Genomic DNA, 72,089 nt, shown 5'->3' with positions numbered 1-72,089 from the left:
CTCTCTTCAGCGCCCACCGGTGGGCGGTACCGCCCCCGTTGGGAACCACTGCTCTATACCGACGCGACGAGATGACTAAAAAAAGGAAAAGCATACTTCTTCTTCTTAAGGTGCCGAGACCGTTTGTCGATCGTTGGCTCTTATGTTGCCCAGCATATTAACAATCATTGTCTTATTTACAGCCGCACGAAATAGTTCAGTGCTAGTTTTTCCAAACCATTGGCGTAGGTTTTTAAGCCAAGAAGTTGTACGGCGGCCCACACTTCTTTTTCCCATTATTTTACCTTGCATGACAAGGTGAAGTATGTCATATTTTTCTGGGTGACGCATTATATGACCATATTTCAATTATTTCAATTTGCGCCTTTTAACTGTGTTCTCTACTTCGCAACTTTTATTCAAACGTTGCAAAACCCTTTCGTTTTTATACTAAAATAACGGTATTAAAGGTAGGTAAGAAATTTAACCTTGGACTTCCGGTTCTAGAGTTGCAACCGGAAGTACTGTTATAAAGTCGCTGAGATAGTATAAGCGATGTATTACTCGACGCACCCTATCAATACGAAAAAAATATATACTTCCGGTTTCATGCTTATTTGTCCGCCCGTCTGTCTGCCCAAGTGAGGTGTCTAAGGATAGCTTATAACCCAAGGATGATATTAATGGTATGAGAGGGTAACCCTGTTAAGATAGGCACACACTTCCGATTAAAAAGGTGTAATCGGAAGGACCACATGGTAGTCTTAGAAATAGTACATGTGATACATTAATCATTGCGTATTGAAAAGTTGAGCTCGAATATTTAGTTCCAGTTTTTATGTCATTTCCGGTTAAATTAAAAAGTTATGACCGAGAGTTTGGCCAAAATAACTCAAAATTAGTGAAATCGTATATCAATCAACGCAAATTTAGGTTCTACTGCCTGTCACGTTGGGTTAAAACATAGGCCTTACGAAGTTCACTTGCTTGTTTTATTTTATCTATTACAAACTTAATATATTGGCAAAGTTGGTGTTTTGGCAAAGATCACCTCGTGTAAAGAAAAATGGAGAATTTAAATAATGAAATATTTTGAAATGTCACCCGCTTTTACAAAAATAAACAAGTTTTTAAAGTAGTTTCTAAAGTCTATTTAAGTAGTTATTGAATCTCCCTGTAATATTAGTGTCTTACTTTATCAACAGATAAACAAAGTTTGTAAAAATCCGTCTTTAAATTGTATTTTCTTAATACCAGAAAACTTATTTTTATCTAAAATACGAAAATAAATACGGCAGTTTGCCGGTTTTTTGGATATTCCATTCAAAGTAAATATGTTGATAAATCTAGTTAATTTTAGCATAGTAAAACAAAATTATGTACACATATTTTTTGGTCCAAGAGCTGTTAGACATTTTTGGGTAGATATTTGAGGCAATCTGAAAATTTTTCAGGTAACTCTTCCACGATAGCCTAATACAAAAATGCCGGTCTGGCTGGAGGGTAGCGGTCATTCTCTTCAAAAATCCCTTAAGCTTCTTAATATGTAACCAAATTAGCTCATTAGTCTTTCCTTCATAGTTTTGATTATTTCTTTTTCTGTTTTCATCTTTTTTAATATTTTTGTGTTTGCCTAGGCTTTAACTCCATTTAAAAGGACAGAGAATACGTAGAAACTCAATTAATTAATTAATGTTTAATTAATTCGATAAACACATATAACTATTTACAGATCATATAGAGTATAGCAGTGGCGGCTCGTACCACTTTAAGAAGGTAGTGCCACAACTCGGGCAGCCGCCAAAATTTTTAGTGACGGATTCACGATATTGTCAAAAAAAGGTATACTGACAACAAAAACTAAAAAAATATGCGCGGATACTTTTATCTTATGTACATATCTTAAGTTTATTGATCTGAGGTGCCAAGCAATTGTCCAACTTTGATCAAAACAGTTCCGTAAATTAATTAATAATAAAAACCTCTTAACCTACCACCAGCATTTACTGCTGATAGTGCTTGAAAATTGTTATTACGATTTAGTCTCTATTTACCAATTTATAAAAATAATACTATTTCATTATTCACACACATGCACAAATTTTTGTAATGTCACTTTTAAAGTTTACGATATATGAAGTTCATTCTTCTATTTTTTGGTTGCAAAGTTTTCAATGACTTTATAATTAAAATTATCAATACAATTTACAAAATGCTTTTCTGCAGATAGCATACCTAAAGCACTAGGTTTCGACGTAAACATCGAAAAACAGCGTTCTGCTTCAGATGTTGATATAGGAATGGTAACTAAAATACTTAAAAGTTTAATAGTTTCTTCAAATGTGCTTTTTGAACCTTCCCTCTACAATAAAACCGATAGCGAAACAGCCCCAGAGGTAGTACTTAATTCGTCTCGCTAATACAGTACCTACTTCTAATTCAGTTTTAAACCGAGTTTTGCTTAAAAATTAAAATTGTCTCCAGTCTCCATGGTTCATTAAGAAATGATTCGGAGAACTGATGCTTATAAGCAGAAAACTTCTCCGACATAAATAAATTAGAAGCAACTAAATGTCCGGAGAAGGTAGACCTTTGAAAGATCTGGTACTTTGAATAATATGAACCTTTAAGTCGTTGTCTAATTCGGCGTTAAAATTGACCAGCTCCTTAAATATGCCTCTATTTTCTGAATTTTCTTTTTCGTCGTGACCTCTTAAAGCTAACTCGAAAGCTCCACAACACCTTATAACATTTGTAGTTTTTTTTTTCTAGCGAAAAACCACCAAAAAAAATTTTAAAATACTAATCTTTATTGTCAATTAATAAATTAAACTTAAGAAATAATCAAAATATTATCAAAATACCCACGATCATGATGCACCAAAAGTTTAATTATAAATACAAAAACTTTTTAACAGAAAATATACATAATAAAAGCGACAAACCAGCACGTAAAAAACTCAAAATAAATAGACCTGGCTTCATACCCTCGTGCCTGGCACAGAGATTCTAATGTTAAGGTATACTAAAGGCAAGCGTCCACAGACCCGCATCGTACGCATCGTACGCAACGGATTTTAGTTTGCCTTGTACAGAAACTTATGTAACCGCGTCCACTGATCCGCATCGTACGGATCGCATTATCGATTGTCAAACTAAAATCCGTTGCGTACGATGCGTACGATGCGGGTCTGTGGACGCTTGACTTAATAGTCCAATATAGCTCTTTCTCTGTCACTTACATATAATGCTCGTAAAATCTTTCTCTCTTTACTCGTGCCAGTACTGACTTCGGCGCGAAGGAGATTCTCCTGTCGAATACTCTCCGCTGTCGGCAGGGATTGTATTGCGCCCATAGTTGCCATATTTTATATAATTTATGAAGATCAAAAGAAATACACACAAAAAAATTAATAGGAATTAAAAAGTTTTGAAGATAAAAAATATAGTTTTATATAGCATAGGATAGTTAGCAAGGTAGTGCCATGGCTCTATGGCACTACCTCACGGGCCGCCACTGGAGTATAGAGGAATCCAATTCTCCAGGGGAGTCCGAAGAAGAAGAAGAAGAAAATGAATACACGAGGAAGTACAAGATTCGGACACGGAATTAGTTTAATTTTGATTTTTATAATTTTATAGCTATATATTATTTATAATAATAAATTTATCTTTTTCTACCATATTTGCAAAATTCATTTTATAGTACATATTAACTTCTTTTAATAATAATTGTTAAAAAGATATCTGTGAAATCTAAAATTTATATAATTACCATAACGGTTTGAGGCACAAAAACATGGGTATCGTCACATCACGAGATTTTGCTTAAGCGAATGGAATCGCTGCGATAGGGGACGCAAACAGCTATCGATACATTATGCTTTTTTCTCACACTGCAACTTATCTATAGCACTTTCATTCACATGCACGCGTAATTGTTTTGATCACCTAGTAGGTAGAAAATCTCAACAAAAAACCTGTCTTTTAGAATATTTATTTTTAATATTGAATAATACCTTGTTAAAATAGCAATTGAACTACCCTTTTCGGAAAGAAAGTACAAGTACAAAGGCTATACATGTATAGTTGTATATTTTATACAGGTTAATAGTATTTTGAATAAAGAGGTATGCCGTTCAGATATACAACTCCCTTTCAGCGTACTTATCTATCTGCTTGTTCTTCTTCGACGTGGACTTTGCACCATAGCTGGTCTTTGATTAAGAACAGGTCTCTTGCGTTAAAATTTTATTAGAACCAAATATACATGTTAAATTTTCACATGTCAAAAATATTATTATATATTTTACTATGTCAAATTTCTAATTACACGCCTTAATTTTAAAAAAGTACCAGGCCAACCCTGTCCTGTCCAGCACCACCTAGTTCATCACCTCCTAATGCTATCCCTTCCAATAGACAATATTTGGACATCTTGCGATTGAGAAAAATTCTCTTCACCTACACCCGTCAAAGGATTAGGAGCTTCTCTCTCGTACCTCTCGCCACCCGTAAAGGTGCAACCTTTTTTCTCTACGACCTTTCGAATGGTCAACGCGGGTACCGCTCATCTCTTGACGGTACAGCCTTTCTATTGGGCTGAAACGAGCAATCAAAAGTTGTGCACGAACAGTTAATTCGGGAGTGACGCCATACACGATTTCGCAAAGTCAAAACGCGAGGCACGTGGAACGGAAACAGTCAATTCATGTGTGACCGGCTTTAGTGCTCGACAACGTTTCACAGTTTGGTAAGACCCTTTATTTACATATCAATATTATCTGTATAAAACCTTTATACTCCCACTTGTACCAGTAATCTAGCAATCCTAACTACAGTCCACAATTATACCCTCTGAGAGTATATTCATACTCTCACATATGTATAAGTTATCGTACAGTATATACCTTGTGTGACATGTAATGAACTTACACTAGTATTGCGCCCTCCACTTACACTTTAAATGCTTATATTTGAACTCACTTTGTAAACTTTTCCATAACGACCAAGTCATTTAGCTTCATATTAGGTAATGCATAAAAAATGTATTTGTACTTTGTACGCACGTAACAAGTTATACTTCTATTATATAATTTCAAAGAAATAAATATAATTAACAGGTTATTTGTATTTTATTTAAATATTAAACTAACTCTCTTAACTACCACTTTTAAAAAAATTTTATTAAAACGATACCAAAAAAAAAAAGAATATGAATCGACCGGGATTTGAACCCGGGACCTCTCGATCTACGGTCACAGGCTCTCCCACTGAGCTATATTCCCTTCGCTTTGACACGTTACAAGATTTCTCATACATACTGACAAATTTAATAGACCAAGTGAAGTATACAAAAATACTTTAAACATACTTACTATTATTATAAAATATCCTATTCCCGAGGAAGACAAATCCAAAGACACAAAAATTATAATAAATAATACATTTACTAAAAACACTAATATATTCTTTTAATGACTTATTGGCGCTGACAGCGCTGATACATACATATCCTGAAAGATTAACAACTAACTACATTATACTGTCTATGTGCGCATGCGCCCGGTATTATAAAATTTCACTCTCGACCGTAAAGAAGTATAACTTCAAAAATATCTCTAAACATCTAATTCGGTTAAAAAGGAGAGCAGTGGCGCAGCAGAAAAATAAAGGGGTTAAGGTTTAAGCAAACTACAACATATGTATAGATTCAGATGCAATCCCCTAAAGTTCAGATGCACCCCTGAAAGTGATCCTGGGCAGCCAATGCAAGCATCTTGCAGAGTTAAAATCCGTCGCAAATCGCCTGTCTTATTTATTGTAGTCACCTAAAATATATTTTTGTAATACCATTTTTGTTTGTTTAATTTTGCGTGGGATTTTTGGGGAAAATGACCGCTACCCTCCAGCCAGACCGTCATTTTTTAAATAGGCTCTCATGGAATAGTTACCTATCTACCCAAAAATGTCTAACAGCTCTCGTGCTGTTAATATCTAACATATTATAACGGACATTGACTCACATGGATTCCTAGTTGTCAATTTGTGGGAAAATTTTTGGATTTATAGTAATAAGAATTGGCACTTTTCGACGCCCAAATCGGGTGCCGTTGTCAAAATACAAAATATTACTAAATAAACAAAAATGTTGTTGCTAAGCAAAAAAATTCTTCTAATAATTTATTTAATCTGACTCATTTATATTGGAAATTTAGACATATATTATACATTTTAAAGTAGAAGACTTTAAAATGATATTACCAATATTTATGAGTTGTGTTCCTGGGACGACTTACTGAAAGATAGTTCATTCGATTACATGAAATCAACCCCAACTCAAGAATATCCGTCACAAAAAAATTATAGCATGTGATCTGTCTTTAAAAAGACAACCAAATGCAACGACAGTAAAATTCTCGCGTTAGAGACTTCATAGTAAATCACAAGGGAAAACCAGGAAAAAACCCTGTGATACTATCCCGACATCGTAAGTATTTGGTCTTACATTTAATTTACTCTCAAAAAATAATACCAAATTCTGACTTGTAACATGTTTAAATTTTAAATAATATTAATAATACTAGATATATAAGTAATACTAAAATATAAAATATGTACCAGCTCGATGTTATTGACTTACTAATCTTGGTATTTTCTTTCTGTTGACTTCCTCTTTCAGTATGGGCAACCACATCCTACTGCATTCTACCGAGGAATTTGCGACACAATTGGTTTCATTTAGCAGAATTAGAGCCGCTTCTTTGATTTTTCTCTTTTTACTATCTGATTCTTTCAGGACTATACTTGAATCTCTCCACTGAACTCTATGTTCATTATCCCATGTGTGTTGACATATTTGAGATCTATCAAATTCTCTATTTTTAATATAAGATTGATGTCCACTTATTCTAACGTCTAATGGTCTTGATGTCTCACCTTAATAAAATTGTTCGCATTCACAAGGTATTTTATAAATGCAATTCTTTGTTCTTTCTTGATCATTGTTAGGTTTAGTTTTAGATAGAATAGATCTCAATATGTTTGTTGTTTTGAATGTTGTTGAAATGTTGAATTTATTTCCTATTGTTTTAAGTTTCTCGGATAGTCCTTTTATATATGGTATTGATATTTTCCTCGTATTATTTCTTGTGAATGTTGTAGGATCCCGTTCTAAGTTGTTCTGTTCCATTCGATCCAATCTTGACAATTCCTTATTTATAAACGATAAAGGATTTTATTAAATCCTTTATCGTTTATATTATTTTATTAATTAAAAATAGAGAATTTGATAGATCTCAAATATGTCAACACGCATGGGATAATGAACATAGAGTTCAGTGGAGAGATTCAAGTATAGTCCTGAAAGAATCAGATAGTAAAAAGAGAAAAATCAAAGAAGCGGCTCTAATTCTGCTAAATGAAACCAATTGTGTCGCAAATTCCTCGGTAGAATGCAGTAGGATGTGGTTGCCCATACTGAAAGAGGAAGTCAACAGAAAGAAAATACCAAGATTAGTAAGTCAATAACATCGAGCTGGTACATATTTTATATTTTAGTATTACTTATATATCTAGTATTATTAATATTATTTAAAATTTAAACATGTTACAAGTCAGAATTTGGTATTATTTTTTGAGAGTAAATTAAATGTAAGACCAAATACATACGATGTCGGGATAGTATCACAGGGTTTTTTCCTGGTTTTCCCTTGTGATTTACTATGAAGTCTCTAACGCGAGAATTTTACTGTCGTTGCATTTGGTTGTCTTTTTAAAGACAGATCACATGCTATAATTTTTTTGTGACGGATATTCTTGAGTTGGGGTTGATTTCATGTAATCGAATGAACTATCTTTCAGTAAGTCGTCCCAGGAACGCAACTCATAAATATTGGCAATATCATTTTAAAGTCTTCTACTTTAAAATGTATAATATATGTCTAAATTGCCAATATAAATGAGTCAGATTAAATAAATTATTAGAAGAATTTTTTTGCTTAGCAACAACATTTTTGTTTATTTAGTAATATTTTGTATTTTGACAACGGCACCCGATTTGTGCGTCGAAACGTTAATAAAATTATTTTTTTCATTTTAATTGTGGCTTATTTCCCATATAAATAATTAATCATAAAAATGCCACAAGGAAATAGCTTCAGAACAACATTAAGAATTGGCACGTGAAAAGATTTTACATATTATTTATTTAGTTTATTGTCTTCTTAGCCCTTTGTTAGTCGCTATATGTTTTTAACATAATTACTCGCTTCGGTGTATTTTATCACTAATATTAAATATATATAAATATGTAATATTATCGCTGACATTAACATTGATTTATTTTTTTACTAATGAACAAAAGGTGCAAATTATAATAAAAAAAGTTAATTATGTACTATTAGATATACAGCGATAAGCTCGCTAATAACCGGCAGAATAGCTCAAAAGTTGGAAAACATAATACATTGCGAATAACGTTACATTACATATGTAGTGTCCCACCTTTAGATGTATCAGAGGAGTATGACAACTGTCACTGTGATAATAGAATTTTATAAAACACTTCTGTCACAGACGTATAAACGTGAGAAACAATGTAATGTAATGTTAATTTAACACGTTTATAACGATAATTTCCACCTCCCCTAGTTTCCTCCGTTTTTGTTTCGCAATGTATTATATTTTTTATCTTTTGAGCTATTTTGCTCATTATTAACGTGCTCATCACTGTATTGTAGATATATCGTATTAGATATATTAGATTAACTAAAGGAAAGCTGTCAATACCAGAAACCGACTATTATATATAGGCTTTAAAGAAGCGTTTGATAAAGAAAAAGGAAGGAACTTTATAAATCAAATAAAGAACTAGGAATAAGCAGAAAAATTATTAACATGATACAACTAACACTAAGAAGAACTGAAAACCAAGCAAAAGTAAATAATGAAATATCAAACAGTTTCCTAGTGCATGAAGAAGTAAGGCAAAGTAACCCACGTTTATCTATTTTCTTTAGTATCCTCGTGGAAAACGTACTGCGAGAAGCCAACATAAATAGAAAAGTAATATGTGACTGCATATAGTGGAGTCCTTTTTGTTTTCTATATTCGTGGTCTGCTGTCTCATAAATTGTAAAAGTCGCAGATTAAGGTTGTATCAGAAAGAATTTCCAACAAGAAAAACTTCCGATTTAAATAATTATTTACCATTTTAATTTTTATTAAAATGGTGACACTGCATCTGAGACTTTTCAGTTCAGAAGAGGAATTATATATTACAAAAATCATCAGTGTCTGGCGTTCCCTGATGATATAGCAATAGTAGTAAGAAGCAAACAGGAAGTTATACGGAAAACTAAAGAATTAGAAGAAAAAGCCGCAAAAGAAGGACTTTATTATATTAATGACCTAAAAACGACATACCTGGAACGCATAGACCAAGAATGTGTATAGTCGAGGATATGAAGCATTTTGGCTCGCAATTTTTTCGTCCACCATGGATTTACTTGAAATTTTCACAGAAGGTAGGGAATAGTCCAAGGATCATTTTCTATATCATGTAGGGGGTGGTTGCCACCCCATCTCGGGGGCGGGAATTTTTTATTACAGTTTAGCTATATAAATCGATGTAAAAAGTAATTCTAAGAAAAAATTTTTTTTACATTTTCTTCGTAAAACTAATATTTTTCGAGTTATTTACGCTTAAAAGTAACAATTTTTTGACGAAAAAAACGACTTTTTTAGAGGGGTTTTTTGGGAATACCTTCTAAAAATATGCATTTAATCAGAAAAACTGTAGATATCAAAATTGTATCTTTTAGTAATACAAACCAAATTCTTTTTCTGTAATATCTTTAACACTAACACAAACCGAGATACGGCATGTTAAAATTTAGCTTTTTTCGTCAAATGCATAATTTGAAATATTAAAAGCCAAATAATGGAAAAACTTTGCATTTTTCGAGGAAAACTTAAATAACTTTTTTTCAAGTATACAGTTAGACCTTTCAAAAAATAGTAATAAAAAGTTTCTAGCATGAAACTTAAGTGACTTATGATCAAAAAAGTTCGGTACCTGCTTTTCCCCATAAAAAAATCAGTGAACTACCCTCGTAATTAAAAATTGGTCTTCACCTTTCTGTAATTCCTTTTATATTTATATTATCAGTACATCCAAAAAGTTTGACCTATTTAAAAGGCGTAATTTTAGAAAAATTGGAGTTTAAATAAAAATTGATTTTTTGCAATTTCCTATTTTGAACCTTTTACTTCAAAATATCTCCGAAAACACTGGAGATACGAAAAAAATAAAGGACTACTAAATTGTAGCTTTTTTAATAACTAAAATTCACTTGTACATATATTTTAATTACAGTGAATAGTTAGCGAGATATAGCTGTTTAAATCCTCTATTTACGAGAAAACACCCCCTTATTCGAGTCTTTTAAACCCACTCCAATTGAAAACTAAGGGATTTTACGAAATTTAGTTTACACAGTCTTTACCTTCAAAAATACTACAAAATAATTTTAGAAAAAACTTTTTATCGGCAAAAATAAAGGAGCTATCTTTATAAAACAAAGTTTATTTTCGAAAAATTCGAATAGTCCGCCTATTGAATCATTTTCAATGTATGTATAAACCCACAGAACCGGTTCATATACTAGAAGATGACTAAAAAAACTATTTCTATTTGTACCGGGTGTCCCAATAAGAATGGCTCTCGGCCATATCTCAGGAACCGTTTAAAGTACAGCATTGAGGAAAAAATATTTATAACAAAAGTTGCCTCGGGAAAAGCCTGGAAATTATTTTCATAATTGTAGGTCCACCGCTAGAGGGCGTACGAAACAACCAGAATAACCCTTCAAGGAGAAACTCTTGAATATCGTCCGTCGGTGGTCTACTTGGGAGTCCACTTCAGCAGGACACTCAATTGGAACATCGACATACAACACACCCTAAACAGGGTAAGAAACAGAGCTAAACTCCTTGGGGCGTTATCTGGAACGTTTGGAGGCACATCTAGCAAGACTCTCCTGCACACCTATAAAACCTTCATAAGGCCCATTATCGACTACACAGCGCTCCTTTATACTTCGCTAAATCAAGGATATACTAATAAAATCCTCGGATGCGAGCGTAGAATTCTCAGAAAGTGCCTCAGGAAACACTGGAGATATCCGTCGGTATTGGTACATCCACTCACTAAACTACCCCCCATAAATGAGAGAATCCGTTCTCTCAGCAACAAATATGTCATACGAACGATTAATGGTAACAACCAAAGGGCTAAAAATGTCCTAATTACCCCTTGCAATCGGCGAGGGCATATATTCACCGGGACTCCCAAAAACAAAGTTCCATTCCCTCCGGCCAATCTTCTACAATTGGCCAGAAACGAACTTCCCGATGAGTACTACGAAATACTTGAACAAACTCCCTTAATGTATCGCAGATAAACAACTGCATCCCCACACGCTGATCTAAGAGCCGTTCCTCTAAGGTGACAGATTTGGAACCCCCTCACTGACTGGTCGCTTGCTGAGCATGGCAATTTCTATCTTTCGCTTCTACAGCTTCTGCGCTAAAACCACCTTCTTAACCCAATCCACTAGCAATTCTGCTTCTCCACATAGCATCGACGCAATCTCCCACACTCCTGAAAAGGAGGATCCTTCACCCTGAAGAGGCTTAAGCCTAAACGGGGTATAAACGACGAGTTTTCAATTCAAATTCAGAGGGCGTAATTAAATATCAAAAATTAAAAAATCTAAATTTTATAAAATTTGCCTATTGAAAGGGCACTGCAAATCCAATCATCGTATTTTTCATAAAATTCTGCACATATTTGATTTTACAAGTTTAAGTCTACCTTTGCAAATAAGAGGTGGGGGTGAGTGGGAACCTTCTTATGAAAAAATGGTTGAAATTCCAGTTCTGCTAAATCGAATTTTGCGTACTTGGTATTGTTGAAAACAGCTCTTTTTCGTCAATGTAAGTGTTTTATTTTCGGAATAGCCTAATAAGTAATATGCAAGCTAGGAGGCGTTATTTAATTATTTTCAGAAATCTAGTTTTCTTTGGAAAATATTAAATACAAGTATGAATTTTTAATCCTGTATTACAAAATTAGACCAAATTAGCAACATAATACAGAAAACCGCATGTCGATACTTTTTTTCTATCTCGAGATATCTTAAGAAATGTGTAAATTTTAAACATAACTGTTACTGTCAACGGTAAACGAGGTTAAATAAAAATAGTGTGCTATGGAAAAAACAAATAAACATTTTCCAGATGTAAACGTATATCATTAATAAAAACAACAATAAGACAAACAACACTATAAAATATAACAAAGAAATAAAAGCAACTACTTACTTAGTCTTAGTGACTGCCTAAATGTTCAAATTGTTGCTCATCATTTACGATGCAGGCATTTACTCTTTCAAGAGTAGATTGAATAGCAACAGATTTAACTGTTTTAGACATTTATTTATAGGGACGGATTAAAGATCTTGTTTTTGCCGTTAGGCTCACTACTCGAGAAAACATGATCTAGAATCTAGAGAATACGAAACGCCATTCAAAGCATTGCGAAAGCAGAAATTGAGACTGCTGTTCAATCTACCCTTGAAAGAGTAAATGCTTGCATCGAAAATGATGGGCAACAATTTGAACATTTAGGTCGTCACTAAGTAAGTAGTTGCTTTTATTTCTTTGTTATATTGTATAGTGTTGTTTCTTTTATTGTTATTTTAATTATTTATATACGTTTACAGCTGGAAAATGTTTCTTTGTTTTTTTCCATAGCACACTACTTTTCCTTAACTTCGTTTACCGGTGACAGTTGTTTAAAATTTACACGTTTCTTAAGATATCTCGAGATAGAAAAAAGGTATCGACATGCGGTTTTCGGTATTATGTTGCTAATTTGATCTAATTTTGTAATACAAGATACATACTTGCATACTTGTATTTAATATTTTGCAAAGAAAACTGGATTTCCGAAAATAATTAAATAACGCCTACTAGCTGGTATATAACTTATTATAGTCCGTTCGCTAAACTCAGACGCAACTTTCTAGATATTTTAGTCGGTAATTTTGCCAATTTTAGTAAAATTGGCAAAAAATAATTACTAAATAGTTAATAATCACTAAATAGTTAGTAATTTCGCCAATTTTTGCAAAATTGGCAGAAAACAAAAGAATTATTGACTAAAATATGTAGCCAGTTGTGTCTGAGTTTAGCGAACAGACTATAGGCTATTTTGAACATAAGACTCTTACATTGACGAAAAAGAGCTGTTTTTAACAACACCAAGTATGCAAAATTCGATTTAGCAGAACCGGACTTACAGTCATTTTTTCATAAGAAAGTTCCCACTCACCCCTAGCTCTTATTTACAAAGGTAGACTTAAACTTGTGAAACCAAATATGCGCAGAATTTTATGAAGAATACGATGATTGGATTTCCAATGCCCTTTCATTATGTAAATTTTGTAAAATTTTGATTTTTTAATTTTTGATATTCAATTACGCCCTCTAGCGGTGGACCTACAATTATGAAAATAATTTCCAGGCTTTTCCCGAGGCAACTTTTGTTATAAAGATATCTTTCTCAAAGCTGTATTATAAACGGTTACTGAGATATAGCCGAGAGCCATTCTTATTGGGACACCCGGTACATATTTGTAAATTCGTATTTTTGTGTAAATAAATGTTTTTGTAATTCTTTAATTCTACTTTTTTTTCTGTATCGATCTATTAAATTATCTACTTATAAAAATTGTAATGTTATTAAGGGTTGAAATACTATGATATTATATCCTAAAGCATAAAACAATCATTATTTCACCAATCAAATTTTACCCAAATATTATTTTATTTTATTATATTATTTATTATTATTAAATTTTACCAAATTTTACTTATATTAAAGTTTACAATACAAGTTTTTATATAATTTTTGACAATAAGGGGCAGTTTACATCCCTAAAAATAATCAACCTCCTTAAACATGATACAGAATATGAGAGAGATCTTACAGGGTGAGATGATCCTAATCCCAAATTTTTATTTAAATTGATACAAGCCGAAATTATTCTTTAAGGATAAGTAAATTTTTTATATAGAGATCCAACAAGGGTGGTTTTAAGGGTTGACATATTATGATAGTATATCTTAAAGAATAAAACAATCATTATGTAACTAATAAGCACAAAATGTCAATATTAAAGTTTAAAATGTTATTTTATAATTTTTTAGAATTAGGGGTAGTTTTTACCCTTAAAAAACCAAAAGTGTACAACGGCTCAATATAGAAAATGAACTAGAGGATGAAATCAGCCTAATCCCAAATTTTTGTACAAATCGATGTTGGACGAAAAAATTGCGAGGTTTTGCCATTTTTTCAGTTTCATTTCCTCGACTAGTAAGAGGAAATTATTAAACAGTGCAAACAAATAATAATATAATACATAATATAGATTCGAGGAAGTTGGGAGGTTCGAATATCTAGGAACAATCATAACACGAAAACCAAATATAGAAGAAGAAATCCAAAATAAACTAATAAAAGCGAACAAGTAGTTTATTGCATTAAATAGGTTATAAAAAAATAAATCCATATCAAGAGGTGTCAAATTAGGAATATATAGAACGGTTATTAGGCCTATAGTAACTTAAGAATCTGTAGAAGAGGATCTAAAAAGACTCAACTTCACAAATTGGAGGAAAAGTATTGGGCAAGAATGGATGAAGGAGAATGGTTAATCAAGCCATGAGCCTACCAGGCTCGACGCGCTAAATATTATTTATTAGGTATATTGTTTTTATTTAACAATTGATTTATTTCAATTATTATTTTTAACACTTGTACTAGTCGAACACAACTTTGAAACCATATCTGTCACTGATTTCGTAATTTTGGCCTCACAAAGAGCATGCCGTCTCCTAATTTGATTAACGTCATTCCATTGAAGACCTTTCTTGGAATAGGCAATCTCGATACATTTTTCGTCATTTCCTGAGTTATTAGGTTCACCTGGATACCAATTACCATACACAATTGGACGGCCGGTTCCCATCCATACCAATTTGTTGTAAGCCAATGTAGTTCCTGATGTCCAAAACCGATATTCGTCTGTGTCACCAACTGAAAATAAAAATAGGCATTAAGACGAATATAAGTAAGGAATGCCAGGAAGGTAAGGAAATTGCACATTTTTACTTTATCGTACTATATACGTAGTGTAGTACATATAATAGATAAAGTTATAGGATCTTGCAAAAATTTTTTTTTCAGATTTCACTTTTTTTCGACGTTTTGAGTCCCCCTGAGTCTAAAAAGCAAATAAAAAAACATGTCGGAAGTATGTACGTACGTATGTACGTACGTATGTACGTACCTATGTACGTACGTGTGTCGCACCGTCGCCCATTTTTGCAAATTTTGACCGAAACGAATGAAATTTAACTCAAAGTTAGCTCATCGATAGGTAAATAGAAATACGGAATTTGACGTTTCCAAATTCAAAATGGCAGCCAACATGGCCGACCGCCCACCCGACACATTTCCCTACCTATCTAAAAACTTTTTTAAGATAAGTTTAATTTGAAAAAGGCATTATATAGCCTAAGATGGAGCTATAAGAAGAATATTATCGATTTTCAGAAAAAGTTATGGGTTGCCTATATTTAAGGGGTCAAAATTTGACATAACTTTGAACTAGACTTTCTCAGAAATGGCTCCAAAGGAATTTGTTTATTTTTTGATATATTTTTAAAATCCTATCGGTAAATTGAATGACATTAGTCAGATTTCTTAACTCCCCATACGAGAGGAGTTATGAAGTTTCCATAAAAAAATAATCGAGTACCCGTAACTTCCTTTGTAATAAAAACTAAAATTTGAAATTTTGCAGACGTATATACTTTATTATTTATTATTACAATAAATTTTACTTAAAATGTGGCTTCCAATTGAACCGGAAATAAAAAAAAATGTCAATTTTTTAGATAACCTCTGTATATTTTTAAAATATTTTGAAAGAATGCAAAATTACTTTTCCAATCACATAAAACTCGTTGCTGTAGCTCAAAAACTCGAAAAGTTACAGTAAATAGAAATTTTGTTATAATCTTGTGTGTCCTCTCTCACGCGATCATAGCAGAGCATTATTATAGGGCAGTCAATGAGGGTATTTGCCTCCGAATTCCATCCTACTACATCGATGTACTTGATATTTTCACAATAAGTAGGGAATAGCTCAAGAAACAAAATCTGCCCTATATACTATGGCGCTTTTTATCTTGGGGCGGTTCCCACCTCTTCAAGAGGGTGCAAAATTTGGTGGTCAAAATAAGCACGGGAGTGGCTAGAGAACCTATTTCTAAGCAAAAACTGGTCTATACTTTTTTTGAGAACTCAATAATTTTTGAGTTATGCGTAATTGAAAATTGGCCATTTTCATTGAAAAATGACACCTTTTCGGACGGTTTTTTGTGAATACCTTAAAAACTATGCATCGAACTAAAAACACTATATAAAACATTTTTTAGGTTATAAATAACAAAGAGATTCGTTCCTTCGTAAATGTTCTATTTATAATACAAAAAGAGATATGGTAGGTGAAAAGAGTTTGTTTTTTGGTGCATGCTCAAATTGGTGTATTCAACTTGAAATAACAGAGGAACGGTAGGTTTTAGGTGTATAATGCTACCAACGCCTTTTGTAGTGTTTAAAAAAGCCTTTAAAACGAGCACCATTAAATGCCGCTTACATTCAAACTAAGCGAGATATGTTGCAAAAAAATGTATGACTAATGTACTTTAAGGAAAAATCAAAAGTACATACATTTAACCCCTCATCCACTAGAGTTTAAATGCATTGTTTTTCTTCTGCAATACCTTTTCATATAGTGTTATTTCTATTTTCAAAAAGTTGAACGGGTTTAAAATGAATGGTTTTTGTAAAAAATGTGATCAAATTATAGAATGCATTTTTTAATGTTCTTAAAAATCCTTCCTTTTACTCCATGTAATTCGAAAATAAAAATGTTCCACCCCCGAGAAATGGTGGGAACCGCCCCCATGATAAAAGCGCCATAGTATATAGGATAGACTTTGAATCAAGAGATTGGGCTACTCCAAAAATTTCATTAAAATCCATGCAGTGGGATGGAATTCGGAGGTAATATCTTGTTCTTAATCTCGCGCATTGACTGGCGTAATAGAAATAGAATGACATGCAAATATTGTAAACTATTAATTTCTCAGAAAAATGAACTAATTTGAAAAGAAAGTATGACTATAATATTCTATCGATTTATGCAATAATCTATACATCTATATTGTGTCCCCGAAATATGGCATCGAACATTTTCTCAAATGCAGGAATTGATGATGCGTAGAACCATAAAATATTTTCAAGTACACAGGGTGTGTCTAAAATATCAAAATAACGAGTCAATTTGCATTTTTAAAGAATGCCAGTATCCAGTACGATAACGATAATAGATCGGTACGATAAAGTTCTCGGGCGGCCTTTCCGTCCGGCGTTTTGTTTTATTACATAATAATGTTCAATTTCGTTTAAAAAGAAGATTTTCGCAATTTAATGCCTCAAAATCTCAAAAAATTTCTAGTTAGGTGTAAAATATAACCATACTAGAAAAAACATGTATGCATATATTCAACGATTAATTGTACGTGCAAACATACTACCAATAGTAGGAGAAATAAAAATTTATAAAAATAGAACATAATGTCAGTTATGTATACTCAGTTTAAATACATAAATAGGTTTCCAATAAAAATGCAAAATTCAAACTAACATGTGAGCTGTATAACTAAAAGTAAAAGTGACGTATCGAAAATAAACTAATCAAAAACAAAGAAGCAGTATAAGTCTGACTGTTTAGTATTAATAAAAAATTAAAGACAAAAATAAATCAAAAATAACATGTATACAAAGATATCAAAACTAATAATACAGAAAATTCACATAAAAAAAAAGAAATGGATTAAAAGAGCTACTGTCTTAGAACCCTAAAAGGATGGCACCACGGTGGGCTGCCGATGTAACAAAAAGGAGAACTTCTGTTGAAGTGAAAGTAAAGAGAACGATAAACTCCAACAGAAGTGAGAAAAAGGAAAGAAAACTAATGGAACAAAAAAAAAATGAAGAGAGAGTGAGGTGGCCTCTACGTTGAGAAGCCGAAGTATGAAAATACTAATATTTGGCTTATTCCTTGTGCACAAGAACTTACCGTCGATACAATAGTTTGGGAACTAAATACACTAATATTTCAATATGTTATATAAAAAATTAAGCTAAATCTTAAAAGAAGTAATTAATAATTATATTGCATCAACCAAATGTCTGAGATATAAAAACACAATAGTTACTAAAATCACAAAATATAATTGTTCCCAAACAAACCCAAACGACTCCTAAAGGTTGCTGCTGCATCCCCGAAAATTAGTACCAGGATGGTGCCAAATCATGCCTCCTATAGACTAAAGTGTTAAGACGAAAATGGAGCTGGAACACTCCAAAAGTTTGTCCCCAATGACATACTCCCAAGCGACTTATGGTTGTAGATTGGCCTCTCGGTGTTTTTGAGATGTTTTTAAGTTTTCATATGAGTGGCATGTGGCGCGATGACTTTATGCAGAAAACCCCATTGGATGGATTACTTATTCTTCCCAAATACTTCTGAATATATTTGGTGATCCAGATTTCGAAATTCACATATTTTCTGACTATAAAACGAGGTCTAACTTCCAAACTTGACCTAAATTTGCCACACACAACTCTTGTCAATCTCCTAACCAAAAGTGACGCTAAATTTCTCTCTTCCTCAAAATTAAGACCCGGAACACGAAATCATATTTTCCGCTAGGTGGCGTACATTACACATCAACCAGTGATACCACACATAATTAGGTGTGGCATCGTTGCAAGAAATTTTAAATATGAAAGATAATAATTACAAATAGTTAATTACGCGCAAATTAGAGAAATTAATTAAGAGATCAAGAGAAAATAATTATAAAAATAATTAAAGAGTTCAAAAATGATTCCGTAACGTCTCAAACCGTTACAATATTTTAAACCATTGGTATTTAGTCTATCACTTACAGAATTCTGTCATCTGATCAAAAAGGAAATTGTTTTCTTCCTCCGTTTCTATACTAACTAAATCCATATTAAGTCCTTTGCAAAATTCCATTGCTTGGAACCAACTACCCTAAAAAAATAGTATGGTTATTTTATGTTATCTCACAATTTAAAATAGATATTTAACCCTTAATTACTAACACACCGTCTCTCAGACGGCATCGTTTGTTGAAAGTGGGATATTTCCGTTCCTAGAAAAATTTGAAGGTCATCCGTTTATGACTTTTCAAGTTGGGTTGTTATTTACTAGTATTGAATTCGGCAATTTGCTGCAGGTTGTTATTCGAAAGATATTTAGACTCAAAGTGTGATTTCCGTCTAATAGACGGGGTGTTAGTGTTTGTGCCCAGTTCGTCATTAAACATAATGTGCCCCAGTTCGTCAAAAAGTTCAAATAAGGGGATAAAGACTATGAGGAAACTCTTTTGAAATGACTTGATGAGGTAGAAGACGACGTAAGCGAAGTGGGATCAATTTGCGATGAAAATGTTGCCACTGACTACCATTGCTACACTGTACAAATTTTAGTGCCTGTCAGTTTTTTTTTGTTTTAATATTTTTTAAATTTTTTTTTATTTTTATGTTTATTACTCTTTGTTTAACTCGATTATAAATTTTTATCAAGATTCTTTAATTTGTTTCATTTTTATCACACTTTTTTTTCAGGAATAAAAAGTCGCACAGACAATCCTTCCATTCTTGTTATAATGTTTTGTATTTTAATAAATACAGAAAAACTAGATCAATTACTGTGTTTTTTAGATAAGTAATACTTTCAGTAAGTCATCGAAATATTTTTTTGCATTATAATATTTAACAAAAGAAAAATAACCAGTAAAATGTGAAACCCGTCTGTCAGGCGGTTAGTTAGTGTTTGCGCCATTGATTTAAGATGTTAGTACTTAAGGGTTAATTCCATGGTGTGAGGCATATGAAAAAAATCTGATTCGGTTTCTTTGCGGCTTCGTTTTTAAAAATGTCCCACAAATCTGAAGAATGCCGGGCAAAATTTTTGGGACAAAAAAAATGTTTCAACAACTTTTTTGAACACATTCAAAAGATCACATTATAACGTGAACCAAGAATTCCAGCTTTTTTTCCTTTATAAATATTCCTACCTCTCTCTCTCTCTCTTTACCTATCCGGCCTAGTACCTCCTCGTTGGTCACGTGCTAGGTCCAGGATATACGTAATATACGTCGGTAAGCCCACATTTCGAATGCCTCTACTTTTTTCATCAATGTTGTGATCATTGTTCACGCCTCCATTCCATATAACAAAACCGAGAATAAATAACATTGCAGAAGTCGGATTTTAAGAGGTAGGGTGAAGCTGTTAGAGGAGAAAATTAGCTTCATGCTAATAAACGACGCTCTTGCTTTTTCTATTCTAATACGTATTTCCTTCGCCTGATCCCAACTTGTGTTAACTGTTATCTGCTAATATCATTACTTTTGTTTTATTAAAGTTGATTCCATGACCAAAGAATTCGTCTTCTTCTGCTACTGCGTATGGGAATAGCAGAACCGCGTAAGTATGGGAAGTCTTCCAGGAAGGCGGTGTCACAGTATTATGTTGCTGTTCAACCTTCCGCTATTGTCCTGGCTATGCTGATGACCTAGTCATCTTAGCCCACGGAAAATTTAATGGTACAGTCAGAGATCGAATGCAACAGGCTCTGACCGTAGTTACAGAATGGACTTCAAATGTAGAGCTTAACATCAGTTCTCAAAAGTCAAAAATCATAAAATTTACTAAAAGGAGAAAAGAGGAATCGGGCCCTCTAAGTCTAAATGGTCTACATTTAAATCTGGTGAGTGAAGTAAAGTATCTCGGGATAATATTAGACTCTAGACTTACTTGGAATCAGCAGATAGAAAGAATTACGAAGAGAGCGGTAATTACGTTAATGGTAGCCAGACGTACTCATGGAAAAATGTGGGGTTTGAGACCAGACATGGTATATTGGACTTATAACATGGTTGTAAAAACCGTCAATTGCATATGCATCAATGGTATGGAGGCACTACTGGATCTCCCTCCTTTACATATAACAATAAGAACTTGACAGACTGGCGCAACATAACAGTGTTATACTGGTATGGGTTCCAGGTCATCGGGGCATATACGGCAATGAGAGAGCTGATGCACTTGCCAAGAGAGCATCAGCTACAAAATACTTGGGTCTAGAACCGGCCGTGGGAGTGCCAAAAAGTACCGTCCGCGAACGAAAAAAGCCTGGATCCGATGCCAACACAACTTACACTGGGAGAGTGTACCCGGTCAAATGCATGGCAAGATGCCATCATCAAAACAAGCAGGAATCAGCTCAGTCATAACAGGTTTTCTCACTGGACATGCGCCAGTTAGGGTCACCTGCATACAATGGAGCTGTTCATGGAAACTTACGCTGTAGACTCTGTAACAGAGAACCTGAAACAGTCAACCATATTTTGCATGACTGTGAGGCATTGGATCAAAGGCAGCAAACACTTTTCGGAGACATCGAAGTGACTCCAAATATATATGGCACCCACGCACTAGACCTGTACAAGCTGGTACAGGGTTCCAGAATTCAGGAATGGGTTTCATAAACGAATGAAAGATGTACAATAAGCCAAGTGGCTTCAGTACAACCGGTTCACAACAGACGGCTTCCAGGAAAAAAACCTTTCGATAGATTTCACGAAGAAAATTTTGAAGAAACTAGAAGATGGAAACTGTATTCCAAACCCAATAATAATAGTGTAAACTGTTACGAAAAAAAAAATAACAATCAAATTTACTCAGATGTAAATTAGAGCTGGAGGGTCAGATAATAGAATTAATCATGGAGTTTAAATATCCAGGCATCACACTATCCAGCTAAGGAAAACTCGAAACAGAAGTGGAAGATCAAGTGAATAGAGCGAACAGAGCCGCAGGTTGCCTGAATCTGAATGACACAATATGGAGAAATAAATATATCGGAAAATAATGGAAAGGCAGAATTTACGAAACTGTCATCAGACCAACAATGACATACGCGGCAGAAGTCTATGATAAGACACTATGGAATAAAGCTAGAGGTACAGATACATGACGGAGATACAAGTAAGAGAACATTAATAGCTGAGTAAGAAAGCTGAGTCCTGTAGAATAGAATGACCACATAAGCGGAATGCCAAAAAACAGAGCAGTAAAGACGGCGAGAGATGGTTCCCAATAGGAAGACAGTTAGTGGGAATACCACGAAAACGATGGAACGATAACTTACTGGAGTCACGTTTACACATAAAGAAGAATAAGGAGAAAATATATTATAAGCATTGGGGTTCCTACGGTCTCCTCCGCATCCCACATTTCGCTCGCCATCGTTTTCTATCCACCCATTCATTTTCTTCTATAGCTCTATCTGCCATAGACTGTTCTATGCCTTTCTTTCATGTTTCTGTAGGCCTTCCCCTTCTTCTTCTATTAATGGGTGTGTAATTTAATGCTCTTTTGGCAATCTTTCCTCTGACATCCTCATGACATGACCATACCATAGCAATTTCTTGGTTTCTATATCGTCAACCGTGGAATATACACTCTTTGTCCGTCGTCTTATTTCCTCATTTGGTACATGTTCTAATCTAGATACCCTGCATGCTCTACGTAAGTAATTCCGCTAATTCTATATTTTTTCTTTCCTTTCCTCTGAATTGCCAACACTCTGCTCCATAAGTTATAATAGGTTCCACAATTGTTCTGTAGATTGTTAATTTTGCTTCTAGATTCACCTTGTTAGACCATAGTAGACCATTTCAAATACGAGTTGTTTTCCTTCCTTGCTGTATTCTATGCTATATGTCTTTTTTTGTAGTTCCTTCTTCTGATATTATGCTTCCTAAAGACCTATATTCCTTACATTGTCTTATAAGGAGAAAATAGAAGATAAATAACAACGACGTCAAGATTTTTGAATTATTCTTTTTCTTCGTGTAGGTACTAATCCTTTCCTTGGTGTTCCTTTCTTGCTATGTGTTGACGTCACACTATCACTATTCTGCCGGAATATCGTGATATTTTGAAACTGTGGATTTGTTTATTGTTGATTCAAAAATTGTTAAGAATAAACAAATTGTCAAGAGAAGAAATAGGAATAAATTACTTACCTCCATTGTATATGCAAAGTAATATAAAGTATTTCCTTTCTGCTCAAGTTTAACTGCTGGAACTATAGCTTGTGCTACACCCGTATCTAAATCAATAAACATTCTAATTGACAAAAATTTGAAAAAACTGAAAAATTTTAATGCAGAATGAAAGATTATATTATTACTGAGGGCCGAAGGTCCTCTTCTGTATTATTTATTTTAATAGAATAAAATAATAAAATAGAAAATTTGGTGTGATTTTTAATTGCAGATATTTTATTTAAAAGAAAGTTTTTATTTATTCTAAGGGACTTTCGGCCCTCGGTAATAATATAATCTTTCATTCTGCGTTTAATTTTTTTAAAAATATTTATTAGTTTTTTCAAGATTCGAAAAAAATCAATGCATTTAAAACACATTGAAAATTTTGATAGGCTACATTTTGCGCCTTTCTCCTTAAATAAATATAGTGTACGGCCTAATTACAGTTAAGGATTCTGAAAGTTTTTGAAGATATTCTTCTTTAGCGGCTAATCGATTGAGGGTAAAATTTGATTGATTCCCGCGCATGCGCACACCGACAGTATGGTATTAGTGGTTATACGGGCTCTGATTGGGTGTTGAAATTTTGAAATGATCTGTCAATAATTGTTCAATATGGAAGTTATCGGTAAACAAAAATATTGTATAATATTAGTTTTTATTGATGTGTGGACAGAAATAAAATCAAATTTATAATTATAGTGACTTTTTAAATAGTTTTGAAAAGCCGCAGGTACGTAATTCTAAATGTTTCAGTTGGAAATACCTAATAGTTTCAATACCTATCTATTTGGAAAATGTAAACAAAATAATGTAGTTACCTATTAGTAGGCAATGTTTTAATTTACATAATCTGATTGCGAACAAACTTTCTACAAATCTTCATCTCATATATCGTTTTCTTACTCTATATTTTGTTGTATTTTATTTCGACAAAAATCAAACTAATAATTTTATTAAATTCATATAAATTTATGGTGTAAACGTTTAGTTTGTGTATATTCCCACATGACGTATACGAGAGTTTGGTGCAGTTTGAAATGGCGTCAACTTTCGTACGGCGCGGTAGACGTGAAGTGGGTTCGAGCCCCAAGCAAGTTATTATTATTTTATTTTTTTATATATATTTTATGATTGTAAGTATATTATTATATAATTTTTGAAGATATTCTTCTTTTTTGAAAGTGGTAGATAAGAAAGTTAGTTTGATTTTTAAATAAAACAAGTACAAATAACCTTTTAAGTATAGTTACTTCGTTTAAATTACCTATTATATAATAGAAGAATATCTTCTTACGTGCGTACAAAGTACACACACATTCTTTTTTTTTACTAAAAGGTTTGATTTCTAGGTATGTATTACTAGGTAGGTCATTATTTAGTATAAAATTATAGGTTGGTAATTCCCGAAAAAATGCTTAGTTAAAATGTTTTTCGTAAATTAAGTAAAAAATGTTACATACCTTTATTTATCGCATAATTGACAGATCCCGCACTATTCATCTTCAATTTGAATAAGATCGTAAGCAATACCATCATAATTTGTTTTACCATTTTGATTAAGTTTGTTCTCGTATGAAATTAACTTCCAATTTTTGATAACTGCATCACTCATATATTTATAGTTTTGCTTAAAAAAAGATAACGTTGCTAGCCTACAGGAGGATCATGTGTTTGTATTTTAAACGGAATTCCCGTTTATTGATACAGTTTATAACACTATACACTTGGTATATAGTAATACTGCGGAAAAAGCCTAAAATTATTTTTAGACGGCAGCTGTTGAACGAAAAAATACATATTTGGAAGAAAGCCCTAGGTGGACTAGGCCATTTACTGTTAGACTAAATTACCTACTTACTTCCTTTTTTATCCGTGATACATTATATACGAAATTAGAAAGTCACGGCAGCAGAAAGTCACGGCGAAATTAGATCTAGGATAGAGCAGGCTAGAGCCGCTTTTAGAAGGATTTCCAAGGTGTTATGTAACAGAAACCTAAAATTGGCATTGAGGATCCGCCTACTTCGCTGCTACGTGTTATCGGTCTTATTTTACAGTGTCGAGTCCTGGACTGTGAATAAAATCGATCTAAATCGCCTGGAGGCTTTCGAAATATGGTGCTATAGAAGAATTTTAAAAGTTTCCTGGGTGGAGAAGATTTGAAACTTCACAATACTCGAACGTCTCAGCAAGACTACTGAGATCATAAAAAGCATCAAGCAGAGAAAGCTGGAGTATTTCGAATATGTAATGAGAGGTCCAGGCAAACGAAGTCCAGGGCGAAGAAGAACCTCGTGGTTGAAGAACTTGCGAGATTGGTATGGTGTTGATACAAGCATGCTATTTAGGGTGGCAGTGAATAGAATTAAGAGAGCTATGATGGTAGCCAACGTTCTGAAAGGAGATGGTACATGAAGAAGAAGAATGTCGAAATATGGTATCTTTTTTATTATTATTTCTGAAAATAAAAATGTATACCATTTTCATCATCACTTCAGTTGCAATGGGTGGGAAAACCTCTCGATACGAATCAGTTAAAATATGGAGAAGAGTGCCTACGTTCCTTCCGATGAAGGCTCCAGTAAGAGCCGCAAATCGCGATTCAAGGGACTGGACTGCACTCCGTATTCTAATTGAAAAGTAAGATTGTTTTGCCTTCGCATTGCAACTGAATAAAAATGGTATACATTTTTATTTTATAGTCGTATTACTCCGTAGAGTAACTAGGTGCATTTTTCCGTTGGAACTATACCAGCTGCAGACGGGGGATGTGAATTGCATAGTGTAGAATTCCTTCCCTCTCGTCTTCACTGCAGCATCCATTTGACTTGCAAATTGTAGAAGTCTTGGAGGTGTCACCAGGAAAGTGTACCAATAAGTTTTCAATTTAAAAATCTTTTAGTAATATTTTTAATATTTTCAATATTAATAATTTATTATTAGGATTGAAAACTACTTCGTCTTTCAATGCCAGATGGCGCTAGCCACCTACTATCATCACTTCAGTTGCAATGGGTGGGAAAACCTCTCGATAGGAATCAGTTAAAATATGGAGAACAGTGCCTACGTTCCTTCCGATGAAGGCTCCAATAAGAGCCGAAAATCGCGATTCAAGGGACTGGACTGCACTCCGTATTCTAATTGAAAAGTAAGAATGTTTTGCCTTCGCATTGCAACTGAATAAAAATGGTATACATTTTTATTTTATAGTCGTATTACTCCGTAGAGTAACTAGGTGCATTTTTCCGTTGGAACTATACCAGCTGCAGACGGGGGATGTGAATTGCATAGTGTAGAATTCCTTCCCTCTCGTCTTCACTGCAGCATCCATTTGACTTGCAAATTGTAGAAGTCTTGGAGGTGCCACCAGGAAAGTGTACCAATAAGTTTTCAATTTAAAAATCATTTAGTAATATTTTTAATATATTCAATATTAACAATTTACTATTAGGATTGAAAACTACTTCGTCTTTCAATGCCAGATGGCGCTAGCCACCTACTATCATCACTTCAGTTGCAATGGGTAGGAAAACCTCTCGATACGAATCAGTTAAAATATGGAGAACAGTGCCTACGTTCCTTCCGATGAAGGCTCCAATAAGAGCCGAAAATCGCGATTCAAGGGACTGGACTGCACTCCGTATTCTAATTGAAAAGTAAGATTGTTTTACCTTCGCATTGCAACTGAATAAAAATGGTATACATTTTTATTTTATAGTCGTATTACTCCGTAGAGTACCTAGGTGCATTTTTCCGTTGGAACTATACCAGCTGCAGACGGGGGATGTGAATTGCATAGTGTAGAATTCCTTTCCTATCGTCTTCACTGCAGCATCCATTTGACTTGCAAATTGTAGAAGTCTTGGAGGTGTCACCAGGAAAGTGTACCAATAAGTTTTCAATTTAAAAATCTTTTAGTAATATTTTTAATATTTTCAATATTAATAATTTACTATTAGGATTGAAAACTACTTCGTCTTTCAATGCCAGATGGCGCTAGCCACCTACTATCATCACTTCAGTTGCAATGGGTGGGAAAACCTCTCGATAGGAATCAGTTAAAATATGGAGAACAGTGCCTACATTCCTTCCGATGAAGGCTCCAATAAGAGCCGAAAATCGCGATTCAAGGGACTGGACTGCACTCCGTATTCTAATTGAAAAGTAAGAATGTTTTGCCTTCGCATTGCAACTGAATAAAAATGGTATACATTTTTAGTTTATAGTCGTATTACTCCGTAGAGTAACTAGGTGCATTTTTTCGTTGGAACTATACCAGCTGCAGACGGGGGATGTGAATTGCATAGTGTAGAATTCCTTCCCTCTCGTCTTCACTGCAGCATCCATTTGACTTGCAAATTGTAGAAGTCTTGGAGGTGTCACCAGGAAAGTGTACCAATAAGTTTTCAATTTAAAAATCATTTAGGAATATTTTTAATATTTTCAATATTAACAATTTACTATTAGGATTGAAAACTACTTCGTCTTTCAATGCCAGATGGCGCTAGCCACCTACTATCATCACTTCAGTTGCAATGGGTAGGAAAACCTCTCGATACGAATCAGTTAAAATATGGAGAACAGTGCCTACGTTCCTTCCGATGAAGGCTCCAATAAGAGCCGAAAATCGCGATTCAAGGGACTGGACTGCACTCCGTATTCTAATTGAAAAGTAAGATTGTTTTACCTTCGCATTGCAACTGAATAAAAATGGTATACATTTTTATTTTATAGTCGTATTACTCCGTAGAGTAACTAGGTGCATTTTTCCGTTGGAACTATACCAGCTGCAGGCGGGGGATGTGAATTGCATAGTGTAGAATTCCTTTCCTATCGTCTTCACTGCAGCATCCATTTGACTTGCAAATTGTAGAAGTCTTGGAGGTGTCACCAGGAAAGTGTACCAATAAGTTTTCAATTTAAAAATCTTTTAGTAATATTTTTAATATTTTCAATATTAATAATTTACTATTAGGATTGAAAACTACTTCGTCTTTCAATGCCAGATGGCGCTAGCCACCTACTATCATCACTTCAGTTGCAATGGGTGGGAAAACCTCTCGATAGGAATCAGTTAAAATATGGAGAACAGTGCCTACGTTCCTTCCGATGAAGGCTCCAATAAGAGCCGAAAATCGCGATTCAAGGGACTGGACTGCACTCCGTATTCTAATTGAAAAGTAAGAATGTTTTGCCTTCGCATTGCAACTGAATAAAAATGGTATACATTTTTATTTTATAGTCGTATTACTCCGTAGAGTAACTAGGTGTATTTTTCCGTTGGAACTATACCAGCTGCAGACGGGGGATGTGAATTGCATAGTGTAGAATTCCTTCCCTCTCGTCTTCACTGCAGCATCCATTTGACTTGCAAATTGTAGAAGTCTTGGGAGTGTCACCAGGAAAGTGTACCAATAAGTTTTCAATTTAAAAATAATTTAGTAATATTTTTAATATTTTCAATATTAACAATTTACTATTAGGATTGAAAACTACTTCGTCTTTCAATGCCAGATGGCGCTAGCCACCTACTATCATCACTTCAGTTGCAATGGGTAGGAAAACCTCGATACGAATCAGTTAAAATATGGAGAACAGTGCCTACGTTCCTTCCGATGAAGGCTCCAATAAGAGGCGAAAATCGCGATTCAAGGGACTGGACTGCACTCCGTATTCTAATTGAAAAGTAAGAATGTTTTGCCTTCGCATTGCAACTGAATAAAAATGGTATACATTTTTATTTTATAGTCGTATTACTCCGTAGAGTAACTAGGTGCATTTTTCCGTTGGAACTATACCAGCTGCAGACGGGGGATGTGAATTGCATAGTGTAGAATTCCTTTCCTATCGTCTTCACTGCAGCATCCATTTGACTTGCAAATTGTAGAAGTCTTGGAGGTGTCACCAGGAAAGTGTACCAATAAGTTTTCAATTTAAAAATCTTTTAGTAATATTTTTAATATTTTCAATATTAACAATTTACTATTAGGATTGAAAACTACTTCGTCTTTCAATGCCAGATGGCGCTAGCCACCTACTATCATCACTTCAGTTGCAATGGGTAGGAAAACCTCGATACGAATCAGTTAAAATATGGAGAACAGTGCCTACGTTCCTTCCGATGAAGGCTCCAATAAGAGCCGAAAATCGCGATTCAAGGGACTGGACTGCACTCCGTATTCTAATTGAAAAGTAAGAATGTTTTGCCTTCGCATTGCAACTGAATAAAAATGGTATACATTTTTATTTTATAGTCGTATTACTCCGTAGAGTAACTAGGTGCATTTTTCCGTTGGAACTATACCAGCTGCAGACGGGGGATGTGAATTGCATAGTGTAGAATTCCTTTCCTATCGTCTTCACTGCAGCATCCATTTGACTTGCAAATTGTAGAAGTCTTGGAGGTGTCACCAGGAAAGTGTACCAATAAGTTTTCAATTTAAAAATATTTTAGTAATATTTTTAATATTTTCAATATTAATAATTTACTATTAGGATTGAAAACTACTTCGTCTTTCAATGCCAGATGGCGCTAGGCACCTACTATCATCACTTCAGTTGCAATGGGTGGGAAAACCTCTCGATAGGAATCAGTTAAAATATGGAGAACAGTGCCTACGTTCCTTCCGATGAAGGCTCCAATAAGAGCCGAAAATCGCGATTCAAGGGACTGGACTGCACTCCGTATTCTAATTGAAAAGTAAGAATGTTTTGCCTTCGCATTGCAACTGAATAAAAATGGTATACATTTTTATTTTATAGTCGTATTACTCCGTAGAGTAACTAGGTGTATTTTTCCGTTGGAACTATACCAGCTGCAGACGGGGGATGTGAATTGCATAGTGTAGAATTCCTTCCCTCTCGTCTTCACTGCAGCATCCATTTGACTTGCAAATTGTAGAAGTCTTGGGAGTGTCACCAGGAAAGTGTACCAATAAGTTTTCAATTTAAAAATAATTTAGTAATATTTTTAATGTTTTCAATATTAACAATTTACTATTAGGATTGAAAACTACTTCGTCTTTCAATGCCAGATGGCGCTAGCCACCTACTATCATCACTTCAGTTGCAATGGGTAGGAAAACCTCGATACGAATCAGTTAAAATATGGAGAACAGTGCCTACGTTCCTTCCGATGAAGGCTCCAATAAGAGCCGAAAATCGCGATTCAAGGGACTGGACTGCACTCCGTATTCTAATTGAAAAGTAAGATTGTTTTACCTTCGCATTGCAACTGAATAAAAATGGTATACATTTTTATTTTATAGTCGTATTACTCCGTAGAGTAACTAGGTGCATTTTTCCGTTGGAACTATACCAGCTGCAGACGGGGGATGTGAATTGCATAGTGTAGAATTCCTTTCCTATCCTCTTCACCGCAGCATCCATTTGACTTGCAAATTGTAGAAGTCTTGGAGGTATCACCAGGAAAGTGTACCAATAAGTTTTCAATTTAAAAATATTTTAGTAATATTTTTAATATTTTCAATATTAATAATTTACTATTAGGATTGAAAACTACTTCGTCTTTCAATGCCAGATGGCGCTAGCCACCTACTATCATCACTTCAGTTGCAATGGGTAGGAAAACCTCGATACGAATCAGTTAAAATATGGAGAACAGTGCCTACGTTCCTTCCGATGAAGGCTCCAATAAGAGCCGAAAATCGCGATTCAAGGGACTGGACTGCACTCCGTATTCTAATTGAAAAGTAAGAATGTTTTGCCTTCGCATTGCAACTGAATAAAAATGGTATACATTTTTATTTTATAGTCGTATTACTCCGTAGAGTAACTAGGTGTATTTTTCCGTTGGAACTATACCAGCTGCAGACGGGGGATGTGAATTGCATAGTGTAGAATTCCTTCCCTCTCGTCTTCACTGCAGCATCCATTTGACTTGCAAATTGTAGAAGTCTTGGGAGTGTCACCAGGAAAGTGTACCAATAAGTTTTCAATTTAAAAATAATTTAGTAATATTTTTAATATTTTCAATATTAACAATTTACTATTAGGATTGAAAACTACTTCGTCTTTCAATGCCAGATGGCGCTAGCCACCTACTATCATCACTTCAGTTGCAATGGGTAGGAAAACCTCGATACGAATCAGTTAAAATATGGAGAACAGTGCCTACGTTCCTTCCGATGAAGGCTCCAATAAGAGCCGAAAATCGCGATTCAAGGGACTGGACTGCACTCCGTATTCTAATTGAAAAGTAAGAATGTTTTGCCTTCGCATTGCAACTGAATAAAAATGGTATACATTTTTATTTTATAGTCGTATTACTCCGTAGAGTAACTAGGTGTATTTTTCCGTTGGAACTATACCAGCTGCAGACGGGGGATGTGAATTGCATAGTGTAGAATTCCTTCCCTCTCGTCTTCACTGCAGCATCCATTTGACTTGCAAATTGTAGAAGTCTTGGGAGTGTCACCAGGAAAGTGTACCAATAAGTTTTCAATTTAAAAATAATTTAGTAATATTTTTAATATTTTCAATATTAACAATTTACTATTAGGATTGAAAACTACTTCGTCTTTCAATGCCAGATGGCGCTAGCCACCTACTATCATCACTTCAGTTGCAATGGGTAGGAAAACCTCGATACGAATCAGTTAAAATATGGAGAACAGTACCTACGTTCCTTCCGATGAAGGCTCCAATAAGAGCCGAAAATCGCGATTCAAGGGACTGGACTGCACTCCGTATTCTAATTGAAAAGTAAGATTGTTTTACCTTCGCATTGCAACTGAATAAAAATGGTATACATTTTTATTTTATAGTCGTATTACTCCGTAGAGTAACTAGGTGCATTTTTCCGTTGGAACTATACCAGCTGCAGACGGGGGATGTGAATTGCATAGTGTAGAATTCCTTTCCTATCCTCTTCACTGCAGCATCCATTTGACTTGCAAATTGTAGAAGTCTTGGAGGTATCACCAGGAAAGTGTACCAATAAGTTTTCAGTTTAAAAATATTTTAGTAATATTTTTAATATTTTCAATATTAATAATTTACTATTAGGATTGAAAACTAGTTGCAATGGGTGGCAAAACCTCTCGATACGAATCAGTTAAAATATGGAGAACAGTGCCTACGTTCCTTCCGATGAAGGCTCCAATAAGAGCCGAAAATCGCGATTCAAGGGACTGGACTGCACTCCGTATTCTAATTGAAAAGTAAGATTGTTTTGCCTTCGCATTGGAACTGAATAAAAATGGTAGACATTTTTATTTTATAGTCGTATTACTCCGTAGAGTAACTAGGTGCATTTTTCCGTTGGAACTATACCAGCTGCAGACGGGGGATGTGAATTGCATAGTGTAGAATTCCTTCCCTCTCGTCTTCACTGCAGCATCCATTTGACTTGCAAATTGTAGAAGTCTTGGAGGTGTCACCAGGAAAGTGTACCAATAAGTTTTCAATTTAAAAATCTTTTAGTAATATTTTTAATATTTTCAATATTAATAATTTCTATTAGGATTGAAAACTACTTCGTCCTTCCTATTTCTGAAAAGTTTGTATTTTGAAAGATATATCATTTTTAAGCCCCCATAAAAACAAAGACATAAATGTTGAAACTGAGAGGTATTAGTTTGTTTTAACGAAATGAAACAAATTTTTAATTATTAAATTTAAATGGTTCGTCGCTGTTGTCATTTAAATGGTATATGTAATCACAGGTTCATCAAACACCACGAGAAAATGGAAACACATCCCAACGCATTCTTACAGCCGCTAGTATAACCACCAATTTCCCGAAGGTTAAAGAGACTATGGCCAGCTGACAGGAAGACAACCTACGGCTCCTTCATTGGAAGGAATCCCTTCATGCCTATGAGTAGCCCAGCTCCCAAATCAACAGTTTAACTTATAGGATGTATAATATTCTGATTGTTAAATAAAGTATGATTAAACAAAATATTTAAATAATGGTCGAATCGTCCTGTAAGATTGATGCCTTACTTTATCAAAATGTACAAAAATTTGACAAGATCCGCCTCAACGGGAAGTTGATTGTTTTATTAATTTCAACAATTTTCTTATCTCATGATTAATTATCGGCAAATTATCACTTTTTTTTAAAACATTTATTCAGCAATCTGTAAGTTATAAACATTCTAACAATAAGCGCCTTTGGGGTTTGAAGTAAAAAAGGAAAATTGACGTTAGAGAGGTCAGTCCTATGACTGGACCTCTAGTATGGAACAAACATGACATTCCGATAATATGGTACATACAAACATACATTTCTCCTTTACAAAAAATACATATATCTAAAATATAAACACAATTACGGTGAGTTATCAAACTTATTTATAAGGTCCAGTGGATTTTTATGTTTTAGTCTGTGAGTTTGTTGACTATTATCAAGCAAGTTTATTGCCAGGGCATTTGGATGGCTTTCTAGGCGTTTTATGTACTGAACACTGCACTGAATTATCACTTCACTAATCGTAGGTACTTCTCGATCACAATAAATGTCTTTGTTTGACACGAATCATAGGGCGTCTGTTATAGAGCGTAACACTTTAGATTGTAATCTTTCCATTATGGATATGTTGGATTTTACTGCTGTACCTCATAGCTGGATTCCATAGGTCCAGACCGGTTTGAGTATTACATTGTATACCAACAGTTTGTTATGTAGAGACAACTCCGATATTCTGCCCAGGATCCAATAATGTTTACGAAATTTTAAGTTTAACTGTTGGCGCTTTTTCCATATATGGGTTCTCCATGTCAAAGTTTTGTCCAGGTGCATTCCAAGGTATTTAACGCTTTCGGCTTGTGGAAAAAATTATCGCTATTTGGGTTTTCACGAAGTTGATACCTATTTAAAATAATGCACAAATGTATCTGTCCATCTAAAAATATATATAAAAAGACTAGTCAATTTTATACGGATATGTATGAAACGGTTATTATTGTGTATTATACACACAGAAATAAGGAGAAAGATCAGAGAGGCAAAGGAAAGATGGTATAGTGACAGATGCGCAGAGATTGAACAGTTGGTAGAGAAACATGATAACTTAAACCTTCATAAGAAAATTAGTGAAATAACAGGCACTAATATTAAGAAAAAATCAAACATACTGCTGGATAAAAACGGAAAAATAATTATAGACGTCGGTGAAAGGCTTAAAAGATGGCAGGAATATATTCAAGAGCTATTTAAAGACGAACGGACTGAAATAGTACTAGAGCAGGAAAAGTTCGACAACGGCCCAGACATAACAGAAGATGAGGTACTAGAGGCGATAAAGCGAACAAAGAACAACAAGGCAACAGGTCCTGACCAAATACCTGTAGACATAATACGGTTAATAGAGGACCAGCAAATTGGAATATTGGTCGACTTATTTAATACAATATACAGTACAGGAATCATTCCCAGAGATTGGCTGCTGTCAACGTTCATAACACTGCCAAAAAAACCAAATGCAAAAGAATGCCAAGACCACCGGATAATAAGTTTAATGAGTCATACACTCAAAATATTTTTAAAAATTATACACCGGAGAATACATAACAAACTTGAGCAGGACATAAGCGACACGCAATTTGGATTTAGAAATGCAATGGGAACGAGGGAAGCCCTGTTCGCTGTAAATGTACTTGTGCAAAGGTGCATGGATGTTAATCAGCCAGTGTATACGTGTTTCTTGGATTACAACAAAGCCTTCGATAAGGTCAGACATAAACGCCTTATCGAATTACTTGAAAAGAAAAACTTAGATATGAGGGACATCAGGATCATTAGTGCTATCTATTATAATCAGATCGCTGTGGTAAAAGAGAACAACGCCTTTTCAAATGAAATACGTATTGAGAGGGGCGTCAGACAAGGCTGTGTCCTGTCTCCTACTTTGTTCAATTTGTATTCAGAGGAAATAATCCAGGAAGCACTAGAAGACCTAACCACGGGAATAAAAGTAAATGGTCGACCAATCAATAATATACGGTTTGCCGACGACACTATTTTATTAGCCGAATGTCTTGAGGATTTACAACAAATGGTTGACAGAGTGGTAGAAGTCAGCCAAGAAAACGGACTGTCCCTAAACACAAAAAAGACACAATTTATGGTAATCACAAAAGTTCAACAGCGCCAAGAAAGCATAACAATACATGGAGAACAAATTAAAAAGGTTGAAAAATATAAATATTTGGGTACAATAATTAATGAAACTAATGAGTACACAGAAGAGATTAAAGCAAGAATAGGACAGGCAAGAAATGCTTTCAACAAACTAAAAAAAGTACTCTGTAGCAGGGACATTACAATTTCTTTAAAGATAAGACTTCTGAGATGCTACGTGTTCTCCGTATTATTCTATGGGTTGGAGGCTTGGACATTAAAGAAGGATGTTTCGGACAGATTAGAAGCCTTCGAGTTATGGGCCTACAGAAGAATATTAAGAATAAGTTGGGTGGATAGAGTCACGAATATCGAGGTGTTGAGAAGAATGGGAAAAGATAAAGAGGTTTTAAATACAATTAAAGTCAGAAAACTGCAATATCTGGGACATGTTATGAGGGGCGAGCGTTATAACTTGTTACAATTGATAATGCAAGGAAGAATACAGGGTAGAAGGAGTCGCGGAAGAAGACGCATCTCCTGGTTAAACAATTTGAGAGCTTGGTTTAATTGCACTTCTGCTGATCTCTTTAGAGCAGCGGTATCGAAAGTGCGAATTGCCGTGATGGTTGCCAACCTTCTTAGAGGAGATGGCACATGAAGAAGAAGAATGAAACGGTTACGATGTATGGTGGGAATTGGACAACAGTACTCGGAGACATTTTAAATAAACAATGGGATTAAACAGAAAGATGCAATTTCACCACAACTCTTCAACTTAGCTCTGGAACACATAATCAGAAGTGCAAGAATAGAAAAACTAACTACAGTATTTTATAGACAAGGACAAAATTTATCGTTGCCGTTTGCAGGCAATATCTATATGATAGGAAACACAAAGTTAAGAATGACGCAGACTTTTGTCAGATTTGAGAAATGAGCAGAGAAAATCGGGGCTCCTAACCAATGAATGTAAAATTAAATATACGTTTATGAGCCGCAATGACTTAAGCAGAGATAGAATCGGACAAAACATCACGATCGATCACTGTAACTTTCAGCACTTCAGAGAAGTTAGGTATCTTGGAATCACAATAACTGAAGACACTAACGGATCACAAGAAATAAACAATAGGATACAAGCTGGCAACAGATGTCTTTATGTCCTTCAAAACCTTATAAAATCGAAATAACTAACAAGAAGTATGAAGATACAACTGTATAAAATAATCATCCGACCCGTAGTAACGTATGGTAGAGAAACGTGGACGACAACAAAGGCAAACGAAGAGAGAGACTATGTGTTTGGGAAAGAAAAATTCTAAGAAAGATCTTCTTTGTGACTGTGTTTGATGAAGCAGGAGGACAACACAGAATACGAACTAATAGAGAGCTTGAAGAACTTTTGTTACGGTTTTTTATGCAACCTTCACAAGATATTTAAATACTTCAAAACCCTCTGGTTACGCCTATGGTAGTTCCTATAAAATAGTTGGTTCTTTTGCAAAATGGGTCTGTTGAGTTGTTTTAGGAATGTCTGAGAACATATAAATGTGTGTACCGCTATGTTTTTCTGACTCACAGTCTTTGTATAGATTCTTGTCACGTGACTAAGTCAACCGTGGTTCCGTGCTTCGATGTTCGCTTTGGAATCGAATGACATAAGGGAAGACGGATGACATCCTGTCTGTCAATGAATTGCTTTTGGCTTGACGACAGTGCTCGGCATTGCAAAATTAAGTTGTATTTTGCTAATCCAGATTCATCTGCCATAAAATAGTTTGGTTTTATGAAAAACCATCGTCTAAGACCGATTTAAAACTATAGATTTTTTGAGCGGATAAATAATTTTGAGTTAGTTACTGTGACATAACCCCAACTTGAGAATCGTGAGTATCTTAGAAGATTATACTAAAATCAATAGTTTTGGTCGTTGTTGTACGCTTGGAATTATGTCCTGTGTCTTTCCTAGGCTTGTCCATCATCCGCGGTTGAGGAAAGGTCCTGTGACAACCCCTCCCTGTTGGCCACCTAACAACTCAGGTAAATATCTTTAAAACTGTTATTAGGCGTATAGTCTCTTGTGTTTCTCCTGTCTTGTCCCTACTGACAGTTTTATTTTCTATCCTTGGTAGGCCAATTTCGTGAGGACATAACTTGGCGACTAGTGGCAGTCCGCAGTCCAACAGCTAGTAACCAGCTGGTAGTTTCAACCAACACCTAGTGTAACCAGAGTCACCACCACTGGAACACCCACCTACAAAACCGTAAGCAAGAACAGAGGCCCATAAGTCGGTACCAATAACAAAATAACCTCTATTTTTATATATACCATCTATCCTATACTGTGTCTATACCTACCATTTTGTTCAGATCTAAGTCCTTCCTGTTACCCTTATTGTACACCTGAATATGGCGCTGTACGAGGGTATTAATCTATTAACAGAGTGAATACATGATATACTTATTGTACTTAGTTAACTCCACATGTAGACTTGCAAGAAGTAGGTAACTGACACTTCAGGGTATAAATTATTCACCTCATATTTGATAATATTAATATAGTAGGGTTACGGTACATAATCTGATTCTTGCTTAATATAGGTGCATTTTATTCGTCAGGGTGTATTGTATATTCATTGAACGGTGTATTGTATGTCGTAAGTTACGGTCTTTTTAAGTCTTCACAGTATTATTTTATAGTTAATAGTTTCAATAGTCATTACATTTTTCCTATATTTTGCTTCATTTTTCTGTTTTTATTTTATGTTCAATAAATAATTGTAGTTATAGGTTGTGTCAATGCTCACAATTAACCAGGATCCCCCTCTGTGAACCAACTGTAAACCCCTGAGATAAGATAGAGAGAGATTCACTATTTTTTTGTATTTTATAATAAAATATATTAATATACATACTTGAAGAGTAAGATTTGTTTTCACTTTACGAATAACTCTAGTAGCATTTCTCGATCATTATTTTAATTGTAACACTTTGTTATCGTCCACGTTTCGCTACTATTCATTACTACGGGTCGGATAATTATTTTATACAGTTGTATCTTTGTATCTGTTTAGTTACTATACATGGAGTCTTATAAATTTAGTCTTAGTTAACAACATCAAATATGCAGATGATACAGTAATAATAGCCGATAGTTTACAAGACCTGCAAAGACTCATGAGTAAAATAGTAAGGTGTAGTATGGAGTACGGACTCTCTCTCAATATCAAAAAGACGAAGATTATGAAAATTAGTAAAAACAACCCTAATACTAACGAAATCTTGATAGTAGAGGGCCAGCAGATCGAAAGAGTAAAAAAGTACACTTACATAGGAACACTTATAACAGAAAATAATGACTACACTGCAGAAATAAAAGTCAGAATCGAAAAAGCACGTTCTAATTTTATAAAAATATAAAAGGTCCTATGTAGCAAAGATTTAACATTAGTTCTTAAAGTACGCCTAACAAAATGTTACGTCTACAGTGTTCTATACTATGGAGTGGAATCATGGACGTTAAATGTAGAGACAATGAGACGACTTAACACCTTTGAAATGTGGACCTATATAATAATTATGAGGGTTTCCTGGGTAGATAGAGTTACAAACAATGAAGTACTGAGAAGAATAGGTAAAGAGAAGGAAGTTGGACTTACAATTAAAGAAAAGAAGCTGCAGTATCTCGGACATGTGATGCGGGGCGAGAGGTATGGCATCCTACGACTCATAATGCAGGGAAACATAGATGGCAGAAGAAGCATCGGAAGAAGACGAATTTCATGGTTGAAGAACCTGCGAGAGTGGTTTGGATGCAGTTCAAAACAACTATTTAGAGCTACTGCCTCAAAAATTAAAATAGCTATGATGATTGTTAAACTCTGTAGCGGAGATGGCACCTGAAGAAGAAGTTACTATACCCAGACACTAACATAATAAAATGAATGAAGTCCAGAAGAGTCCAATGGGCAGGAAATCCCGGAAGATATTTTGACGAAAGAACAGTAAGACTAGTCTGGGAGGAAGTCCCAACTGGAAGAAGACCACGCGGACGCCCTCGACTCCAGTGGCGAGATAATATAGCAGAAGATGTTAAGTATGGGAGTGGAGAATTGGATGACGATTTCTTAAGACAGAGAGAAACGGAGGCATGTGAGGCATGTTGTCGAGTTGGCTAAAAGTCACGAAGCGTTGTAGCGCCACGGATTAAATAACTACAAGTCTATCTAAAATAAATCAAAAATCTACCTCATATTCTTATTTTCAAGGCCCTTTTTCTTTTGTGTTTAGTATGTCCTAGTGAAGACTTATTTCTTTTTCCAAGTTTTTTGGTAACAATAATAAGTTTTTCATTTCTTTTCCTTAAGATATTTATCTTGTGTTTTTCTTGTAATTTTTACCACCTTGCAGGACGCCACGCCCTTAGTTATTCATATTGAAATCATTATCTATCAGTAGTAATTAGACTAGAGCTCTAAAATTATCTATTTGTATTTCGAATGACACTTTGACAGTTATAATTTCACGACCCGAAGGGGAGTTTATTAAATTATTTCATGAATAAAACTATCTTCTTAAATCATTGTAACTAATACACTAAGCATCAAAATTAAGGCATCACCTTAAAAATGAGACATTTTTGATGTTGCTAAGCAGATAAGTGTCATTGTATACCGGGTGTAACAATGGTAGTGTGTTTTTTTCTCTAAGATTGGAACACCCTGTGGAATTTTTGTTTTCGTATATAAAATATTGAAATTAAAACTCGACTATAGCCTTAGGCTTTCTTAACATTATGCTTTTTGATTCATTCGCTTATGTTGGATAATAAAAAAGTTTTGTACTTTAACAACTAGCAACGTTTTTCATCAATACAGGGTGTTTCTAAATAAGTGCCACAAACTTAAACGAGTAATTCTGCATAAAAAAATAACGACCGTTTGCTTTATAAACATATGTCCGCATATGCTTCGTTTCCTAGATACGGGATATTGAATTTTTTCTTACAAACTGACGATTTATTTATTGCTCTAAAACCCGTTGAGATATGCAAATAAAACTTGGTAGGTTTTAAGAGGTTGTTATTGCGCATTTTTTTGGCATATCATTGACGTGCATACTGGTTATATGACCGTATATCACAGATGACAAAGAGTTTGGAAGAACATAACTATTAATTAACACAACTTCGAATTAGTAAAAGAGTTTAAATTTCTGGAGGCGGTAATCAGAGATGACATCCACATAGAAAGGGGCCTCAAAAGATAGCTGCGGGGAATAGAGCATTATAATCTCTATCATCAGTATTAAGATCTAAGCTGCACAGACAATCTAAATTAAGACAGTATATTATCAATTATTCCCCCAATTGTTACATATTAAAGTAAAACATTGACTCTACAACAGCGGAAAATAAATAAGCTGCTGGTATTTGGAAGGAAGGTTCTCAGAATTATATTTGGCCATCAAAGAGATGAACTGACAGGAGAGTTGAAAAGGCGCCGCAATGCTGAATTGGGACTCTCTTCTCTATGGTACTGAAAACATAGTTTGACTTATAAAAACTAACCGGATAATATGGGCATGTCATGTATCAAGATCAGAGGAAGACAGAGTGTTAAAGACATTGTTTATTGAGACCAGATGGTAGAAGATCAGTAGGCTGTCCCAGAAAAAGATGGAAGGAAGATGTTGAAGCCGATTTATCTAGGACTGCAGTATAACAATGGGAAATGGAAGCGTAAGATCGTAGAAGATAGGGACCGTAGAAGTATAGTGGGTGCAGCGAAGGCTCACCCCGAGCTGTAAAGCTAATCAAGAAGAAGAAGAAGTATGGCGTGTAGGGGGCATACCTGGATTCATTTCGAAAAACGGATAAAGTAGCAGTATGTAGCAGCGAGAAACACGAAGGAAAGAAAGGTATCTATCTAATAGAAATAAAATATTCAACTATTGCACAAAACAATTTTCATTTCTAAAGGTAAGTAGACTGTATTATAACCAAGACAATATTCTACAGTTTTTCACATTTTAGATTCACAAACAACGTGCAAGTCCTTATTTTGATTTTCGTCATTCCATAGAAGACCACCATGGGGATTATATCTAATTTCAAGACATTTTTCATTCTTCCTGGCATTGTCGGGCTGTTTTTCCATCCAGTTGAAGTATGTTATTGGTAGACCTGTTCCCATCCATACCCATTTGTCGTCAACGAGAAGGGATCCTGATGACCAAAATCGATAGTCATCATCACCTCCAACTAGAATTAAATAATAACTAAATAAATAACTTTTATAATGTTTATAATGTTTATGTATGAATTGATTGATTACAGAAAATATTTGACTGTGCCAGATGGGACAAAATGTGGAAATACGTGGAGGAAATCGGTGATCCAAAATATTTAGTGGCATTGCTAGTAAACCTCTACATGGAAAACTGAGGGCACATGGAGAACTCTCTAAGACGTTTAGGGTCGGTAAGGAAGTAAGTCAGGGCTGCGTGGTAAGCCCTATTCTCCGTAGAATGGGAAGGGGGCATATCCATGGGCGACAGAAGAATCAACAGCCTAACTTATAGTTAGGCGGAGTTAGACATGGTCAGAATCAATGAAATCGAAGTGGTAAATCACTTTGAGGGTCCGGGTACCTATAATAAATTCCGGATGATGCAGCAAATAAATAAAAATAAAGCCAAGCATGGCCAATGGGGCAATGACTAAGCCCACCTAAGTATGTAAAAGCCACATCACCCTGGCTACAAATATAAGGCATGTAAACACAATGGTCTTCTTCATTTTTGGATGCTGGTCTTTATAAAGAAAATTAATAAACTATAGACTCGTTTGAATTTACTGGCGAAGAATGTTGTGAATAGCCTAGCTAGACCGTAAGACGGACCAAAAAGTCCACTCTTAGATAGCTACACGTTACAAGTGGGCTTCGAAACATTGTGGTCGAAAAATTTATTATTTATTTTGGTCATGTAGTGTGTAGAGTTGGTCTGAAGAAGCTGACATGGCAAGGGATGGTGCAAGAAGCGAGAATGCGATATAAATCACCAACAAGTTATGTGCACCACATCATACAAAAAAATCGGAGCTCCACTGAACCTTTGTTTCAGAGTTGCAGAGGATAGAGAAAGAAGGATACAATTTAAAAGAAACCATTGAAAATTCAAGGTGGTACGATGTCTGAATTGGATGACCGACTACGAAGAAGAAGAATTGTTGACAATGAACAAAATTGTAGTAAATATAAAATTAACAAATACGAAAAAAGAAGATTTGTAAAGAATAAAGTGATAGTATTGTATGGAAACATTGTTAGTATTTTTTTTAATCTTGCATTGGAATACCACATGGGCTACCAAAGACATTGGTAATTAAGTAAACTTGACGTACAACTCACACGAATTTGAAAAGTAATTATAGATTCGGAAAAAGTTTTTGGTTTGTTATTATAAAATTAGCCAGGTATCTAATAAAGATACAAACATTATGTTTTCAAATGATGAAAGGGTTGCCAATGCGAGTCCATTATACTATTAGGCTATTGATGATGTACTATAGAAAGGAACTACAACGTTAACGGGGTTTTATTATTTCATATGGTCAATGAATCTCTATCTATGAAAAAACCGCGGAGTGCTACCATTTAAAGGGGTGCGTTTTTGAGAAATGGGTGAATTAGTCCCTGGGCACAGGTTACATTAGGGTGAGTTCTATGCACTTTTGGTACAAACACGTCTACATAAAAATTGTTCCTGGTTAAATTTCCTTTCTAAATGTAACTTTTTAAAGTCAAATATATTTTTTTTACAAAAATATATTCAAAAGAAAAAGCACAAAGAAACCCAAAAGAAAGAAATTTTGTTTTTTGTCCCATAACTTTTGTCCACGGGGATATAGGTATAGACATTGCTTCACAGAAAAAAACTTACATATTTTCTCTTTAAAACGATGTTTGGTAGAGGTCATTAGGATTTACAGTTTTAGAAATATGATTTTTCAAATTCGCCACTCACAGCAATTTTGGGCAATTTTCCTTGTTATTTCGCAAATATTGTCCTGCAACTTTTTTCTACGTAACTTTAGGCATATGCAATGGTACATGTAAGTGGAATAGAAATCAATTACATTTAAAATGTTCTACTGTATAATGTTGTAGGACTTCTTTTAAAGAGGTTATCTCTTTCAAGATTTTATACTTTTAACGAGTTTTATATTTTTTAAGATTATTTTTTAATTTCCCAATATAACTTTTTTTTGTTCTACATTTAGGTATACATTATAATAATAAAAAAGAATGCTTATTCTGTTTACTTTAAAATGGTGTATTATAAAACATTCTAGGATTATTTTTGAATGAGATATGCTTTTTCAAAATGTAATAATTACTTGCAACGATTTTTGATTTTAGGATTATTTTTTAAATTTCTCATTATAACTTTTTTATGTGATTGTGTGTTATGATTGAATCTTATTTTTTATAGGTAATACTTTGAATCCACTTGACTCGGCCGGGAAAACTTCAAAATATGGATTAATTCCAATATTTACTGTCAAAGATCCTGCGCCACAAGCTTTGCTTGAAAAAAATAGCATGTAAATGTACCAAAGCATGTACAAAAAACTGCGGTTGTAGGAAGATAGGAATTAGTTGTTCAATATTCTGCAAAGGGTGCCTGTGCATGGGTACTAATTGTGGGAACTCTAAGATAAAAACTGAGGTGTGAGACGAAGATATTGAAGCTAAGACTAACGAAGAGATGGACTCTGACTTTGAAAATTTTTTAAATGTCAACGTTTAAATAATTTTAACTAAAGTGATGTTTTCTAAGACTAATGTTTATGTAATTTTTGTAAAAGAAATAATTTTAAATAATACAGGTAAAAAAATACCAAAGAATCACTCGGTTTCCATTATTTAAATATGGATGATACACTATTTTAAAGAACAGAAAGTAAGCCCTCTTTATTGAGCAATATATAGTATATTCATGTACAAGAAAAAAAAAGTTATAATGAGAAACTTAAAAATATTCGTAAAAAATAATATCTATTTGTTTATGTTGAGTATTATATAATATATAATATATAATATATAATATATAATATATAATATATAATATAATATTATATTATATATACTATATATAATATAATATTATATTATATATATATTCTATACAGTGAGCACGTAAAGGTTGGAATAAATTCATTTTCTCGAGAATAGACGATTTTGGAAAAAAATCCCAAAACAGGTCAATTTTCATTTTTAAATTGCGACTTTTTGGCATATGTATCATACTAGTGACGTCACCCATCTGGGCGTGATGACGTCATCTTAAAATTTTTTAAATGAGAATAGGGGTCATGTGATAGCTCATTTGAAAGGTAATTTAATTCTCCATTCAGTAATATAAACATTAACATATTTATTTATACAGAGTGTCCAAAAAAAATTTTTTTTAATTAAATATATTGACATAAAAAGAAGAATGTGTGTAATTTATTTAACTCACAATACATTTTACTGCTATCAGAAAACAGGAAATAATGTTTATTTGACAAATAAATATTGTTTTTTGCTTAAATTCAATATAAAAGCCGCCACCCACCTTCCTCTGGACAGTTTGAACATTTAGTTTAAGCGAAAAGCAATGAATATTTTTCATATAAACATTTTTTTCTGTTTTCTGAGAGCAGTAAAATGTATTTTGGATTAAATAAATTACACGCATTCTTCTTTGTATGCCAATAAATTAAATTTAAAAAATGTTTTCTTGGACACCCTGTATAAATAGTTATGTAAATGTTTATATTACTGAATAGAGAATTAAATTACCTTTCAAATAAGCTATCACGTGATCCCTATTCCCATTTAAAAAATCATCGATGACGTCATCACGCCCAGATGGATGACGTCACTAGTATGATATGTATGCCAAAAAGTCGTAATTTAAAAATAAAAATTGACCTCTTTCGGGATTTTTTTTGCAAAATTGTCCATTCTCGAGAAAATGAATTTATTCCAACCTTTACGTGCTCACTGTATATTATATTATATTCTATAATAATATTATTTTATTTTTATATTATATGTATTATAAGAAATTGTTAAAAGTATAAATACTATGTATAATGTTAAAAGGATAATCTCTTTTAAAAAAGTCGTACAACGTTATACAGTAGACCATTTTAAAGGTAATTGATTTCTATTCCACTTACATGTACCATTGCAAATGCCTAAACTTACATAGAAAAAAGTTACAGGACAATATTTGCGAAATAACAAGGAAAATTGCCCAAAATTGCTGTAAGTGGCGAAATTTGAAAAATCATATTTCCAAAACTATAAATCCTAATTACCTCGACCAAACAACATTTTAAAGAATAAATATGTAGGTTTCTTTTCTGTAAAGCAATGTCTATACCTATATCCTCGTGGACAAAAGTTATGGGACAAAAAACACAATTTCTTTCTTTTGGGGTTCTTTGGGCTTCTTCTTTTGAATATATTTTTGTAAAAAAAAGTATCATTGACTTTAAATAGTGATATTTAGATAAGAAATTTAACCAGGAACAATTTTTATGTAGATATGTTTGTACCAAAAGTGCATAGAACTCACCCTAATGTAATCTGTGCCCAGGGACTAATTCACCAATTTCTCAAAAACGCACCCCTTCAAATAGTAGCACTCCACGGTTTTTTCTTATATAGATGTCCATTGACCATATGAAATAATAAAACCCCGTTAACGTTGTAGTTCCTTTTAGCTATCTTATTTTGAATATAATCAATAGCCTATATTGGATATAATAGGAATTGAGTCAATACTCGCAATCTTAGAGTTTTTATGTTTAATAGTTGTTATACAATCATGGTACAACCGGTTTCGAGGCTTACAATTTATGCCTCATCTTCAGGCCCAGTACATAAAGTCTTCACAATTACAAACTACAAGGTAAAATTAACAAAAATACAAAAATGTACATATTATATGTAGGTATATAAAAACATAAAAACAACCATGTCATGATTTAAAATAAATACATACAATAAAGCAAAACAACGGTTGAGTATTGAACTTACTATTCTATAGAGTGTATATTGAGACATTTTGCCATTGGGAGTAACCAATCTGATGGGAATAACGAAATAAATAAATAAGTAAATAAATAAATGAATAAATAAATAATAAATAAATAAATAAATAAATATAAATAAATAAATAAATAAATAAATAAATAAATAAATAAATAAATAAATAAATAAATAAATAAATAAATAAATAAATAAATAAATAAATAAATAAATAAATAAATAAATAAATAAATAAATAAATAAAATAAATTCCCATCAGATTGGTCACTTCCAATGGCAAAATGTCTCAATATACAATCTATAGACTAGATCACGCCGATGGTTTCCGATCCAATTATACTCTTCAAAGTAATATAGGTATCTCATTTATTTCAGAAGAAGCTAGTTGTGAGAATAAAAATTCAATATGTTGACGGTTTATGCAACTGCAGAAGAAGTTCGAATAAGTAAGTGGCTCTACAGGCATCTACGAGAAAATCAAAACAACAGATGGGAATACACAATGCTCTAATTTTACCAGATGGATGAATTGGTCCAACCAATAAGCGAAACAACACAACTTATAAAAAACACTGTTGGGTCAAAATAGAGAAATTAAAAGAATATGATAGACCTAAAAAAATACTAAAAAATATTGAAGTGCGATCAGATTCTCAAATAGCTGAAATAGTTTTCAACTTCAGAAATCGTGCGAAAGAACAATGGTCCAGAACAAAAATTAGTGAACTCCAGAAATCAATGTGTAAGTTATGTTTTATATAAACCCACAATACTTACATAGCGCCTTCATCTTATCAAAAAGAAAATCATTTTCTGCTTCGGTCTCAACACTCACTAAGTCCATATTGAGTAGTTTACAGTGTAGCAAAGCTTCAAACCAGGTTCCCTAAAACAAGAAAATATTGTGTAATTAAGTTAGGTTTTTTAAGATAGAAAAATGATACTTAATGCGTATGATATCATTTCTGATCTGATCAAATCAAATGCTAATAAAATCTGCAAGTATGAACATAACGCAGATAGTATGTATGGTTATAATTTTAGATTTTTTAAGTTATTTAAATAGTCCAATCAGCAGCCACTTTCTCGTGGAATTTTGAGAACCATGGTCGATTTCCTTGAAAATTTTCCTTGAAAATCTTTGTCAAAATCTACCCTGCCGAACTGCGCGTTTGCCCTGGGGGTGAAAACAACGTCATCTAGGAGATGAACATTTTTTCAATCAAAATAAGTATGGAAATCGATAGAGTGACCAATTCTGAGAAAAATTTTGATCTATAAAATTTTTTGCAGAATTGACACTCTCCAAGTTATTTGCGATTGAAACAATGCATTTTTCATTGAAAAAACTCATGTTTTATAACTGGTTTTCATGAATAACTTAAAAAAATTTACTTTATAGAAAAATCATTAAAAAAAATGTAGTTAATAAAAACAAACAAAGAGATTGGCATCTGAAAGACCTATGTTAACCCAATAATGACTGAGTTATTGCTCTTTAAAAGATGGTTATTTTTGAAGAACATCGAAATGGATAATCTTTAATCTCAAATAACTAATTTTTTGGAAAAACTTAACAGACATCTTTTAAAGAAAATTAAAATACCTTTCAAATAAGCTCTGACAAAAGTTTTTTGCATAATAACTCACTGACTTATGACGAAAATAAAGTCGCTCTGCTTTTTTCTGTTTTACATGTAAAAAATTAAACCCTCGTCGTTACAATCCTAATAAAACTGAATAGCTTCTCACTTGAAATTAACTAGTTTAGAAAAAAATAGTTGAATAAATCGAAAATTACATTTTTAAAATTAAAAAAAAAGATTTTTTCTTAAATAAATCTAAAAGTATTCATAATATGAAAAAATCCAAACATTCATTGTAGAATTTCTTTTCTATTAGAATTGTAACGACGAGGGTTTAATTTTTACATTTCAAACAGAAAAAAGCAGAGAGCGACTTTATTTTCTTCGTAAGTCAGTCAGTTCTTATTCAAAAAACTTTTGCCAGAGCTTATTTGAAAGGCATTTTAATGGTCTTTAAAAGATGTCTGTTAAGTTCTCCCAAAAAATTGCACCACATTCGAGTTATTTAAAATTGAAGGTTCTCCATTTCGAGGTTCTTCGAAAATAATCATCCTTTAAAGAAAAATAAATCAGACAGAAGGATATTAAGAATAAGTTGGGTGGATAGAATCACGAATATCGAGGTGTTGAGAAGAATGGAAAAAGAAAGAGAGGTACAATTAACGTAAGAAAACTGAAATATCTGGGACATGTCGTGAGGGGCGAGCTTTATAACTTTTTGCAATTCATAATACAAGAACGAATACAGAAGCAGTCGCGGAAGAAGACGTATCTCCTCGTTAAACAATTTGAAAGCTTGGTTTAACTGAACTTCTACTGATATTTTTAGAGCAGTGGTATCAAAAGTGCGAATTGCCATTATAGTTGCCTACCTTCTAAAGAGGAGATGGAATATGAAGAAGAAGATATAACAGGCTTCAATACTGGATTTGCGCCAGTTAAGAATCACCTCAATACAATTGAACTGTGTTATGGAGACTCAAGCTGCAGATTCTGGTGCACATATCCCAAAACAGTCAAGCAGATCGTATAGGACTACAAAAAATTCGATGGTAGGAGGTAAACAATTTTTGTCGGCTACTAAATGACTAAAAACTACTAGGACTCATCCACTAAACCTGTACAAGCTAGTGAATTTCGAAGGTATAATATACTATAAGCCTGCTGGCTCCAAGTAAGACCGGTTTAAAACCTACGGCTTCTATGAAAAAAAAAATAAATATGATGTTCTACCATTCTAACTTTTCCTATGCGTCACGATTTATTTTCAAACAAATTAAGTCAAAACATAAAGTGAAACGAACGTTAATGTGTACATATATACATTTTGTATGCAGTATATTATATACTATAACCCCTGGGCGTAATTTTCATTTTATGTTTTGATTTAATTTGTTTGAAAATGAATCGTGACGCGTGGGCAAAGACAAATTGGAGCAACATATAAAAATATTATTAATATACGTTTTACGTAAATAACTTACTTTAAAGGCAAATCCAATATAATACTGACTCTTTTCAAATGTCTCTAGTTTGACACTGACCGAGGGTGATTGAGTTTGAGTATCTAAAACAAATAGTATATGTTGTTATTTACCATTATTATTATATAACCACAGGGCTTTGTCAAAAATTTCCGTATTTGCCGAAATTGTTTCCGGCTTCCCTATAACCTTATTTAACTTCATTGATTATTTCATTCATAGGAGATTCTGACCAATAATAAAGCTACAGAAATAAAAATTAAACTGATTATTTTTTAATGATTTTAACTTCCAATCGTATAGTAAGATATTTGATCACGTGTTTAATTCTGTCCAATCAGATTAAAATTATATGTACTGAGAATTATCTACTGTAGAAAATTACCGATAGAATTTTTTTAAATAGATTGTTTCTGTTTAATGGCAACCAGTTTCCTAGTTTTGACAACTGTCACATTTAAGAAAATATCCATAATATACGTATTAAAAAATATTCTTATAAACAAGGCGAAAACGGCGGGTTCGAAGGGAAAAATATTCCCATGAGATTTTTTTGCATAATCACATTCGTGAGATATCCCAGAATAAGGTTCAAGAAGTCGCCCACGTGAAAAGTGGGCCAATTTTTTTTAACAATTTTTTTTAATCAAATTGTAAGAATCAATATTTTTGACTCGAACAACTTTTTCTTTAATTTTTTGGACCATTCTGGACAAAAAAGGTCTCTTATAATTTTTCTCTAAAGTTGATCGTTTTCGACTTATAAGCAATTTAAAATTGAAAAAAACGAAAAATGGCGATTTTCAAGGCTTAATTACTCGCTTAAAAGTTATTATTATGAAAGTCAATATATGACTAAATCAAAGCTTAAAGCCCCCCCTACAAGATCCTGAAAAAATTTTTGTCATTATTTTATTACTAAGCTGTTATTTTTAAGTAATAGTAATAAGCGCCATGCACGTGTGCGGCCGGTGTAAATTCGGAGTGCGAGAGAGAAGCCATTCCAGCAGTTCAATTATTGTGCATTTTACTCGCACTCACATTTACAGCGGAGTCAATACGATCTAACCGCTCAATGTTGTTAATTAAAAATAACAGCTTAGTAGTGAATTAATGACACCGATTTCTTCAGGATCATGTAGCGGCGACTTTAAACTTTGATTTATTCACTTCTGACTTTCATAATAATAATTTTTAACCGAGTTATTAAGTCTTAAAAATGGCCATTTTCGCGTTTTTCAAATTTTAAATTGCTTATAACTCGAAAAAGATCAACTTTAGAGAAAAACTATAAGAGACCTTTTTTGTCCAGAATGGTCCAAAAAACCTAAAAAAAAATTAGTTCGGGCCAAAAATATTAATTTTTGCAATTTGATTAAAAAAAATTGTTAAAAAAAAAATTGGCCCACTTTTCACGTGGGCGACTTCTTGAACCTTATTCTGGGATGTCTCACGAATGTGATTATGCAAAAATATCTCATGGGAATATTTTTCCCAACCAACCCGCCGTTTCCGCCTTGTCTATTACGAGTATCACACGACAGTAAGAATAAATAAGAAAATAATGCTTCATTTTTACTAAAATTTGTTGTCATTGGGCAATAGCCACACGAGCCCTGCGGGCTCTCGTGTCTATTGCCAGACAAAAAAATTTCGAAAAACTGTCGCATCTTTCAATTTATTATCACTCTCTTGTGATGTTATACCCGATAATTTTTGATAATATCCCGTCGTCAAGTATACTATGTCAGATACCCTTCGTTGCTACGAATAAATACATTCAGTGACATTAATGACAAACTAATGATTAAAATTATCACTAGTAATTGCACAAGAGCTCTGAAATTATTGAATTTTTCCCGATTGACACTTTGACAGTTTTAATTATGTCAAAGTGCCACGAGAGCAAAAATTCTATATTAATTTCAAAGGTCGAGTGCAATTTGTTGCGATTATTTCATGAATAAAACTGTTCAAAACCAAAATTTTATTGTAATTTATTTATGTAAGTACCATTAAACACACAGTTTTTATAAATATTTGACGATTGAAAGTCATCACTTTTATAATTTTTAAAACATTAATAATTGTCATTAATGTCAGTGAATGTATTTTTTCGTAGCAACGAAGGGCATCTGACGTAATATACTTAACGACGGGAGATTATCAAAAATTATCGATTTAATTCAGATTACTGTAGCTTTCTATTGGTCAGAATCTCCTATGAATGAAATAATCAAAATAATGAATTTCAACCGTCAAATATTTATAACAACTGTATGTTTAATTGTACTAATTTGTACTTACATAAATAAATTACAATAACATTTTGGTTTTGAACAGTTTTATTCATGAAATAATCGCAACAAATTGCACTCGATCTCTAAAATTATTATCGAATTTTTGCCATCGTGACATTTTGACATAATTTCACTCCCCTTCGGGTCGTGAAATTAAAACTGTCAAAGTGTCACTCGGGAAAAATTCGATAATTTTAGAGATCTTGTGCAATTACTACTGATTATTTCATTCATAGGAGATTCTGACCAATAGAAAGTTACAGAAATCTAAATTAAATCGATAATTTTTGATAATTTCCCGTCGTCAAGTATATTACGTCAGATGCCTTTCGTTGCTACCAAAAAAATACATTCAGTGACATTAATGACAATAAATGTTTTAAAAATTATAAAGGTGATGACTTTCAACCGTCAAATTAATATTTACAACAACTGTTTTTTAATTGTACTAATTTGTACTTACATAAATAAATTACAATAAAATTTTGGTTTTGAACAGTTTTATTCATGAATTGATCGCAACAAATTGCACTCGATCTCTAAAATTAATATAGAATTTTAGAGCTCTTGTGCAATTACTACTGATAATATAATAGTACGTTCTTTAAAGGTAAAATATTGCAACACCTCTAAATTATAAAGAACCGCTTGGATTGACATGAAATTTCACATACACATAGCTAACAAGTCAAAGAAAAAAGTGATATTGTGCCGATGTGTGCTTTTACCCTAGGGGTGAGTTTCACCCTCTTTTTGGGGCGAAAAATATATGTTTGAAATAAGTCCGGAAATGAATAAAATGACTAATTCTAAGCAACTTTTGTTCTATAAAATTATTTCACCAAAATAATGCTATTCGAGTTATTTGCGAGTGAATATGTTAATTTTTATACAAAATAACTACGTTTTTAGACGGTTTTTCGCAAATAACTCACAAAGTAAGTATTTAGTCGAGAAAAAAATTCGTATCAAAAATATAGCACGTAAAAAGTGAAAAACATGGTTTATACATTCGGTCACTATACCTAGTAGAAGCAGAGTTATAGCTAATGAAAAATAGGTTCATAATATTCGTCAAATTCCAAATCGAATATTTTAACGTGCCATAACCAAAAAACGAAGCATTTTTTTTTTTAGGAAAACTCATTTTAACTTTTTTAAAGTGTTTAAAAAAAATGCTTAATTTTATTTTTTTTTTTTTTAGTTTTAACATCAAAAGTAACGCTGAAAATAAAGTTGGTCCCTTTTTTTGGTAAGAAATCGGGAAATCGGGAAATCACCCCCTAATTAGCATTATAAATGAACTTAATTGTTACTACTTTACAAGTTTTTTGCTCGCGTACGTATTGATCATATGATATGTAAGTTTCATCGGTTTAAAATCCTTATTTTTGAAAGAGCTGTAGCTAAAAGGGCTTGAACGAGTCACGTATCACGAGTGTATGCAAATTTAGAAACACCAAATCTTCACCAATTTTTGTCTTACAGAAAAACAAAAAAAAAAAATATTCAGAAAAGTAAAGTTGCCTTTTTTTATTGTTTAAGATTTTTGGTATCTCTAATAATTTTTAAGTTATTTTGAAAAAAAACCATTTTTTCAAAATTAAATTTTTTAAAAATATTATTTTAAAACCAAATTTTTTCAAAAATAAGCACTTTGAATCAATGAAACTTACAGATCATATAAACACAACATAAGTAAAATAACTTTTGAAGCGATAACGATTAACTTCATTTAATTTGCTAGTTGGGGGGTGATCTTCCTGATTTTTTTTTGCCAAACCAAAAGGGACCGACTTTATTTTGAGCTTAACTTGCTTACATTTGATGCTTGAATTTTTTTTATTAAAACAGAAATAAGGCTTTTTTTAAACACTTTAAAAAAGTTGTAATGTGTTTTCCCCAAGAATGCTTCATTATTTGGATATTTCACATTGAATTATTCTATTTGGAATTTTTCGAATATGAACCTATTTTTCGTTAGCTATAACTCTGCTTTTGCTAGGTATAAAGACCTAATGCATACACCTTTTTTTCACTTTTTGATATGCTATAGTTTTGCTAAAAATATTTTTTTTTTCGACAAAATGCTTACGTTTTGAGTTATTTGCGAATAACCGTCTAAAAACGTGGTTATTTTGTTGAAAAATGAACATAATATTCACTTGCAAATATCCCGAAAAGTATTGATTTGGTGAAAAAATTCTATAGAACAAAAGTTGCTTAAAATCAGTCAGTTTATCCATTTCGGAACTTATCTTGGACATATATTTTTTCACCCATGAGATGGGGTGACACTCACCCCCAGGGCAGAAGCACACATCGTCACCATATCACTTTTTTTCTTTGACATGTTAGCTATGCGTATGCCAAATTTCATGTCAATCCAAGGGGTTCTTTAAAATATACAGGAAAAACCGTAAAAGAATGTACTATAGAATACAAAATCCACATCAAAAATATAAAATGACTCGATACTAAAGGTTCCAGATTACACACATAAGTGAAATTAAAACTCCATAGGTCAAACGAAGATGATGCATTATTATAATATGTATATATTCTTGGAAGAATTATTATTATTCACCGAAAATACAAAAGGAACAGTTTACATAGGAAGATTCTATGGATATTCTAATTAGGGATATTCTAGTAGCTGTTGGGATAAACGAAAAAAATAAAGAAATATGCAAAGTAACATTAAAGACAACACTGGCCAATTTCTGGCCAGAAACTGCCCAGTGTACTTTGTATTCTCCATTGTCTCCGTATTTAAATTTCCAGATCTCTGAACTTGGCGATCTTTTCAGTAAATTTAGTACGTAGATTATTGTTCTTCAGTCCAGGGCGCATCTGTTTTGAGATGGACGTTGAGAGGTGACTCAAATTTTTTTGCAGAAATTGCTTGAAAATAAATCAAATAAAAATATTTGAGTTATCCTACCTCTCAAAAAGGTCCGGAACATTGTTTAAATAATCAAAATGTCAAAAATTGAAGGAAAAATTCGATTTTTTTCTTCGTTTTTTGATTATAACTTTAAAAATGTTCATTTCCGAGAAAAGTTGTACTAACATAAAAGTTGCGTAATTAAATTCCTACAATACGGAACTAGTTAAAAATTTAAAAAATAGTCACTCTAGTTGCAAAATAGCAATATTTGCGAAAAAACCATACAAAAACAAGTATTCGCATTTTACGTTTTTAAACCATTTATGCTACACTTAGGACCTTCATATTTTACCCAGAAAAACTTTATGATACAGTAAAACAATACTGTAAATTTCTTTAAGATCGGTTTAATAGATTTTGCAAAATAAATTTTGCAATCCAGCTTTCGCAAAAAAAATTCAATTTTTCAAAATGTTACAGGACTGAAAATAAAGCAGATAGCAAGTTGATTTTTTTTTGCTTATAGAAGTTTACTGTACCTTTCATTTGCAATTTTCAAAATTAAAATCGATTAATTATCACGGCGTCAGAAAATTTTTGAAATAAAAAATAATTTTTGGTGCTACGCGCAGGACAGCGGTGTTCGATTCACACAAGTTGATTTCCACCAAAATTTCTTCCAATCTTTATATAATATATTATTTTCTTACTCTATATTTTGTTGTATTTTATTATTTTAATTCCACAAAAATTAAACTAATTTTATTATTGTTTGTGAAATATTGTTTAAACAATTGCATATGTTTAAAAATAATAAACTTTTATTATTTAAGTTAAAATATATGAACAAAGAAAGTTTTTGCTAATAAAAGTGTTATTTCAAAGGATAGAGTAGGTGTTTTTATTTTGCAATAAACAAATTTATTTATTTATATCGAAATGTAATAAAAATTAAAATGTATCAATCATTATCAAAGGTCATTGGAATGCCCAATCAGAGCAAACTATCCGCTGTCCTGCGCGTAGCACCAATAATTAATGTTTATTTAAAAAAATTCCTGAAGCCGTGGTGTTAATCAATTTTAATTTTTCAAAATTGAAAATGAAAGGTACAGTACACTTCTATACGCAAAAAAATTTTCAAGGTGCTATCTGCTTTATTTTCAGTCCTATAACATTTTGAAAAAATGAATTTTTTTTACGAAAGCCGGATTGCAAAATTTATTTTGCAAAATCTATTAAACTGATCTTAATTAAATTTACAGTATTATTTTACTGTATCATAAAGTTTTTCAGTATGAAATACGAAGGTCCTAAATGTAGCATAAATGGTTGAAAAACGTAAAATACGAATACTTGTTTTTGTATGTTTTTTTTTCACAATTATTGCTATTTTGCAACAAGGGTGACTATTTTTTAAATTTTTAACCAATTCTATATTGTAGGAAATTTAATTACGCAACTTTTATATTAGCACAACTTTTCTCGGAAATGAACACTTTTAAAGTTATAATCAAAAAACCAATAAAAAAATCGAATTTTTCCTTAATTTTTTGACATTTCGATTATTTAAACAATGTTCCGGACCTTTTTGAGAGGGAGGATAACTCAAATATTAATATTTGATTTATTTTCAAGCAATTCCTGCAAAAAAATTTGAGTCACCTCTAAACGTCCAAACGTACTAATATTTTTACAGATGGGCCCTGGTCTACTTAGGAATCGCCACATCAATGAGTGTTGTTGTACCGTTAATTTATTCACTAATACGAGATCTGATCTCTTATGTGCTACTGTCTGTTCTGTGAGCACAGTGCGGTCCCAGTATAGCTTATAGTTGCCATTCTCAAGCATACTCTCAGGAGCGTATTGATAATATGGGAGATAGTCCGTTTGGAGAAGTCCCAGTTTGATAGCTATCTGTCGATGGAGGATCTTTCCTACTGAGTCGTGCCGTTCCTTGCATTCAGTTGCAGAAAATGCCTGGAGGCCCCCGGTAATATGTTAAATGATTTATTGGGCTTGACATCTATATCGGAATTTGTCGTTTTGAACCTGAGGGTCTTTGACGATATATTTGAGGTAATTTTTAGTTGGTCTGACCTGATCCTGATTGGCCAGTAATGAACTTTCCGTTTCGGGTAACATCTTTCCTAATGCCAACCAGTAGTTCGACGCTATACAGTGATGAGCGCTCTAATAACCGGCAAAATAGCGCAAAAGATGGAAATCGTATTAAGTTGTGAGGTAAACGGAAATGAAACTAGTTGAAACTCACCCGCAGGGCAAAAGCACACATCGGCACCATATCACTTTTTTGCTTTGACATGTTAGCTATGCGTGTGCCAAATTTCATGTCAATCCAAGCGGTTCTTTAAAATTTACAGCAAAACCGTTAAAGAATGTACTATAGTGAAAAAAAAAACAATTAATTAAAAAATAATAATAAAAAAATAGGTCAGCGAAGATTATGTCGACAATACATTGATGAGTGCGCTAACTACCGACAAAACAGCACAAAAGATGGAAAACGTATTAAGTGAGCTAAAAAGAAATGAAACTAGTCGAGATGAGAAATTTAGAGGTATTAACCTATAAATTTACATTATATTGATTGTTTCCCACCTTTACACGTATCAGAGGAGTATGTCAACTAAACCTGTCACTATAACAGTGGTAGTTATCAAACTCGTCCGATTCGTCTGAAGATGATAAACAATCAATATAATGTAAATTTATAGGTTAATATCTCTAAATTTCTCATCTCGACTAGTTTCGTGTCTTTTTAGCTCACTTAATACGTTTTCCATCTTTTGTGCTGTTTTGCCGGTAGTTAGCACGCTCATCACTGTATTGTCGACATAATCTTCGCTGACCTATTTTTTATTATTATTTTTTTATTAATTGTTTTTTTTTTCACTATAGTACATTCTTTAACGGTTTTGCTGTAAATTTTAAAGAACCGCTTGGATTGACATGAAATTTGGCATACGCATAGCTAACATGTCAAAGAAAAAATATGATATGGTGCCGATTTGTGTGTTTTGCCCTGCGGGTGAGTTTCACCCCATCGGTCCATAAGTCCCGAAATGGATAAACTGACTAACTTTAAGCAACTTTTGGTCTGTAGAGTGTTTTCTCCAAATCAATACTTTTCGAGTTATTTGCAAGTGAATGTTAATTTTTCAACAATATAACCACGTTTTTAGGTTTTTCGCAAATAACTCAAAACGTAAGCATTTTGTCGAAAAAAAATATTCCTAGCAAAACTATAGCCTATAAAATAGTGAAAAAAAAACGCTGTATATATTAGGTCTCTATACCTAGCAAAACAGAGTTATAGCTAATAAAAAATAAGTTCACATTCGAAAAATTCCAAATAGAATAAATCAATGTGAAATATCCAAATAATGAAGCTTTCTTAGAGAAAATATATTACAACTTTTTTAAAGTGTTTAAAAAAGCTTTATTTCTGTTTTTATAAAAAAAATTCTATCATCAAATGTAAGCAAGTGTAAGCTCAAAATAAAGTTGATCCCTTTTGTTTTGGCAAAAAAATATCAGGAAGATAACCCCCCAATTAGTAACTTAAATGAAATTAATCGTTACCGCTTCACAAGTTACTTTACTTATGTTGTTTTTATATGATCTGTAAGTTTCATCGATTCGAAGTGCTTATTTTTGAAAAAATTTGGTTTTAAAATGAAATTTAAAAAAAAATTAATTTTGAAAAAAAATGGTTTTTTTCAAAATAACTTAAAAATCGTTAGAGATACCAAAAATCTTAAACAATAAAAAAAGTCGGCTTTACTTTTCTGAATATTTTGTATTTTTTTTTTGTTTTTTTGTAAGACAAAAATTGGTTAAGATTCGATGTTTATAAATTTGCATACACTCGTGATAAGTGACTCGTTCAAGCCCTTTTAACTACAGGTCTTTAAAAAATAAGGACTTTGAACCGATAAAACTTACAGATCATATGATCAATATATACGCGAGTAAAAAACTTGTAAGGGGTAACAATTAAGTTCATTTGAAATGCTAATTAGGGGGTGATTTTCCCAATTTCTTACCAAAAAAAGGGACCAACTTTATTTTGAGCGTAACTTGTTTACTTTTGATGCTAAATTTTTTTTTTTAAACAATAATAAGCATTTTTTATACACTTTAAAAAACTTACAATGAGTTTTCCCAAAAAAATTCTTCGTTTTTTGGTTATGGCACGTTAAAATATTCGAATTGGAATTTGACGAATATGAACCTATTTTTTATTAGCTATAACTCTGCTTGTACTAGGTGTAGTGACCTAATATACACACTATGTTTTTCACTTTTTTACGTGCAATGTTTTTGATACAAAGTTTTTTTCGACCAAATACTTATTTTCTGAGTTATTTGCGAAAAACCGTCTGAAAACGTGGATATTTTGTAGAAAAATTAACATATTCACTCGGAAATAACTCGAAAGGTATTAACTTGGTAAAAAAACTTTATTGAACAAAAGTTGCTTAGAATTAGTCATTTTATCAACTTCCGGTTTTATTTCGAACATATATTTTTCACCACCAAAAGGGGATGAAAGTCACCCCCAGGGCAAAAGCACACATCGGCACAATATTACTTTTTTTCTTTGACTTGTTGGCTATGTGTATGCCAAATTTCATATTAATCCAAGCGGTTCTTTTAAATTTAGGGGTTTTGCAATATTTTACCTTTAAAGAACGTAATACTACGCTATGGCATAAACCCGATTCAACATCTCGAAAAAAAAAAAACACAGATGGAAAACATATTAGTTGTGAGATAAAAAGGAATGAAACTAGTAGAGGTGGGAGATTTAGCGATAAAAACCTATAAACTTGCATTATATTTGCTGTTTCCCACCTTCAGACGTATCAGAGGAGTATGTGAACTAAAACTGTCACTATTGTAGTGGCAGTTGCCAAACTCGTCCGATACGTCTAGAGGTGGGAAACAATAAGTAAAATGTAAATTTATAGGTTTTTATCGCTAACTGTTCCACCTTTACTAGTTTCATTTCTTTTTATCTCATAACTTAATGTTTTCCATCTTTTGCGTAATTTTGCCGGTTATTAGCTCGCTCATCACTGTATATTAAAAGTCAAAATAATGCTAATAAAGTAATAATAAAAGAAATCAAGCATAGGCACCTAATATTAGTGGAGTCACTGAAGGTTTTCACCTCCGATTTCGTTGAACCTTCATCGATTTTCATAAAAATTGGTGAGTAGTTAAAAGATACTTCAAGGAACAAAGGTGACATGATGCCAACTTGCGCTTTTACCCTGAGGGCGGATGCCACCCCTCCTCGTGGGTGAAATTTTTTTTTATTAAAAATAATACCAGAAATCGATAGAGGGGCAACTTCTAAGCAAAATTTGTTATATAAAGTTATTAACATAAGTCAATACTTTTTGAGTTACTAAATATCAAAGATTTTAATTTTTCTTAAAAAAATGCATGTTTTTCACGTATTACTCAAAAACTATAACATTTTGTGAAAAAGCTTTTATTACCAAAATAAATATAATAAAAAATTGAATACACTCCCCACTTAAAGAACTACACTAATGTTATTTTAAAGTGAGTTATGGGTAATTGATTATATATTTTTTCGACGAGTACTCAAATCAAAGTATTCAAACTTACATAACGGGAAAACGATGCATTTTATATAATATACTGTTATATTTCTATTTGATATAAAAATTAAAATTTGATAATTATAAACAAAATTCACTTTAATATAAAATATTTTTAATTTTCTCAACCTCGGGCATATAAATTTAGAACAACCTGTATACAACAAATTGTTATATTTAATTTTAAGAAGTGATTAGAATAAGCGTACGAAACTCGGAACAATGTGCTTAGATAAACAAAGTGAATGACGCGTACCATTATCGTTCTTCTCGGAAGGTCGATCATTAGCCTATGCTAAATAAAACTCAGTGAAATAGATGATAGTTCATTATCGTTTTTCGCGGAAGGTTTCGATGATTAGCCGATGCTAAATAAGACTTAGTAGAAATAGAGAATAGGTCATTAAAATTTTGTAATTAGTAGAAAGTAATTTTAGAATGGGAATTAACTATTTTTTTTTGAAATCCATTAAGCATATTTAGAAAGTTTAAAAATTGGTTTTGAGGAATACTGCGAATGAGAGTTGGTGGTGGAAGTTTGATTTGTGAATCTGGAAGGGATATTTAGAAAGTAGGGGAATGAATGACAAATAGAGATCAGAATGTTTTGAGCTTGAGAGAAGGGAAGTCGAGTAGTAGACGGTAGTGTACGGAGAGTGAGAAAGCCGGTAGTTCCGTGAGTGTGGAGTATCTATCGTGGAACGAGAAGTAGGCCAGGTCGAGAGTAAAAGAACCTCCTTGAGCCAAGAGTGTCCCGGTAGCTGATAGCAGTTTCGAAAAAGGTAGAACACAGCATCACGACCGAAGCAGGAACGAGAGCTATTCGAGCTAGTTTTTCAAAGGAGTACATTATTGGAAGCCAGGACGAGGTTTGATCGCAGCCAAGGATAGCAGGAACGGGTTTTGTGTGAGGACATTTTCAGTTCACCAGGAAAAGGTCAGTCTCATTTGTTTGGACATGAATGTATGGGTTTTTCGTATTAAATTCCACATAAAAATTGAATAACATAATCAATAATATCAGAAAAGCTTCATCAAACTTAAATAGAGTTGTTGCTAATAACTCCTAATAGTTAAATGTTAATAAAAACTTTCAATTGAAAACCAAAAGAAAATAAGATTCCCATTTGTAAATGTTATGTTTAAGAATAATAAGAAATAGCAAATATTAAGCATTGATTGCCTTTTAAATAAAATAAAAAATATTTTAATTATAATTGTAACCCATATGTGTATTTTTTTTACTCTTTTCTTTTCTATCCCGATTAGGAACCATTAAGAAATATTTAGAAGCCACGAAAGTAAGTAATTAATTTATAATTCGCCCTGAGATTGAAAACATATTGATATGTGATCTGGTTAATTAATTAGATTAGTATTAATACATTGATTAAATTAAGTGACATATAAGAATATTATCTCATATCAATAATCAAGATCACATCAACTGGCGCCCAACGTGGGGCATTGTAAAGTATTTCTAGTGGCAAATTTAAAGGATAGAAAGAGTAAAGCCGGTATTTTAAAATTTATATGCCTGTGGTAAAAAGTGAGATACTTACATTTGATAACATAAAATTTTAGATCTCTTTAGGTACAAATTTTACATAACTGATTTAATATTTTATTTTACGATATTTACATTTGATATATTTATTGACAATTTATAATATTTGGGTAAAAAAAAGTCGTATTGGTAACATACTAGTAAAATTTCATATTTGGCGGGGATAATACTTCTTGAAAACAAATGTCTGTGACAAGAAGCCAAAGCAAGGACAACAAAAAACAAAAAGAACATTCAGACCAAGAAGATATTTTAGACACGACAATCATGGCATCAGAACAGCAAGAATTATCAGGAATAGATAAACTATTACAACTGATGCAACTCCAGTCACAAAAACTGGATGACAATCAAAGAGAAACAAAACAAGCAATGGATGAAGCAAAAAGGAAAATGGATAAAAATCAGGAAGAAACATCAAATGAAATGGATGAAACATCAAAGAAAATGGATAAAGTGGATCAAAAAATGGATGAAACACAACAAAAAATGGATGAAACACAACAAAAACTGGATGACAATCAAAGAGAAACAAAACAAGCAATAGATGAAACAAAAAGAATAATGCAAGAAAATCAGAAGGAAACAAAACAAGCAATAGAAGAGAACAACAAGAAAATGGAGGAACGCATAGGAAAGTATGAAAAGGAAGTAAAAGGATGTTTGACAACAATGAAAAACGAGATGAAAGAACAAGAAATGAAAATCCAAAATAAAATAAAGGAGATAACGAATTGCCAGAAAAAAGAAATGGAAAGTTTGGAAAACAAGTTGCAAAACGCTATTCAAGCAGACATAGAAGAAGTGGAAAGAAAGATTGCGGAAATCAATACTCAACAAAATGTAGGAGAAAGAAGAGAAATGGTTATACATAGCACAGATGACGTGAAGATAAGGTTTGGCGGGGATGTAAGAAGATTACACCCAGTGCCGTTCATAAATAGCCTGAAAAAGAAAATACAGCACATCGGAAATTTCGAAACAGCAAAAGAAACTATCAGAAACCATCTCAAATATGAAGCAAGCCTATGGTTCGATTGCAAAGAAGAAGAATTTGACAGTTGGCAACAATTTGAACAAAAATTTTTGAATTATTTCTGGGGAAAAGTCCAACAATTGGAAATTAACAAGGAATTGCAAAATGGGAAATACAATGATAGGATGGGTATACCAGAAAGGACATATGCATTACAAATTTACTATAACGCAAAACATTTACAATATAATTACTCATCGGAACAATTAGTCGAACTGATTGCAAGACATTTCGAAGAAACGCTGGAAGACCATATCACATTGCAAAACTACAAAGACATAGATAGTTTATGCCAATTCCTACAAATAAGAGAATTACGTGTAAGAGAAACAAAATCAAGAAGGTCGCGAGAAGATTACAGGCCCCGAGAAACACAGGATTACAGAGATAGAAATCAAAATAGGAGGGACTATACAAGACGAGATTTTAATCCCAGAAGGGAAAACGAAAATAGAGACAACGGAAGAGGAAATTATGAACAAAGAAATAGGCAATGGAATGAGGACAGAAATCGAGAATACCAGAATAGAAACACCACACGCTCAAATTAAGAAAACAGAAATAATGGTAGACAAAATGAACAGGGATATCAAGAAAACCGAAACAGATCCGACAGACCAAGAGAAAATAGAAGAGAAGTAAATAATACCCAGACAGATGGATATGACGGAGAGAGACATTATGACGAAAATATAAACAACGATGAGCAACCGGCGTTTTTTCACGACGGCGCTCACTAAAAACCAAAAATCAAACAGGAATCTTTTGTAACCCCAAGGAGTTTATTAAATTGGCAAGAAACAACAAAAAGAAAAATGGAGTTAATTTAAAATTTGTGGATGGATTTATCAACGAGAAACCAATTAAAATTATGATAGACACTGGATCTGAAATAACATTGGTCAACAGAAAACTAATAGAAGAAGTTAACTTAACAAATTTAATTTACAAAATACCTAGGGTAAATTTAGTGGGCGCAAACAAACGGACATTGGCAACTATAAATGAAGGCATACGAGTAATGGTACGACTGGGTAAGAAGATGTATGCACTACAATGTGTAATAATGCCAAACATGTCACATGACATGATAGTAGGAGTTGACGAATTGGCAGAAAAACATGTAGTGATAGATTTTAAAAATAATACGATGAATCTAACAGAAGAAAAAGAAGAAGAACAGGACAAGGAACAGGAGAAACAAAATACGGACGAATCAGGTAAAGAACAAACAGTGGAAATGAATTTGGCAACGAAGCAAGGACAAAGAAGAAAAGGGAGAAAAAGTCAGAAAAAGACAAAAGAAAATGAAACCTGTGGCTCATCAAAAGAAGAGTTGAGCCCAGAAGAAGAAAATTTGAGAGTATCAGAAACAAAGGAAACCTGGGATTCCTCAAAAGAAGAGACGAGCTCAGGAGAAGAAGAAATAAAGCAAAAAAATGAAAGCGAAAAAGATATGATCGAAACAGTGGCATTTGAAGAGGAGGCATATGAAAACGAGGATGCAGAATACACGATAAAAGTATGTGAAAAATCTGAGGAAAAAGACAGAAGATTAATATGGGAAAAAGGGAAAGGCAACATAATAGCCGACACTCTAACACAGGATGAGGACACTGAAAATAAGGAAACAATTACTCTACAGGTGGGACTAATTAGAGTAATACACGAAGAAGGGGTATAAGAAGTAGATTAAAGTAAGGAAATATACAGGGAGTTGGTTTTGCCTCGAGAAAATTTATTTAACAATGCAGATAAATTTTATCGAATACAAGGCGGGGATTTGTTATATTTCTATTTGATATAAAAATTAAAATTTGATAATTATAAACAAAATTCACTTTAATATAAAATATTTTTAATTTTCTCAACCTCGGGCATATAAATTTAGAACAACCTGTATACAACAAATTGTTATATTTAATTTTAAGAAGTGATTAGAATAAGCGTACGAAACTCGGAACAATGTGCTTAGATAAACAAAGTGAATGACGCGTACCATTATCGTTCTTCTCGGAAGGTCGATCATTAGCCTATGCTAAATAAAACTCAGTGAAATAGATGATAGTTCATTATCGTTTTTCGCGGAAGGTTTCGATCATTAGCCGATGCTAAATAAGACTTAGTAGAAATAGAGAATAGGTCATTAAAATTTTGTAATTAGTAGAAAGTAATTTTAGAATGGGAATTAACTATTTTTTTTTTGAAATCCATTAAGCATATTTAGAAAGTTTAAAAATTGGTTTTGAGGAATACTGCGAATGAGAGTTGGTGGTGGAAGTTTGATTTGTGAATCTGGAAGGGATATTTAGAAAGTAGGGGAATGAATGACAAATAGAGATCAGAATGTTTTGAGCTTGAGAGAAGGGAAGTCGAGTAGTAGACGGTAGTGTACGGAGAGTGAGAAAGCCGGTAGTTCCGTGAGTGTGGAGTATCTATCGTGGAACGAGAAGTAGGCCAGGTCGAGAGTAAAAGAACCTCCTTGAGCCAAGAGTGTCCCGGTAGCTGATAGCAGTTTCGAAAAAGGTAGAACACAGCATCACGACCGAAGCAGGAACGAGAGCTATTCGAGCTAGTTTTTCAAAGGAGTACATTATTGGAAGCCAGGACGAGGTTTGATCGCAGCCAAGGATAGCAGGAACGGGTTTTGTGTGAGGACATTTTCAGTTCACCAGGAAAAGGTCAGTCTCATTTGTTTGGACATGAATGTATGGGTTTTTCGTATTAAATTCCACATAAAAATTGAATAACATAATCAATAATATCAGAAAAGCTTCATCAAACTTAAATAGAGTTGTTGCTAATAACTCCTAATAGTTAAATGTTAATAAAAACTTTCAATTGAAAACCAAAAGAAAATAAGATTCCCATTTGTAAATGTTATGTTTAAGAATAATAAGAAATAGCAAATATTAAGCATTGATTGCCTTTTAAATAAAATAAAAAATATTTTAATTATAATTGTAACCCATATGTGTATTTTTTTTACTCTTTTCTTTTCTATCCCGATTAGGAACCATTAAGAAATATTTAGAAGCCACGAAAGTAAGTAATTAATTTATAATTCGCCCTGAGATTGAAAACATATTGATATGTGATCTGGTTAATTAATTAGATTAGTATTAATACATTGATTAAATTAAGTGACATATAAGAATATTATCTCATATCAATAATCAAGATCACATCAATACTTGTTAAGCACTTGTCAAAATACTTCGGAATACCTATCAAATGAGCTCCAGTAGAAGTTAATAGAATCAAAATTAAGCAAGTTATGACGAAAATAAGAGAATTATTTCGATTTTTTTAGGAAAAAGTGAAAAATAAAACATACGCCATTTCCACAATAATTAAAATTTGTAGTAATCCTCACAAGAATTTTTTTAGGTCAACATAGTTAATGATTTCAACAATTTGACCGGTTTAGAATGCATATTTTTGAAAAAAACAGATATAATTTTAAAAAATCAGAATTTTTAAAATAATCGTACTTTTCATTTTCTTTTGATAATAACTCCAAAAATACTCAATATACGTAAAAAGTCATATTTAACTAAATTATATTTTTTTCTGTCCCAAATACTTATTTACTTTACTATTTCCGTAAAGTAAAAAATAACCGAGATAGAAACGTTTAATATTTCAATTTTGCTGCGAGAACCATGTAACAGGGGCCATTTAACCTTTTATTTCTAAAAAAAGTAAGAGGTTTAAAAGACTAATTTTGACGTTTTTTAATAGCTCTTGGAATCAAATTTTAACTAGTTGTTAGGTGAATCGTATATCTTAAAAATTAACGGAGTTATTTACAAAAAAACAATAACATTTTTTGGAAAATTTTTTAAAAGATACACCTTGAACCATTTTTGGTGCATAAATTTTAATGCTATCAACTTGTTCGAGGGCTTATTTGATAGATATTTCTGTGAACTTTGACAAATGTTTAATAAGTTTATGTTATAAAATGCACCATTTTCCCGGTACTTAATCTTCAATACTTAGATTTGGGTACTCCACGAAAGAAATATACATTCAATTACCTATAACTCGCTTTTAGTTAGCATTGTTTTTCTAGTAAGGAGTTTATTTGACTTTTATTATTAGCCCCAATTTTGATAATAATAACTTTTTTGAAAAAACTTATAGTTTTTGAGTTATTTATGAAAAATCGGTTAAAAACATACATTTTTCTCACGAAAAATTAAAATCTTTGATCTTTAATAACTCAAAAAGTTTTGATTTATTTTAATAAAATATAACAAATTTTGCTTATAATTTGTCCCTCTGTCGAATTGTGTGGTTATTTTTAATAAAATAATATTCACCCCCGAGGAGCGGTGGTATCCACCCCCAGGGTAAAAGCGCAAGTTGGCACCATGTCACCTTTGTTCCTTGAGATATCCTCTAACCACTCACCAATTTTCATGCAAATCGATGGAGGTTCAACGAAATCGGAGGTAATAGCTCATATCCACCTTCAGTGGTTGCACTATATTATATCAAAAAAAAACTCAGAAGCAAAACGTACAACCTAATGTAAATGAAGAGCAAACACAAATAATGAAAATCATAAGAAAAAAGACACGGGTGGCCTAATCGAAGGGGAAATAGATAAAAAATTAAAACAGATATGTACAAATAGCTGGGAATAGTAATAAATAACAGAGCAATCACCCAGGACGATCTCAACACCAAACTAGAGAGTATAAGACTCGGTGGCGCCCAAAATCCCGACAGGCCAAAATCCCGACATGCAACAATCCTCACATAAGTAAATATTCCGACCACTACATTTTTAATATTTATTGTTTCCTTTTCAAATGCAATACCAAATCATATATTATGGAGTATTGAAATTGAAAAATTAATTTCTTACTAATAAGTACGGGTACTAATTATTATCTATTTTAGAAGAAAAAATTATTAAACACTGCATTTTATAATATAAAAGCTATACTTACTGAAATGGAAAATTATAAGTGACATGATAATATCTATTAAACTGCTCGTCAAAATTAGGGATATAGAAAATTATGCTGATTTTCATAGTTGATTTTTTCGCGAATAGACGGATTCCGCTATTTCATTATATTTTAGATTTTTCTTTAGTATTTACACAGTTGTGCAAAGGTTTACTCAAACTTATGTTATGTACTTATACCGGGTGGAAGAAAAGAAACGTTTTTCTTATGTTAAGTTTCAGACACCCTTGTAGGGAGAACGAGGTACAAATGTGAGTATACATCAGACCCATATTGTAGTCTTATGTTTTGTGAACATATTGTTGTTTGAATGTTCCTGACATCTTTAGAAACAAAAAAAAAATAGACGGTTTTGTAATTTAACATATGTTTAACCGAAACAAAAGTTTAAGACACCTTGTAGGGAGAAAAAGGCACAAAGGTGAGTATACCTCGATATTATGTTGTAGTCTCATATTTTGTGAATATTTTATTTTTTTAATTTCTCTGATATTTTAATAACAAAGAAACTAGACGGTATTACTCTCTAATATGTGTTTCTATGTTTCACATGTGTGGTGTGGCGCAAGTCGTCAGTTAAAACACATATTAAAGAGTAACACCGTCTAGTTTCTTTGTTATTAAAGATATCAGAGAAATTAAAAAAATAAAATATTCACAAAATATGAGACTACAACATAATATCGAGGTATACTAACCCTTGTAGTCCTGTCGCCAGTGGGGGTACAACAGCGTCCTTAATTCAGATGGACTTACCCAAGTTTTTTTATGTATTTTGACCCGTAGAACACGAATTTTTTGGGTAACAGTCGATCCGGATGTCAATAAGATTGTTATAAACAAAGAACTTGAGGAATCACATAAAAGCGATTTTTCTTAAAACAAAACTTTTTTTATACTTTTTGGGTCATTCTAAGTAAGAAATATTTTTACAAGTTTTTTCGTAGGATGCATAGTTTTCGACATAAACGCGGTTGAACTTTTAAAAAAATCGAAAATTTGCAATTTTTGAACCCGAATAACTTTTGATTGAAAAATAAAATAGCAATTCTGCTTACCGCATTTGAAAGTTCAAGTCAAATTCTATCGGTTTTGATTACTTTCATTGCTAAAAATTAATTTTTTTATTGTTAAACAAAGCTATAAACACATAGTGATTGAATGATTTTTTCAATGCATTTTCCATTTGAAATCGAACGAGTAGGCACATACAGACAATTTATACGTAGATTACGTACATTAAAACGCATGCATTGGCACGGGGAACACTATGTGTTTATGGCTTTGTTTAATAAATAAAAATTTAATTTTTAGCAATGCAAATAATCAAAACCGATAGAATTTGACTTGAACTTTCAAATGCAGTGAGCAGAATTGCTGTTTTATTTTTTAGTCAAAAGTTATTCGGGTTCAAAAATTGCACTTTTTCGATTTTTTGAAAGTTCAATCGCGTTTATCTCTAAAACTATGCATCCTACGAAAAAACTTGTAAAACTGAGAATCACCCAAAAAATACAAAAAAATGTTTTGTTTTGCGAAAAATCTCTGTTATGTAGTTAATCAAGTTCTTTGTTTATAACAAACTTATCGACATCCGGATCAACTGTTACCCAAAAAATTCGTGTTTTACGGGTCAAAATACATAAAAAAAATTGGGTAAGTCCATCTGAATTGAAGAGAACGTTGTACCCCCCTGGCGACAGGACTATTGTGCCCTTTTCTCAATACAAGGTGTCTCAAACTTTTGTTTCGGTTAAAACACATGGTAAGTTTCAAAACCGTCTATTTTTTTTGTTTCTAAAGATATCAGGAACATTCAAAAAAAAATTTTCACAAAACATAAGACTACAATACGATTTTGATGTATACTCACATTTGTACCTGGTCCTCCCTACAGGGCATCTCAAACTTAACATAAGAAAAACATTTCTTTTCTTCCAAACGGTATAAGTACAAAAAAAAGTTTGAGTGAACCATTACATAACTGTGTAAATAATAAAGAAAAATCTAAAATAATAAAAAAAATAGGCGGAATCCGTTAACCTCTTTACGAATAAATCTGCTATGAAAATTCAGCAGAATTTTCTATATCCCTAACTTTTGACGAGCAGTTTATATGAAAGTTAACTTGAATTCAGGATCTGATTATACATATATTATGAGACTATATGTTGGCAAAAAAAATAATTTAATTCATATTCCCATGTTGGAAATTTTATTTAGAAAATTAGTTCATATTAAATGGTAAATACTTTTGTTTAGTAACACAAAATAAAAACAGATGGCCATAAACAAAAAACAAGAAATAAATGTTTGTTAAAAAGAAACTTTCAAACCTCTCGGGATTCTGGCCTGTCGGGATTTTGGCCTGTCGGGATTCTGGCGTGTCGGGATTTTGGCTGTCGGTATTTTGGGGTAGACCCAAGAAAACTATCCCAGGCACTAAATAGAGGATTCCTAAATAGTAATATTTACGAAAGAATATATGGGCTAACATTATTAAACAGAGCAGAAAACTGAATCTTCAACCACAGACAGAGTAGGATTCAAGGAGCAGAAATGAAATATGTACATCAAAAAAACGATAGAGACAAGAAGGACAGACACAATCAAAAATTAACACGAATAGACACTGTTCATTGTACAGTAGCAGGCAAATCCAAAGAGTCTGGGAAGCTAAACCAATAGGGAAAAACGGAAAAGGCAGAATAATAAACGCGTGGAACAACGACACGAAAAAGTCAGGAATAATGGGAAAATTTATCAAAAATATATAAAAAAAATAATAGAATCAACAATGATGTGCATTTTATGTATGCTTATTTATGTAAAGTTACCTTTTAAACCTTGAAAGATTAGAGCTTTACTTTCAAAAATTGTTAAGCACAGGCACAAAGCTACCAAAGTATTCTTCATTTTAATAAATCAAGTAGAACACTGTCATACAATATTACCCACAAAGATCACATTTTATGCCTTTTATATTTTTCAAAAATGATAAATTGGTGGTTAGATAGGAACCGTTTTTGCGTAAATTATAAAAATATAACGTTATCAAAAACAGAAAAATCGACAAAATTCACACAGCTTGTTTGTACAATGTTATCTTTTGGAAAGTTCGCAAATCCAAATATATATCAGTAAAGCGATAATTTTAAGCGTTCTATTAAAAGACATGAAACAAGTATGAATAATGCTATTGACCTATGGCCATCTCTAAGGAGTAAGGCCTAAAAGGAAATAAAACGTTTCTTCTCCTATATAATATGTCTGATGAGATCATCATGGCAATCTTGATCTTATCCGCAGCAGACCGGAAAAGCTGTACAGATGTTGTATTGAACCAGGTTCTGAGGTCCTTTAACCAGGATGTTCTTTTTCTTCCTGGACCTCGCTTTCCAAATATTTTTCCTTGCAGGATGGATTGTTGTAGCAGGACATTTCTAGAATCTAACTTTCGAGATTTAATGAGGGTCAGTACCTCTCGGTTCTTCTATAATCTTCTGAGAAGCTCCTCATTTGTAAACCGGTCAATCCACGGGATTTTAGCATTCTCCTATATAGCCACATATCAAAGGTTTCCAGTTATCTGCAGATATTAGATGAAGCAACGAAGCATTAAACCTAGGAATTTTGTGCAGTAAGATGAATCGTCATGCAACTTTTTGCATTCGATTAGAGAGAGTGTCAGGCAACTTTGTGAACTAAATTCATTTAGGGCAAAAATTTTTGTGCATAAGAAAATGCATTTTAAAAGTGCATCTCGAAGAGGTGAAAATGAAAAATTTAGAACTTGGGCAATATTGATGGAAATGAGTTGAATTTTTATAATTGGAGATTTTGGGGATCTCTGAGCACGAATTTCATATCGGCGATGGTCTCCAAGGTACCTGGTGCCCACGGTGGAACTCGTCGTCTGGAATATTATGTTATCATTATTCCAAATCATTTAAAACCATTACGCGGGGGGTTTTGAGAGTCGCTGAGCACGAATTTCATGACGGCGATGGTCTCCTGTGTACCTGGTGCCCAGGGTGGA

General features: G+C 32.9%; 2 protein-coding genes across 2 annotated transcripts; both read right to left on the bottom strand.

Annotated features, from left to right (window-relative positions):
- Positions 1 to 14,563: 14,563 nt before the first annotated feature.
- On the bottom strand, positions 14,564 to 24,952 carry LOC114332412 (perlucin-like). Its single transcript, XM_028282211.2, has 4 exons — positions 24,798 to 24,952; positions 23,311 to 23,396; positions 19,136 to 19,244; positions 14,564 to 15,145 (listed from the first exon to the last, which is right to left on the bottom strand). Exons 1-4 carry the CDS (start codon positions 24,886 to 24,888, stop codon positions 14,844 to 14,846), a joined length of 588 nt encoding a protein of 195 aa, XP_028138012.1. The 5' UTR covers positions 24,889 to 24,952; the 3' UTR covers positions 14,564 to 14,843.
- Positions 24,953 to 41,378: 16,426 nt separating this feature from the next.
- LOC114332413 (perlucin-like) lies at positions 41,379 to 71,040 on the bottom strand. Its single transcript, XM_028282212.2, has 4 exons — positions 70,888 to 71,040; positions 49,610 to 49,692; positions 47,317 to 47,425; positions 41,379 to 41,690 (listed from the first exon to the last, which is right to left on the bottom strand). Exons 1-4 carry the CDS (start codon positions 70,964 to 70,966, stop codon positions 41,452 to 41,454), a joined length of 510 nt encoding a protein of 169 aa, XP_028138013.1. The 5' UTR covers positions 70,967 to 71,040; the 3' UTR covers positions 41,379 to 41,451.
- Between the last annotated feature and the right edge of the window lie 1,049 nt (positions 71,041 to 72,089).

The sequence above is a fragment of the Diabrotica virgifera genome, chromosome 9 (assembly GCF_917563875.1).
Source record: "Diabrotica virgifera virgifera chromosome 9, PGI_DIABVI_V3a".
In the NCBI taxonomy this organism is placed as follows: domain Eukaryota; kingdom Metazoa; phylum Arthropoda; class Insecta; order Coleoptera; family Chrysomelidae; genus Diabrotica; species Diabrotica virgifera.
Note: the sequence above shows the minus strand (reverse complement) of the source record. Positions and strands in the feature narration are given on the sequence as shown.

Coding starts and splice junctions, on each gene's coding strand:
- LOC114332412 (XM_028282211.2), bottom strand. CDS start 24,888: ATGGTAAAACAAATTATGATGGTATTGCTTACGATCTTATTCAAATTG. Junction 19,245..23,310: donor ACTTTGCATATACAATGGAG/GTAAGTAATTTA, acceptor CTATTTTTTTAG/GGTAGTTGGTTCCAAGCAAT. Junction 15,146..19,135: donor TGATCAGATGACAGAATTCT/GTAAGTGATAGA, acceptor TTTTATTTTCAG/TTGGTGACACAGACGAATAT.
- LOC114332413 (XM_028282212.2), bottom strand. CDS start 70,966: ATGAAGAATACTTTGGTAGCTTTGTGCCTGTGCTTAACAATTTTTGAA. Junction 47,426..49,609: donor ATATTGGATTTGCCTTTAAA/GTAAGTTATTTA, acceptor TTCTTGTTTTAG/GGAACCTGGTTTGAAGCTTT. Junction 41,691..47,316: donor TGATAAGATGAAGGCGCTAT/GTAAGTATTGTG, acceptor ATTTAATTCTAG/TTGGAGGTGATGATGACTAT.